The sequence below is a fragment of the Mytilus edulis genome, chromosome 9 (genome assembly GCF_963676685.1).
Source record: "Mytilus edulis chromosome 9, xbMytEdul2.2, whole genome shotgun sequence".
NCBI classification, from domain to species: domain Eukaryota; kingdom Metazoa; phylum Mollusca; class Bivalvia; order Mytilida; family Mytilidae; genus Mytilus; species Mytilus edulis.
The window spans coordinates 78,444,551-78,505,498 of record NC_092352.1 but is presented as its reverse complement, the minus strand read 5'-3'; the positions used below and the strand labels follow the sequence as shown (position 1 = coordinate 78,505,498).

Below are 60,948 nucleotides of genomic sequence, written 5' to 3'. Positions count from 1 at the left end.
CTTTGTATGTAACATATTAAAACCTTTTGTTTTAATTAATTGAACAGTGCATTAGTATGTCAGTATTGGCAAGATTTACTAACGTTTTATATTAAAACAATTTATCAGTTAATTTTAGTCTCATTTGTGTCAATAAGTAGAAATCATACAGGTCATTCAAATGCTACTTTCATGTGTTTCCTATTGTAACGTTTATCTTTTTTCCCTTAATACTTAAAAAATATTGACTAATAAAAAAATGTATCCTTACTGTGTACTTTGCTTAGAAGAATAGTCAGAATCGTTAAGCAGCATGTGAATATCGTACGACTTTCAATAATCAATAGAAAAACTTCTATAGAAAGTGCACACGCGTAGATCAATAGTAAAGAGAGTTTACAGTCTTCATTCAAAATCATTTACCCCTCAAAAATATTTTATTTTCTGACTAAATAAATGGATGAAATATAACAATTCGCACGTAAAATATCTAACAAGTTAAACATCTAAATGAGAGGCGAATGATGCGAAATGAAAATTCAAACTCTTAATGTAAAAAAACCCACCGACAACGTCATTACAAAAAAAAGAAAAAAAGACAAACAAACAACGGTACACGAAAAATTAAAAGACACGGATGAAAACTAAAAAGAATATACCGTTCGTCAGTACACATGACCCGTATCTACCGAACGTTTTAATACAATAAAATTAAACCTTCCGATTCAACATGAAAGTGAAACTATGATACCAGAAGGAAACTTGATCTACAGCCGAAGACAACCTAAAAACCGAAAGAAACACTTAACCAGAGCTCGATTCGAACCGAAGGTTAGTGACTTTTAAATAAAGTCTTGCGGAGATACAAGATGCGGTGTTTGCGGTCAAGATATAAAATATTTGGAAACGGGCAAAATAAAAACATTCAAAGATGGCAGAAAATTTCATGTGAACGCCAATATGACTTGTAAGACAACAAATCTTATATATTGCGTCACGTGTCCTGGTTGTCATGCAAATTATAATGACCGGGAATAGCCTCTGTGAACGGGTGCGAGTTCATAAAGAACAAATAAAACACCATCAATACAGAAACTCGCCAATTAGTACCCATCTTGACACTTGTGGTAAAAAATATTGTCAAACAATACCTATTTTGTAATGTAGACGGGATGAAGCTATCGAAAGGAGATGGAACTTTCCTATCAAATTTAAATCCCGAGAACTTTTAATTACGAACAATAGTCCAGTCAAACTAAGATTTAACCTCAAACTAATTGCAACAGAAAATGTTATTGTTTTAACCTATAGCATTATGCCCTTTGTATACACAGAAACAAGTCCCAAAAAATCTAACTAGAGGAAAACTCAAAATCAGCACATTGGAAGAGGAGATAACTCTTGCAAAAATGAGTCTGTTTTGGTCAGTTTTGGTTGTTTGTCTTTTGATTAATGTACAGTATGAAACTTTGATGGGGTTATAAGTTCGTATTTGACTGAATTATATAATCTTCTGTTCATGAAATGTACAAAAACCGAGGTGTTATGGGTAGTTTTATTTTTTTCGTGCATTTTTCATTAAAGAAATTGCAAATTTGAAGCTTTGTAACCATTTTGAAAAGATAATGTGAAAATTTGGTATTGTTTATATCTGTATATTATATTTTTCAGCATTAAGTATTTTTTACTTATCTAAAGAAACTTTAAACCACAAAAAGAAGAAAACATGTTTAATTATTTTTATTAAATTTGAGATTCTTTACCTTGACATGTTCAAAAATTCAATAAATAGTCAACTAATGAATTACGAAATCTAGGTTATAGCTTGATAAAATATATGAAAACACCTTTAGAGTTGTTTGTTATACTCTAAAAACCGTTAAAAAACCAAGAATCAATACATTCTGATGAAAAGAAGCGGTAAATTTGTAATTTTGTATCAAATTCTATTGATATTTTGCCCTTTTTTGCAAGAGTTATCTCCCTTTTCAATGCAAATCTTATTTTTACCATTTTACCAGTATGACGACCAATTCACCGAAGAAAAGAGAATTAATAAAGAAAAGATGTTTATACAAAAGTTCAAACCATATGCAGTTTCTGTTGCAATTGCCCTACTGTTGTCAAATTTAAAATATTATACAAAATTGGATCATTACATGTAAAGGGCATTTTTCTGAAATGGGGACTGCTCTCCATGCAGCTTTAACATATCAACTGTAACAACTTTTTGAAATTTAGAGTTGTGCCAGTTCACATCGCAAATTACTATTTTTATTTGGCATATCTTTGTTATCTTTGCGCCGTGTTTGGAAATTTTGAAATTTTACCAGCGTCTGTGATGTACGCTTAAATTGTATAAACTTTCAAGATTTTGATAGTGTCTCAATTTGAATATATTGACATGATTCATTTGACATCGTGCTATTACCGATGAAGGATATCTGTTATCCGAATTATTTAATATTTGTTCATTTTATAGTTATTTAATGGTGATGTTGTACCATTTTTGACTTGTTATATATTATATTTTGTAGTGTACAGAATCATATTACATGATCCATCGCACTGTAAGATTAATCGTTGATTATTTATTCAGTCATTATATATATAAATCTCTCTCTATATATATATATGTTTTGATTCAAATATAATTGAATGTGAACATACAGATACATGTATAAGGTATACGTTTATAAGACAGCATTTGTAATCAATACGCAATTAACTGTGTTACACATTCAGAAGAAAACAAACTCAAAAATGGAAAAAATACATGTATGCAGGCATGTAATAACCAATGCATGTACAGAATGTAAAGTGTAGTTTATCTTCTGTATATTGTATAGTTTCACCCTCTATTGATTATAGAATGTTATAATTAAAGTTCTCAATAAGTTCATGTCCTTGGAAAGACACAAGGGATTCGCTTTTAAATAATTTATTATAATATAGTGGTATCTTATCTGCAATCTATTCCATCTTCTTGCCTAATACATCAAGTACTGGTTGACATCTCTATATTATATATTCTACTGACGAGGAAATGTGACACTAGATCACCGAAAGCTGAACTTATAGTTCAGTCTAGGTGGCCATGTGGCCTGGAGGTATTGACTCAGTGCAAACAGTGTTGTCACGAAATTAAAGAGCATCAATCGAAATCCGGCAAAGGAAGAACACAATTTTGCTTCTATTCATGTCTTTGGAAAGACATTAGGGATTAGCTTTTAAATAATTTATTTTAATATAGTTGTACCTTATCTGAAATATATTCCATCTCCATGCCTTATGTATCATGTACTGTATGACATCTCTATATCCTACTGACGAGGAAAGGTAAAACTAGAAAACCGAAAGTTCGGTTTAGTTCAGTCTAGATGGCTATATGGTCTAGAGCTATTGACTTAGTGCAGGAGGTGTTTTCACGAAATAAAATAGCATCAGTTTGAAATCCTTCGAGAGAAAACACAACTTTGCTTCTGCAAATTTATAAATTTAAATTAAGTGTGCTTATATTTAGCGTAATTATGAATAGAATTATGTGTTTTCAAAAGTGTGTTACCTGCACTGGTGATTTGATGGATGTGTCTGACATAGAATTGTCACTTGTTTAGACGTATTTAACTAGCTAAATATTTAAATATGAATAATATGTATAAACAAGTATAAATAAACAAATTAAAAAAAACAAAATTCGAATTGATTTGGAAAAACACCCGCAATTTTTTATACTTGTGCTTGCAAAACATTTTTTGGTAGCGGGGTCTAAATAAAGCACAAACAACTTTTTCCAAAAGACCAAACAAGTCCAAAAAGGTATATGTTAACAAATCGCATTTGACTAGCAGGTCGAACAACGGATGTTCTACACACACTTCTGACTACCATTGCGATTGGCAAATATACGGATCAACAGAGATGGATCTTAATTATTACTTTAACATCAATCCGAAAACAATTTACTTGCGGAAAAGATGGTATACCATAGAAATGATGTGCACACAATGGTACACAATATCCGGATTTGGAAAATTAATTTCTCTTCAGTGACGTTAGGAATCGAAACGGTATTTGGAAAGCAATATAATTTGCCTCAATTTAGGAGAGACTCTTGAACGTTAAAGGGTCGAAATAGGATGAACAGATTTTTAAAAATCCGAAGGCAAATACAAAACAAGCCCAATCGAAATAAATACAAACAAGTCTATTGTCGCCGTCATGTAAAATTGGCACCGTATTTCTTGTCGAATTTATGTAAACTACTAGCCGCAATCACTCGAGATAACTTTTTTCAGTCAGCGGACTAAAAAATTATTCCAAATATAATAGTTATCAAAGGTACCAATATTATAAAAAAAACACTACTGTCCTACCTTTTATTGTGTTTGCACTGTATAACCCTAACCTTCACATAATCAAATATTATTTTCAATGGTGGAATCCGGCATTGTTATTACCAACAGTGTTTCCCTGGAGTTTCACGTTCTGTGTATTTTATCAGGTCACTCGGATCTTTTCATCATTGTTATAGGTTATATATAAAAAAAGCGGGAAACTTTATTACACTAATAAGATGGATATATCCAGAGAGTAACGAATGTTATGCAAATAAAGCATCCTCTTTTAAAAAGTAGCATATTCTTCAAATTGTCCGTTTAAACGAAATTCGTACCAGTAAGATGACATTACATTATTTAATTATTTATTTGTTATAACTTTTTTAGCAAGAAAATAACGCCAAACACAAAAAAAATGAATAAATAATAAAATAGAAATTGTACGTTATAGTATTTTACAAGTTCTTGTTTTTGTGCGTTAAGTACATGGAACAGTTAACTGTTGTTTGCCAAACGTCCAGTGACAAATATTTCATTCATGTTAAGGACTAGGACACACATTTTTTAAATACAATAGGGCAGGGCAACTTTTTTCTGCGAACTGATATCGTGTGAATTTGCACGTAAAACAAACCACTCAGCGTATTAGCCAAGTAAAAAGTAGGGTTAATAATCATATTTTATTAACATGTTCATGATGTTATAGTCTTGAATATTCATTGTATTTGCCGTCCTGAGATAGTAATCAATTTGAAACAGCAAATATTGTCTCCTAAAAAGCTTTAAGGACACTGCTGTAATTTTACGCTTCAATCTATGAGTTATTGCCATGCACTAAATGCAATTGGTTTATGTTCTAATCCCCTCTGCCCTTTGTTGTGTTGGAAAGTATACAATGTGGACTACGACAACGATTTTTAATGTGATAAATGTTAGAGAAAAATAAAGCAAGAAATTATTAGATGTACGCTTAAATTTCAAAATGTAAATAAAATGAAACTGGAAAACTGTTTGAGACAATTATAAATTAACGACAAATGATTATACGTCACTAAATGAAGCTGATTGATTAAATGCCAGTTAACAAAATGTGTAATGTCCATTGGCTAATATTTCACGCATATTCACGACGGGATGCAAGGAGAATCAACCTGAAGTAAACTGTTACAATTTTATAGTGGATCTTTTTTTACAATAAGACAGATCGTAAGCTAGAGATAAAACGCATGAAACGTATGCGGTAATAGTATATAGTTAAACAATGATCAAAATTGTTAGTTTAGCTACTAGCCCTCCTTCCATCTTTGTATAACCGGTACACGAATGCCAAAAACAAAACGGCATGCATTTACAATCAATGACCGCCACTATAAGGAAATTCTATATTGATTTTTTTTGTAAATTATTTCCAACTGTAGTCAACATGTTCCTGCTCGGGACAGGTTACAGGTAGTATTTCCACTAAAATAACGTTTGGTTATTGACTAGAGCTATTAAAGAAACCAAACGTATTTTGAATCAAAGATTTTCTAAAATTATGGTATTACGCTGGGTGTTTTATCCTTATCCTACATCGGACTCCTTAATTTTAAAGAGGGAATATCTAAATAGTCACGCCCAAATAACCTTTACCTTTTTTTAACTTTTGGTAAATTGAACCTCTACTTGAATACCCCCACCAGGAAATATATCGAGGTACAATATGTAAACAAGGGAAATATTCTTTATGAAATGAAATGGTCCCGGAATCTTAGATATTTATTTTGCGTTGAATAACACTAAACAATGAACGAGCAGGTTTTTTAATTATATAACATCACAATTACAAGTCAATGCATCTTCTTTATATTACTGAATATAAGATCAACGATCTGATTCCTCGATTATTAACTAAATGTCTCTCTTAGGATTATATTTTAATGTAAGTTTCTAATTTGCGATTAGATATATATATATAGAAATCAATCATGTTAATTTAGGAATTTTAATAGGAACGACCATAATTCATTAACTGGAACAGACCAACTCGTAAACAATATATGTAACTAATAGTATTCATATAATTACGTATCATATTAAATATTAGATTATGTTATGCCTTTAACCTCGGACATTTTGCAAAGTGAATGTGTAAATAAAGGGCAAAAAAATGTGGGTCTTTTAAATAAAGTAGTTATGTTGTTTTTGCATTTTAAAACCAGTTGTACGTATAATTAAGTCATTGTAAATTATAACTGTATTATTAGAATATGTTTACTATGTTGGATATTTTATTTCTAAAGATATTTAAGTGAAAACATGAGCAATTGATGAGGTGAGTGACTCGATTAATATGTTATTCATACTGATGAGGCGAAAAGGCAAAACAGACAACACTATGAAATCAGAAAAAAAAACCAGACCAATAGACAAATAACAGTACACGCAACACAATATATTATAATTAAAATCAGATAATCTTTTTTAAATGACACCAATATAACTATTTATTGACATGACATAATATACAATCGACAACAAATAATATTGCATTGATTGTTCAAAGCCTCCGAATACTGTATGACACGATACATACAGTATGCAATACATTAAATACAGGTAACTTTGTCAATATATTTTCACTTTACGACCTTATTGTCATCGCATTTGATATTGCGATAAAATGCTATCATATCAATTAGTGAGATTTCGTATATTTTAAAGGATTCATAAAGAAAATAATGCAAATCATCAACCTGATTTTAAAAATGTATTGATTTACATTTCTAGATGAATACACAACATGGTAGACAGCACCATCACAAGTATCAACAGACTTTTTATCGATTATGTAATGTAGTTATTTTGAGAATTATTGTCCTTTTAAAATTACATTATTACGTTATCTTAAGTTGCTATAATGGAGTGTATGTATAGAATACTTTAACTAGGACAGATTCTGGATGCAGGTTTGTCTAATATTGAGCTTCTATCAAGTGCCTGTTGGTATGATCTCCATATCCGATCGAACTAGATATAAAAGAGGGACGAAAGATACCAGAGGGACAGTCCAACTCATAAATCGAAAAAAAAACTGACAACGCCTGGCTAAAAATGAAAGAAGACAAACAGACAAACAATAGAACACATGACACAACATAGAAAACTAAAGATAAAGGATACAACAGATACAGTTAAGTCTCACTGTCTCATATCTTGACTTACATCTAGAAATTGACAATGGTGGTCGGCTGAAAACGAAACTTTACGACACTAATGATATAAGCTTCCCAATTGTGAAATTAACATGTCTATATACAAATGTATAGCAACATTCCAGCAGCGCCTGCATACGGGGTATATATCTCTCAATAATACGGTATTCCCCATCACAAGTTTTGTGATATATGGTTGGTGCTAATAGTTATCAAAAGTACCAGGATTATAATTGAGTTCGCCAGAAGGAAGCTATTAAACAAAGAGTTCAAAAGTAGAAGTTAAAATCATCCCTTCGTTAATTTTAAGGACGCCATCGCGAGGTGGTTGACCGTAATTTAACAACCGTTTATCTGATATATTCCGTATGTCGTAACCTACAATCCCCTTTCCTTTTCAGGAATCTGACCTACCGAATTATACTATTTACCGGATTTGTAATAACATGATCAACACGACAGATGCCACATGTGGAGCAAAATTTTTGCCATGGTTTTGTCAGTTTATTTTTGATCTATGAACTTGAATCTCTCCCTGGTATCTTTCGTCCCTCTTTACGTACGTCACATGACTGCGTAGAATGCATCTATTTTCCATAAAAATTGTGAAGTCACAATGCGTTCTTGTCTCTATGTATTATATTTAACCCAGACACAGTTTTGATCCTGTCCCAAATCATGAGCTTTTGTCCTTTGCTAGTCTTTTAATTCAGTGGTTGTCGTTTGTTTATGTGTGACATATTTATAGCTGAATATGAGGTATGAGCTTTGTTCATTGTTGAAGGTCGTGCAGAGACTTATAGTTGTTAACGTCTGTGTTATTTTGGAACTTGTTGACAGTTGTCTCATTCGCAATCATACAACATCTTCTTTTTTATATATTATATGTGTTTTATAAAATTGATTTCAGTTCATTAAATATACGTATTGGAGTTAAAAGTAAAAACACAAAAATACTGAACTTAGAGGAAAATCTAATCGGAACAATTATAATCACATGGCAAAATCAAAAAAAAAAAACACATAAAAAACGAATGGACAAAAACTGTCATATTCCTGACTTGGTACAGGCATTTTCAATTGTAAAAAATGGTGGATTAAACCTGGTTTTATAGCGCGAACTCTCTCACTATGATGAAAGTCTCATCAAATTCCGTTATATTTACAATGATGCGTGAACTAAACAGATATATTGGAGTGAAGTGTGACGTCCTTTTTCACAAAACTAGTACACATCCCATTATGCGTTTTTTTTTCAATGTGTTGCAGAACCATTTATCAACTCTTGGATAATACTAAATGTTAATGTAAAAAAGAGTAGCGGAAGATACCAGAGGGACAGTCAAACTCATAGATCGAAAGATATACTGACAAACCCATTGCTAAACAATAAAAGACACACAGACAAATAATAAAACACAGGAAACAATAAATAAATTTGGTGTTTTTACTGTCTTCTGATTGGTTAAAATTATTAGTTTTATTTTCAATGTTGTCAATTTTGATGGCGACACGCCCACTTTGACGTTGTGTATTCATACGCCAACATGTGTCTACGTTGTTATTGTTAATATAAATAATATAAAAAGTTCTTTGAGCCTTATTTTTGAAAGAATTTATTCTAAATGAATGGCAATAATTTATTTTGATTTTATTGAACCATAAAACTAATTTTTGACTCTTCACATTTAACATAATCCGCTTCGCGGATTATTCAATGTGAAGAGTCAAAAATTAGTTTTATGGTTCAATAAATTCAAAATAGATAATAGCCATTCATTAAATATAGAAAACTAAAGACTAACAACATGAACCTAACCATAAACTGGGGTTAATCTCAGTTGTGACAAGATAGAAATTACAAATTCTCTAAGGTGTGATTTGATAGAAATTAATCTTATAAATTTATCAATTTTAAAAGGGTCAATCATAATTTATTAACTCGAACAGTTAAACTCATCAACACTATTATCATGTTTACACAGTATTTGTATATTTAAGCACTATCATTAAATATGAGATTGTTTCATTGCTTTAATCTCGTAATGTTTGCATAGTGAAGGGGAAAGAAAGAAAAAAAAATGAAAATGGATCTTTTATTTCACGTATTTATTGTGTTTCTGCATTTGAAGATTAGTTGTAAGTTTAATTAAGTCTTTTAAAATTGTTATGTTATTACTAAAATGTTACATTGAAAATAAAACATACTAATATTTAATATGTTGAAAAGGATGATTCAAAAGAAAAAAACATTAGTGAAAACAAATGCAGTTGATGAGATGGGCGACTAAGTGTATATTCAAAATAGTTTGGTTAGTATGTCGCCTTTTTAGAATAGACGTAATATAAGTAGTCTCACCGTCCGCACACCAAAAGAAAAATGAAATGTCATGGGTTGAAATGGGATTGTTTGTACGTTCTAAACCAATCACAATGTTATGGTTTACGCATTTGAAAATATTACCCATAATGCATTATATTTTGAAACGGCGATTTGTTGCGGCTGTCATTTATATATATAAGTTTAGTTAGTTATAAAACAAGGTTTAATACACCATTATTTAAACAACGAAATTCCTGCACAAAGTCAGGAATATGACAATTGTTATCCATTCGTTTGATATGTTTTTGAGATTTTGATTTTGGCATTTGATTAGGGACTTTCCAGTTTCAATTTTCCTCAGAGTGCAGTATTTTTGTGATTTTGCTTTTTACAATCTTATTTGATTTATGTTTGACGTAAAAAATGAATTGCGTGTTTACCGTCACATATTCAGTCCTTACAAAATTTTCTAATAAGATATCAGGCTTTAGTTTAGTATGCATGAGGCGCGACACTTCTACATTGGAAACGTATAAAATACAAACATTCGAAAGCAAATTAAGTAGAGGCTGGAAATGGGGAATGTGTGAAAGAGACAACACCGACTTAGCACTGAAAGCCACCCATAGGTCTTCAATACAGAGAGAAAATTTCGAACCCGGAGGCTTTCTTCAGCTTGCCTCTAAACAAAATTGTGTACTAGGTCAGTGAATATGGATGTTATCTAAACTTCGATCTATATAAAATAAACTTAAATTAAAAATCATACAAGACTGACAAAGGCCAGAGATTCCTGACTCGGGACAGGTACAAAAATGCAGCGAGGTTGAAAATATTTTGTTTTAGAACTCATCCCTCCCCCTATACCACTGGTCAATGTAGAAAAAGCGAATGCTTATTGTACAGTCACCAACAAAAATTGGAAAGCTATTGGAGCACAAATGATCTTCACACAGTAGCCACATCGGTCTAAGGCAAACTTTGTCTGCGGTATAAAATGTAGGTCTTTCAATTATGTTATGTTTTATGATTTGTTAATTTATCATTTGAAGATAATCATAATGTTAAAATGGCTCTATCACTTTTGCGTATACATTTTTTTTTCAATTTCTGTAAAGAAAACTTATAGTATTTTTATTCAACCAAAGTTTGAAGCCGTCTAATATTCACATTGATATGTAGGTCGCGAAAACATATTTGTTTCAAGTATCAATTTTTCATGCATCAATCCTGTTGGGGAAATACTGCACCTATATCATCAAATTATTATAAAATACATTTTTACCATTCCATCATTTTCTTATATGTTGTGATTGTGTGTCATAATTAACCATGCTATCACCTCTCTATTTATTGTGTAGTAGGGTTTAATTGAGTGTCATAAATCGCCACATTATCACCTTTGTGTTTGTTCTGCTGCGTCTGGAGACTTTTAGCGCCTTGTTGAAAACAAGAAAAAGTTCTGGAAAATGAAGATGTTTATTTGTTGAAATCAGTAATCAAAGTGCTGCTCAATTTTAACACAATAAAATAGCAATCTCACTTGATAATAAATTTAGAATTTCCCAAATGGACTAAATCAAGGAATATAACTCTATCCAAATTTTAACTAATCAGGTAAAACGTGCCCAAACTCTGTTTTATCATGTAAAACAGTTTACAAAACTTTACGTACAGGTAACATTGTAATACATAATACAATATGTTAAATAAACCGAATCATGTCAACTAAAAAGGTACTTAATTTCAAATATTTTGTGTAATAATTTGTTGCTATGGAAACAATAGAAGAGTCATGAAAGTATATTTGATTAAGTCTCTAAATCTTTTTCCACATTTCTGTTTATAGCGACACAAGTATATACCGGAGTTCTCACGAGACTTTGGCCGTTGGACAGCCAAACATGTTCATCAGAAGTATTAATAACTACTTACGTGTATGGCGAGTGCAATAACACCTTTAATTACCAGCCACAAGACTTCCCTTTCAATGCTATGGTTTTCGACGGTTCTTCTTTTATTGATGTTACTGTGGATATTGCAACTTCTGAAATAAAACATTACAGTTTTCAAGGATGGTTCTTCTTTACAACTGACACTCCTTCGTCCTTGTTTCATTACAGAGACAGTCAGGGAATTTCGGAAACAATTGTTTGGACCAATGCAATGAAATTAAAACTTGATAGAAAGGTAAATTCCACTTGGAATACTTTTATTGGAACTCAGCAATTTTCGAAATATAAATGGTACTATATTGCACTTGGTGTCGGTGAAGTTGGTTACGTATCCGTACGTATTGATGGCGTGAAGGATATCTATGGAATGCTAAGTAACCGTAAAAATAGAGAATTGCCAGGTACATTGAGAATTGGTGGAGATTTCGGAGAGGCACATGAAAACGTTGAGGGACGAATTACATGTGTTGGCTTTCATTTAAATACTAGGGACGCCTCTGAAGATGTGGTAAAAGATGTGTGCACTGAAACGACTTGGATGCGTAAGTTAACGTTTTAACATCTATACAGAATGCACAAGTAGTTTCTATGCTTGTGGTTGACGTATGTTGTTTGGTTATATTTTTGTATGGATTATTCTTGATGTACACTGCTATCCCTAGTTTAAGAGGAAAGACGGGCGCAACCAACATGTTTTGTCGGTTATCTTCTGTATGGTATGTTCCCACCAAAAATCCCAACTTAAACACGTTATTTCATAAATATAAATATATTTTTCTACACAATGGTGTATAACACGTCTCCTTTTGTTGTCAGAATGATCTGTAGCAGGCCTACCAAAGTGTCTCAATGGTGATTATTTCGTCTGCTGACGATGGATTGGAACAAAAAAACTCTCAGTAAATGATTAATTATAAAAATTGTTTCAGAAAAAAACTGTTGGTTTTTGTCTGAATAGAACTTATTACCCAGTTAGTAAAATTGTATAAGACACCGTGAAAAAAAATCTAACAAGTGTTAATTGTGGTATGTCTAATAAGTTACGAGTTTCCTTTTTTAGACACAAATTTAACTATTACGTCAATGTCATGCAGACGCTCTCTTGACTCTACGTGTGAAATGAAATAAGATCAGATCACTCCGAGAATCATTTAGACTTTCCCATAAAGTTTGACCAATCGTAAACTGATATATATATATATATATAAAGAGAGTTGGGAAAATACCTTTTACTGCGAGACTTTCATTTCTAATTTTGCGTGGGTTGACGAAATAATTACGATTGACATACTTGAATATGATTGCTACGGATGATTTCGACGACAAAAGTATGCTTATTACACACCATGGTAAAGATAAATCAATTTAGATTTACGACATAACAAGTTTTAGTGGGGTTGACAGCCGAGAAATCGGCATATAACGGAATTTCGCCACCGGCTGACCTTTTTCTAAGTACCTTGTGTTATATAAAGGTATATTTACGTTGTTGGGAGTTTTGTTTTTTATGGGAACCCCCACTTTCTCAGCAAGGCTCATAAAAGTGTGCAATGCTGTCAAAAAATTACTAGTACCAGACTTTCCTACAAAGAAAAAATCATCAAGTAGGTGAGATACCCCATGAATGTGAATTTTTTCATTTAAAATCCATTGAAGTGCCGTTGAAAAAGCTTCAAATAACTGACAGGACGAAGATGCCCACATTGGTTGAGATGCGTCATAATAATATTTACTATCCCACTGAAATCCTAATAAATGATGATCCTTTTTTGAAATAGGAATTAATCGAAATGTGTCTTTAATGTCACTTTTAGCCATTAGACACCGTGAACCATACAACTGGACTAATTCTATAACTGTCTCAATATTTTGTTATTGCACTGCTGAAAATTCTGGAGAAATACCTGAATTAATTGAATTTCCTTTAAGGTAGGACAAATCATGAAATAATCTAAATAAATTCGGCTCTTTCTTTTGAACTAACCCTAAAAGGGAACAAACAAAATTTGGGAAAGGTGGATTTTTGAAAGGACCTTTAATACGCCTCAGCTTCAATTCTTTTTCGAATCTTGATTGTACTTCAGCTGGATTTTCTCTAGCGCTATTATGATTTCGATGTAAATTTAATTCAGATTTGAAAAAGAAGAATTTATTGAAAACTCATGTGTAAAACAATGTATCAATTTCTCTTTCAACTGTTGATTGTAACCTGATAAATATTTATTCAATTCATACCGGAGAAGGAAGGTTTGGCAGAGGTTGCTCGTTTAACTTGTCCCTCTGTACAAGTGAGTGTACAATGTTTATTAGTGCAATGGACGCACTGGTGTTTAAGTTTACAGTTTTTTTTAGGTACATTCCCCGGACTTACAAAAGGCCCAAAGATAGCCGATGGGGAACTGAAATTGTTGTTTGACCCTTCTTGGAAATGTATTTTTAGAGGTATTCATACAAGAGCTCCTATCCTGAGATGTTACACTAATGGACCGTTCAGTCAGAGATACTGACCTCCATAACTCATCATAAATAGTATCCCATCTCAAATTTAGAATTTTTCTAACCCTTCTAAATTTCTCATACTTTATCAAGGCCAAAGCAGAATTCAAAGACTTTCCTAAATAAATGGACATACATATGTCAAAAGCATTCATCCACTGATGAATTGATTGGAGCACCCTTTTGTTTTTCCTATTTGAAATAATGATGTTAAAATTTTCAAACAAAGTTGAGGAATCTTCCTCAATATAAGACGGCAGCAAAAAGGCAAAGTTAACATAATTGTCTGCCCAAACATCATCTTTTAGCTTACAACTAACATGAAAATCTATAGGTATTGACTGTTTTAACATATGACATGCATAGGGAGTGTCTACATTAGCAGAGCTTGAGTGGAACTGCTCACCAGGTATGACATCCGGATCTGATGATAAGCGTGGCTGAAATAATGCTAATGATAAGTCATAGTCATCGCTGTTGTCATTTGGTATAGTTGTCAACGGTGGTATACTTGAAATAAATGGAATCTGCATAGACTGTGTTGAGCTTGCATGACCAGTTTGTAATGAAGGATTCAGTATGGCTAAAATCTCACTAGTCGGCATCACGTTATTGTCCTTTACTAGATGAATGCCGGAACTGTGCAACTTTACAAATAATGCTTCAGCAATGTCATTAGCGGATGGACTGTTAGGAAGATTATTGTTGGAAGAATTTATAATAGTATTGTCCGGCAAATCAGCTCGTTGTGGTTGTGTCTTAGTACTCCTTATTTTCTTTGCCCTGTGTCTATTTAATGGCGGCAAGGCAGTAGTCTCCATCTCAAAAACATCCTCAATTGTCGCCACGGTCAAATTTCCAGGAGAAGCTTTCCTTTATGTTCTTTGCTTTGGCATTCTGACTGAAATAATTAAGAATTGAAATAAAATATATGTGTATACTATTTTAATTGTTAGTACAATAGTGTCTTAATATGGCCAATTGAGGAAAATTATGATCAACACATTTTTAGGCATATTTGTAATCCTATACATGTGTTAATAAATACATAGATTCAACCAATATTGAATTTAAAATCTAAATAAACTGATATAGTAACTCCAGAACTACAAATTATACTATATGTATAAAAAACATGTTATAAATTAAATTTTACAACCAATTTACCCTATTGTGACACTCCTCTGCTTGAACCAAAGTCAATACACATGTATGTACATGGAAAATGATTAAATAGTTAATCAACACGTGAAACATAACATGTAACTGAAAAATATAATAATATAAGACATTATTAATGTCAACCATTCTTGTGTCACAACCATAATAAACCAAAGCAAGACAGAGGAAACATATGTTAAATAATATAAATTAAGTAGTACATGTAATGGAGCACCATATTTTCAGTAAATAACCATAATATTTGTCAAGTAAAATTTACCACAGAACAAAAGCCTCAATCTTAAATTCTTGTATATTATAGTTGCATCAGTATCATACAAAAGTGATAAAATAACTATTTAACTTCGAGCTGGATTACCTACAGCTGCACGAATACTCTTTGCATATTTGACAATTCCTTTAGCATTTAAATGCACCTTGTCATTTGATAACAGTGCTCGAGTGTTTTTCCCAAAACCTCTGTGTTGCCAGTAGCTAATATCACAATGTTGATATACATTTTGTCTTAGCTCTTTGTTTATCTATATAACTTTGTTATCATAATTGTCTTTCAAACCCCAGGATTATCCGGGGAGCAACTGACCTATAATCACGTGACGAACATTATAGCATTTGATTATGTAATCGGTAAAAACTATTATATCTCTTGCTAATCTAGCGAGATTTGATTCAGCGGATAAATCATTGCCGCCAATTTGAAGAAAAACACAATGAGGTGTATAATCATCAATAATTTTAATAAATTCTTGCCTTTGGACGCAGTTTGGGCCCGGACGAAGTCTACTTCCACCCAAACCGAAATATTCTACTTGAATGACTACCATAAAACCCCAAATTAAACCATCCCTGATATCCATTTTTAAACACAAATGATTCTAATCTATGAATAAAAGAGTGACCAAAAGTTAATGCACGTCTGACCATGGTTTAGAGGCAAAAATTGAAGTTATAAAACAAATAATTTAAGGTTCGCTTTTACCTGAAATATAGCTGTACTTTTAACAAGATGGACCTTGCTCAGATCTATGGAATTTCACAAGTAGTTCGAAATTTGCAGTCGGCTCCTGAATATCACACACAAATCTGCATACAATAAGTGACCTTTTGTTTTGAAAATCAACTGCAACCTCACAGTTTCAGCCTCAGCTATATATACAAGTTTGAAATAAATGATGTTTCTTCTGTCAGAGAAATTAGATGAATGACTGCATGTCCAAGTTCATGCAATAATCTGATCGTAATTGTCCCTCCAAAAAACTGGCTAATCCATTTCCTTATTTGACCATAGCACACATTGGCCTCAGGCGGGAGATAACGTTTCTATACTCATGATGTACAATACTGCCCTAGACCCCAGATGGCTAATCCCAAGATAAAATTACTACACAGTATATATTACTTAATCCTCAATGATTATCTGACCTTGCAGACAAAAATGTTTTATCTTCAATAAATTTTTTGAATTTTTTTTTCGACATTTTAGGCGACAACCACACTGACATGTTTTCTTAATGTCATTTACTTCAGAGGCAAGTGCTTCTTGAAAAAAAAAATTGTTGATTTTTTTTAAATAACAAAGAAAAAAAAACCAGAACAAAGTGATTACTTGGATGAACCTTCATCATACACTTTTTTTTTGGACAAAATGACAAAATGTTGTACAAATGTAAATTAATCACGATAATATTATAATTCTTAATGGAATAACCCGGGAATAGTTCTTAATTTGTAGTATTCAAGCATGATTTTCTTGTGATTTGCTCTCACGAACACACTAACACTCAAATAAATCCATTGCGTGTATAAGTATTTAAAACTATTATCAATTGTTGCATACAATATTCATAACGTTGTTTTTTTTATTTACAGCGGATAGAGGAAGCAGTAGTATATATTTGACTAGGATGGACACAACGGAATTGGTACCGGTTTTCCTGAAAGAAGTCATCCGCTGTTCGATCACTGAGTGTGCCCACTCATGTTTGGTAGACATTGAATGTTTTTATATATCTTTTGATGAAGAATCTGCCATATGTAGCTCGTGTTATCTGTTCAGAAGAAAAGAAACTACAGGCAATCATAGCACACTTCCGTTGTATCAAGTCAAAACATAACAAAATTCATTAGTATGCCAGTATTTACATGATGTACTTATGTATCACATCAAAACACGTTTTATAATAAAACTGGATAGATCATTAGTGTGTCAGTATATGCATGTACTTATGTGGCATATGTGTCAGTTAATTTTAGTCTCATTTGTTTCAATAAGTAAAAATCATAAAGGTCATTCAAATCCTACTAGCATGTGTTTCCTACTGCAACGTGGTTTTTTTAATTTATACTAAACAAATATTTACTCATACAAATCAATGTGTCCTTATTGTTTTCCTGGTTTGGAAATATAAGAGGAGAACTACGACACAACAGAAACGAACTATAATATAACAATGGCCATTTTCCTGACTTGGTACAGGACATTTTAATGAAGAAAAAAAAATGGTGGGTTAAACCTGGTTTTGTGGAATGACAAAACCTCCCGCTTCTATGGCAATGTTAAATATAACATTCAAATGACAATATAACATGATAGGACTACAATACAAATAAATAGCACAATATATAGCACAGATAAACACACGAATAATAGCTAACAAAAGGTGCCAGGTTTAAAATTTAATACGTCAGACGCGCGCCTTGTCCACACAAGACTAACCATTGACGCTCGGATGAAAAAAGTTCGAAAGCCAAAAAAAAAGGACACAGTTGAAGAGCATTGAGAACCAAAAGTTCTAAAAAGTGGTGCCCAATATGGCTAGGGTTTTTCTGCCTAAGTGATAAGAACATCTTTATTATTTAGAATAATTCATATCTTTGCAAACAGTAAAATTCTATAAAATGACTATGTAATAGATATAAATGATAAAACAAGTGACTAACTACAAAACAAAAACGGATAGATAAAAAGCTTTAATTTTCTTGTTCAATATATGGATGAAATATAAGAAATCTCATGTACAATATGTACCAAGTTAAGCGACTAAATGAGAGGCGAATGATGTAAAATGAAAATTAATAATCATCAGGCGAAAAAACTGATAACGCCGATGCAAAATTAGAAAAACCCAATAGACAAACAACACACACAAAAACAATTATTACTAAGTAACTATATTTTACTTGAATTAAGTATTCTTTTTTATTACTCATTACTAGGAATTACTTATCAATTACTCACTATTACTAGCAATTACTTATATTTTACTAGATATTGAAACAAGTAATTGTTTTACTGAAAAAGTGTGTCTATCAAAAAAATTACTTAAATTAAATACTAATAATAATTTTACTCACTTGAGTAAATGAATTACTTAATCCATATTTAGGTAATGACTTACCCGTACTGTTTTTAGTAGAAAGAAATAACTTAGATTAAGTCATATATTCAAGAACTACACATTTTTTTTTAATTTATACTAAAAAGCTGTATGAAAGTTACTGGAATTACTTCTGAAAACATGGATATAAAACTTGTTTTTACTAAGTACAGTGGAGATCACTTCTAACCTCTCATTAAATCTGTCAGGAGAACTGTTCTAGAACAGTACGTAGAACTGTCAGCCTGACACCTTTTAGTCAGTTCTAGGTTAGAACTGTTCTAGCTAGAACTGACTTGGTCAGTTCTACCTAGAACTGATTTGGACAGTTCTACCTAGAACTGATCCTGACAGTTCTACCCTAGAACTGATCCTGACAGTTCTAGCTAGAACTGACCAGACATTTGGTCAGTTCTACTTCTAGAACAGTTCTACGGTTAGAATTGATTTGTAATTCTACGGCTAGAATTGATTTTTATAAATTCTACGGCCAGAAATGATTTATAAATTCTACGGCTAAAATTGATTTATAAATTGTACGGCTAAAATTGATTTATAAATTCTACGGCTAAAATTGATTTTTATAAATTTTACGGCCAGAATTGATTTATAAATTCTACGGCTAAAATTGATTTATAAATTCTGCGGCTAAAATTGATTTAAATAAATTCTTTGCCGGTTTTATTTCAGATTTATAATCGGCAAGACTTAGGCAGCAACAAAAAAATTGTTTGTTTCATCCTCAGCTGCCACTATATGTAATTCTAAAATTGAAAGAAAAACATTGTTTTCGGTTTGTCGCTAAAAAAATAGATTGTTCTTCGCCGAAGTCGAAAAAAAAAAGTTTGTACAGAAAAAAAAAACCCATAGCCCCCCCCCCCCGAAAATCAAATGGTTGCTGCCTTAGAGAACATGTTTAACCTGTTAACCCCGCCATATTCTGCATGTATGTGCCTGTTCCAAGTCAGGAGCATGTAATTCAGTGATTTTCTTTTGTTGATGTGTTTATACATAAATTTTAGTTTTTCTCTCAATTTTTGTACATAAATTAGGCCGTTAGTATTAGGGGGGGGGGGGGCATTATTATTTGAATTGTTTTACATTTGTTATTCCGGGATTCAGGATGGCTCATTATCACATAACAAATTTATCGGACCTCAATAACCAATATAATATCTGTTTACGAGTAGTTTTCATACCTCGGACGACCTGTTTAACGACCGCATCAATCTAAACTGCCTTTATTTGCTTTTTCTTTCTGCAAATCGATATAGCTGCACAGTACTTCAGTTTTAATTTAAGGTCTAGAGGGACTGTAATATGTACAAGTAACAGCAATTTTGGAAAAAAAATGTAATTGTTCACATCAATTTATAGTGCCAGCATGCAGGGGCAGCTAGATCCAGGCTGGGGGTCAAACTATATGCTCCCATTCATATGCATTGATGTTAAAAAAAAGTGGGGTTCCACCCACTGGACCCCCTCCCCTTGATCCTCCAATGAGCATGTTCTTGTTTTATTCAAAATATTGAATCATAAACAAATATCAGTAGTTTTTATACTTCAGACTGAGTCGTGTAATAAAATCTTTTGACTGCAGTAACCAAAACTTACCATATTTGCTTTTTATTATGTAAATCTATATAGCTGCACAGCAATTCAGTTATAATTTTAGTTCGAGAGCGACTGTAGTATATAAATAACTGCAATATTGGAAATCAATGACCACAAATTTTTTTTTTCGCATTAATTGAGGGTGCCAGTACATGTATTTCCTATTTTTATTCAAAATATCGCATCAGAAACAAATATCAGTAGTTTTCATACCTCAGACTGACTCATGTTACAAAATTATTTGTCTGTATCAATCAAAACTGACCATATTTGACAGCATCAACCAAAACTGACCATATTTGACCACATCAACCAAAACTGACCATATTTGCTCTTTTTTATACAACTCTTACAGTCGCATAGTAAATCTGTAATATTTTTATGTAAGGATGGAGTGTATAATCATTATAATACAAATGATCTATATTATAGGGTTATTGCATGAATATTGGGGAATATTGTTCCAAGTAGAATTTTATATTGAGCTTGCTTATATTTTTATATCAGGATAGATTGTTCAATATAAACATGATAAAGGAAAGCAACATTGGAAAACAAAATTATGCTCGCATCAGTTTAAAGTGCCAGCATGTCCTCTTTAATCAAAATTTTGAACCATAAACTAATTTCAGTAGTTTTGATATCTCAGACTGACTCATGGATATAACAAAATTATTTGTCCGCATCAACCAAAACCATGAAAACTGACCATATTTGACCGCATCAACCAAAACTGACCATATGTGATATGTGACAGTATCAACCAAAACTGACCATATTTACACTTTATAATGTAAATCTTAATATATATATATAGCCGCATAGTAAATCGCTTAAAAATTTTGTTACATATCACGATGGATTGTATAATTCAAATGACAGCAATATTGTCACATGATTGTAACACATTGGCTAAAAAAATTTTCACATCAATTTAGAGTACCAGCAATTTTCTGCAAGTCCTCTTTTTATTCAAAATATTGAATTGTAAACAAATTTCAGTAGTTTCGATATACATGTATCAGACTGAGTCGTTTTTACAAAATTATTTGACCATATCAACCAAAACTGAACTTATTTACACTTATCATGTAAATATATATGGCCTCATTGTAAACCAATAATATTTCTATGTCAGGACGGATCGTATGATAAAAATGACACCAACTTCCGAACACAATACACCTATATTGCTAATCCTGGCTGACCCGGCCTCTTGAACTTTTGAAGCATACGACAATCACTTTTCCATTGTGGCGTCAGATATTTTGTTTTATGATGTCAAATTTTTACGGGAACCTGTGCGATATCCAGTAATGGCAGACAAATAGCGGTAAGGTGTATTTATACCATATCTAAAAATTTAGCGCACCCTTATTTTCTCTCTGTATCCATAATAATGAACCGTCACTAAAGTGACTTTTTAAGTCAGTTAGTTTGTGATGTTTTTTTTTTTAAACAAAACTATTTTACGGCATCATCCAACACTCACATGACTGATTCATATACTTTATTTTTAAATAAAAAAGTACATGTATGGGAAGTTCTCTTCTTGGAATAGTATACTGTTAATATAATTTGAAGACAAATGGAAGAAGGCAAAGAAAAATGCATGATTTTGTTTGTAGCCGAACGTCCAGTGGCAAATGCTTCATTCATGTTCAGATGAGTATATTTTTCTGAGTTTCAGACTCCCAGATATCATTTATAATTGTTATGGATAAGTCTGGATAAATTGACGAGATGGTGTAAATGTATATAGTTTTTTTACGTTATAATACAACACTTTTATCATTAATATCCCACAATTCATCCACTGTACAGTTTTCGTATGAACATTTGTCAAAACAGAATCTTAAATGAATGTAAATCCAAGGCAAACAAGGTAAATTACGATTAAAATTCCATGAATTAAATGCAGAGATATATTAATGACAGCAAGAAGAGACTGTTAAAAACGGGGAACGAAGAAACGTAAACAATGATGTTTCCTATGCAATCTTATAAAAATATTTCTCCGATGAGTTGGATAACCTCCTATTCACTTCGATATTTGTACATGTAACGTATGATCAGAAAGAAATATAGAAAATCTGCTATTATATAGCAAAGTAATTGGAAGTGATTTATTTCTTCTAAATTCTAAAGTGCCCTTACTGCAGTGACGTCAGTTTAGAACTGTTCTACAGTCCTGACTGATTTAGTCAGTTCTGCTGACAGTTCTGCGGTTAGAACTGATTTGGACAGTTCTATCTAGAACTGATTTAGACAGTTCTACCTTAAGCTTAGAACTGATCCTGACAGTTCTGCCTAGAACTGATTTGGTCAGTTCTACCTAGAACTGATTCTGACAGTTCTACTTAGAACAGTTCTAGGGTAGAACTGTTCTAGGTAGAACTGTTCTAGGACAGGTTAGAACAGTTCTATGACAGTTCTCCTGACAGTTCTAATGAGAGGTTAGAAGTGATCTCCACTGTAGGTTAAGGCACTATATCATGTTGTTTTCTTGCATAAGGCTTATTATATATAATAACAAATGCTTCCTATGAAATTTGACTCCATAATTTTAACAATTTCAACATGATGTAGGTTTCAGTCTCAAAATTGCATAATTTTGGATAACAATTTTCTTTAAACAGGCAATTATTCCAACTTGGAAATATTTTTAATTATATGGAATTTGCATAATTTCCTGTGCTTGCAAATTTTTATAAATTTCATGTATATTCTGTATTTTAATGTCCAGTGTGGCGCCCAACACTTTCTATTCCAAAGTAGATGACACATTTTCAATAGAATGTACTGTGCTGCGCAGAAAACTGTCTATACAAAATACATTGTATGGAAAGTATTATGCAATGCTTAAAAATAATAATGCAGAATAAACATGGAATTTCAAGCACAAGACATCATGCAAATTACATAATTAAAGATAATTCCAAATTGAAAAAATAGCCTGTTTTTAGATAATACTTTGAAATGCTTAAAAAATTTGATCGGAATTACTTAGTACAAGAATTACTAGTCATTACTTAACCTATTTTCATATCAAAATATCTTCAAATTATTTTTATCTATTTTTAATATAATTTTTATAATTTAAAATAACATGACTTAGCTTTAATAAAATTAAAAATTAACTATTTATTATAAGTGTACAAAATTGTATAATATTTTCTGTATTTTTAATAAGTAGTTTTTGATTTGAGACTGAAAACATATTCGGTCAATCAGAATTAAGGTTTCATTATTTATACAAATAATCAATATGTATTAAAAGAATTACTTACTATCATTAAAAGAAATACTTACTTTTATTAAAAGAATTACTTACTTTTATGTGTTTATGTCGCTTAACCATTTTTTAAGTAGTACCTCACTTTGGGACAGCCAATTTAGAGTAAACTTTATAAAAACCATTAATGTTGATTTGCTATTTAAATTTTGTTGATATATTTTTTAAAAGATGCATTATAGGGCAATAAGTGCGCAATCAAAGAAATAGGTAAGAATGATAATTTAACACATTGAAACATTCAAATTTTATGTAAGCGTATGCAAGTTTGAATCTTTTTCAATTCATACTATATAATTTTTTGAAGTGACTATGAATACAAAGGAGTAGGTCCGGTAAGGATCAATTTTGGCCTCAAATTTCAAGTTCATCTGACGAATGAATTTGACCTTTTTTTAAACACTTAAGTGTCTATTTCATTTGAATCAATTAGTTTATGTGAAAGATTTTAACTGATTTAGTCATTGAAAACGATCCGATTCCAGCTCAAATATGAAATATCTACCAAATATGTCGAAAAATGTCACTTTTTAGATAGTTTTTGTCAAAAACGAAAGTGGCCGCATCCGTGTTCATCCAAAATCTTTATATATGTTATGTATTATCATAAAATACAACTTACATTTCAATATTATAAGAGATAACACATGTTAAAAATAATATATATTTATTGGCGAAGTAAGATCACGGCTTCTGTCGGTTACCAACCCATGAACAAAGGGTCTTTGGGTAACCGTAAATTAAAATTATAAATCAAATCTTCAAAATATAATAGATAATTAAAATTGAAATAAAACTAAAATGTAATGAAATTATGAATTAATAGTGTGCTGAATTGAACCCTGGCAACAGATGTCCAAAATCAACATGAAAAACTACGTTTGAAGTGTAAATGAAGAAATGGATTAATGTTCTAAATTAAATAATAATAAATCAAGTTTATCGGTACTGGTGCAGCCTATAAAGTCCGCCGTTCATGACCTCTGGCAACAGACGGTCATAAAATCATCTTTGGTCAGTGCATTATTATTGTCAAACATTATCACTTCACCATATGGAGGTCGTAGTTCGGTTAATTGTGTTTACATAAACACAAACAAATCCAGAAGCCGTGACAGGTTTTCTTTAAAGTTGAAGTATATGTACAGACAACACACATAAATCTGTAAAATAAGAACAAAAACAGCAGTATCGAAAATAAAAGGGAGAGGCTGGGTGGGTATCAAGTAATCATGTGTATAATAAATTAAATCAATAGTCTGACCTTAGATCAATATAAATCCTTGAAGATAGCGTTTGCAATATTTGTGATGAGAATGCAAGAGCAGTTAATTTATATGTAGTGTAATAAATTTAGACATGCGCGTCTGCTTTGACCTGCTAATGAACTATTGCTGGTCTTCCTCTGATAACGCGATTTAATGGTCGAGCCCTTTAAATCGAATTATAAGAGATAACACATGTTAAAAATAATATATATTTATTGGCGAAGTAAGATCACGGCTTCTGTCGGTTACCAACCCATGAACAAAGGGTCTTTGGGTAACCGTAAATTAAAATTATAAATCAAATCTTCAAAATATAATAGATAATTAAAATTGAAATAAAACTAAAATGTAATGAAATTATGAATTAATAGTGTGCTGAATTGAACCCTGGCAACAGATGTCCAAAATCAACATGAAAAACTACGTTTGAAGTGTAAATGAAGAAATGGATTAATGTTCTAAATTAAATAATAATAAATCAAGTTTATCGGTACTGGTGCAGCCTATAAAGTCCGCCACTAAACAAATTCGAAATTTTCTGTCATAACAGAATGTTTCGAAAATTGTTACCGCCAACCAGTACTATGAAGGTGATTTATTTGAAAATAAAAAACCTGTATGTTAAAGAATCTGACCGCCGTGACTACAAGCTAACAGATTCCCGAAGCCATGGACCTACTTCGCCGTTTTGTGGACAAATTGTATGTGAAAATTTTATAATGTCAAATAAACCTTGCTGTAACCTATACAAAAACAAATTATTTCCGATATCTGATAAATGAACACCGTCTAAAAATAAATCTGGGTTGTCTTCAGATATTTCTGGATATCTAATATAAGCACCGCCATGTTTGATGATATATGTAGCTACTAAACTATTTAATCTAACTCTAGTTCTGTTCAAAGATCTATGTACAATCTCATTCCTGTATTTCAATCTGGGTAAAATTTGAGACCAAACAAATTTTGACTTTGGTAGTAAGACCCGAAGGCAATCAATCACTTTTAAAATATCGTGTCCTAATACACATGACACTTTTTGTCCGATATCATTTCCACCACAGTGAAATACTAATACTTGCGGGGGTTCTTCAAGTGTAAGCAAATGTTTGACTTTGGGTATTATCTCACAAATCCTCATTCCACTTTTTCCTTGCCACCATATTGTAGATTTTATTCGTTCCAAACCTAAGTTTACACCATCGACAGACTTTCTAGCATGTACAAATGCATGTTTGATGATTGAAGAACCCACCAACCAAACACTCTTTTGTTGACCTGAAAGTCTTAAAGTGACGATCAGGCGAGTATTCAAATTTCAAATCAATTATGTACAATATATACAAACAAATAAATGATGACACATATTAAATTTGACTTGCTAACTTTAGCGTTGGTATTCTGATATATGTTTTATAAGCTTTTGATTCCCAACGACCAAAATCCTGAATTTCATCATCAGAAAACCCCATTTTCGAAGACTGAGATGCAGCTCCGATCCTAAAACTATGACTTTGAAAATTATCCGATGTAATATTCGCCACATTCAGAGCTTTCTTTAGAACAGCGTTAAACTGATAACGTGTAACATAGTTTCCACCGAAGTGTATGAATGCAGGACCAATGGTTTTGGGCCTGGCAATAAAATATTTCTTTAATAAATGAACAGGACATACATGAGAATTAATTGAAGGTATAATTATTAAACTACCTTTGCCTAACTGATCAGTTTTTGAAAATTTAAGGTTGATAGAAACGTTATTGTCTGAAAAACTAAAATCATCTAACGACAAAGTGTGAGAATGTGCCAGTGATTTATTGACTACTAATTCCCCTATCCTGAAAAAACCAAAATACGCCAAACTAAACAACCCCGAAAACAATAAGGTCTCATATTGTGAGAGACATACAGATGGTAAAAGTGAAATCAATTTATCTAAAATCTGTGGTGTAATTGGCAATCTTGAATCCACTCGTTTGTCAAGCCTTTCCATTCCAATTAACATTTTCTTAATTATAAAATTGTGAGTGTTATCAGTAATATTTAACATTTTACATTTAAAGGCTATACCAAAAATATAAGACTTGGCAGTAGACGGAGCATAACCTCGCACAGATAAATATGCTATAAAGTTACAGATAACATTAAGTGAGGGTGGCCAAACAATGGCATGTCCGTGTGAAGATCTAAATTGATCAAATGACCTGACAGCAGTTTCATAAGTGTCACTTGTGTTTGGTGAGATTGACGCCGTTAACAACTTGTTGGATTCAAATTTGAGATCACTTGAAGAAAAGACTGTGGGACCTTTTCTGGTTCTTGTAACGCCTCTGGTGACATGCGACGAAACCGTGGCCACTGTTGACGAGAAATTGCATCCGCAATACAGTTTTTGTTTGATGTAATATGCATTGCTTTAAACTGAATATTATAAACCATAGCTTGTAAGACTAAAGGACGAAGAATATGCATTACCCTTCTTGATTTAGACGTTTTAGAATTCAAGATATGAACAAGTGCTTTATTGTCAACGTGTAAGATAATTTTCTTATTCGCAAAGATCGCATACCACAAATGAAAGGCTAAAACAATAGGCAATAACTCTAAAAATGTAATGTCCTTTAATATATCGCAACCTAACCAATATGGCGGCCAAGGAAAGAAAGCCCAATTTGGATGTAAATACGAAGCACATCCACCAAACGCACTCCCAGCACTATCAGTAAATAACTCCATATCAACATTTGATATCCAATCGGAATCAGGAAAATAAAATTTGCCATTAAAACAATCTAAAAATAACGACCACAACCTTATGTCTTCCTTAATTGACGCAGTGAGCCTTATATGGTGCCGAGGATTTGATATTCCTGACATTGCATCATAAAAACGTCTGTTGAATGCCCTACCCGTAGGGATCACTCTCGAACAAAAATTCAAAATGCCTGTAAAAGACTGGAGAACACGTAATGTTGTTCTTTTTTTGCCTAACAAATTTGAAATTATTGTTTTCAATTTCAGCAATTTCTCTTTGGGAATTTTTACAGACATTTCAATTGTATTAATTTCAAGCCCCAAAAAAGTAAGAACATGAGTTGGACCGACGGTCTTGTCATGTGCCAAAGGAACTCCTAAACGATCACATAAACAATCAAATTCACTCATCAGGTTAAGGCAAGTTGAATCGGTCCCCGGGCCTGCAAACAAAAAATCATCTAAGTAGTGTATAACACTTTCCGATCCCGTTTTGTCCTTAAAGATACATTCTAGAAATGTTGAGAATTTCTCAAACGTTGCGCAAGACAGACTACAACCTTGAGGCAAACAGCGGTCCACGAAGTAAAAGTCCAAAAATTTGAAACCCAATAACTCGAAATCATCCGGGTTTACTGGTAAAAGCCTAAATGCCGAGCTGATATCTTTTTTTCCAATTAGGGCGAACTTTCCTTGGCTACCCACCATATCTAGTGCATGGTCAAATGGCGTATAAGTCACAGAACACAAGCCCTTATCAATATAATCATTTACGCTTAAACCGTGTGGGTATGATAAATGCTGTATAAGCCTCCAAGAACCATCCTTTTTAGGACATAAGCCAATCGGAGACAATCTTAGATTAAAAAGTGGTATATTGTTAAATGGACCAGCTATTCTTCCCAAATTAATTTCTTTCAATAATTTTTTTGCAACTTCAACTTCATTGCCAAAAACAGAAACTAGATTTCTACAATCAGTAGTCATCCTAGGTCCAGTATAATTTAGACGAAAACCTTCTAAAAATCCCAAATATAATTCTGAAGCAACTGTTTTATTACTATAATTTTCCAGAAACTTGCAAAGAACATCAAATTTAATTGGCGTATTAGCGATTGAATGAACCGTGGAAAGGTGGTCGCTGGAATCTGACAGCTGCCCTTGGATTAGCACTCGAGCCTCGTTGCGAAATGTTATTTGGTTGTCCAGCAGCGAATCTAGGACCACGCCTAAAATTAAAATTTGTCTGAGCACCATATCGTGTACAGTTTACCGATGGGTGAATACCTGAACAACGTAAACAACTATGTGAATAATGACAGTTAGGCCTAGTACATGATCCATTGTTATAATCATAACATTTATACGCATTAGTTACAGGGTTTGGATTAAGTTGTGTGCTATCATCATACATGAAGAGTAACCAAAGCTCTAAATCAACTGTTCCCCAGTTACAAGACGGCATTCTTATTTTTTTTAAACGGAATTGCTCGTCATACCTCTTCCAGCCTAAACCGGGAACCCTACTAGCTCCCAGTCGTATGTTACTCATGTATTTCAGAAGCCCTCTTGCCTCTCCCAAATGACTTGACAGGTAAATATCAATGAAAATCAGAAATGCATCAGTCCACTGACTAATACTATTAATCTTGACTGTTGATGTTTTTGGTTTAGATTGTAGAACACCATCTTTAATTATTAAAGTATTAGAATTATCATCAATAGGTACTGGGTTCGACAATAAACAACCCAGATCAATATATTCACCATTTAAGATTTTTTGTCTGATATTGCAAGAAACATTATTACCCAAATCATTGCTGATGCTAGCAATTTCATGTACAGAATTAACATTAGATTCAAAATTTTGAAATGTACCTTGTTCATTGATGGTTTGTGAATACGACTCTTCATTATTCGGTAAATCCACTGAACTGTTAAATGTGGTAGATGGTCCTGATGCATTAGATGTTGTAATTTGCGTCCGTGGCGGCACTACATCATGTTCTGTTTGAGACAGTGCAGCTGTCCTGTCATTATCAGTAACACGGGCTGTTCTCCTTCTTTTAACTCCTTTTCCCCTCGCGACAGTTTTTCCCCTAGGCATCGCTAACCTTCCAATAAATAAACACAGTGTAAAATAAAAAATAGTTACCAATCCTAAAATATATGTTTAACTAAATATAAAAGTAAACATGAAATAAACAACGCGATATCTGTGACGGAAAAGAATTGATGATAAATCAATTAATCAAATGTCAATTTAAAGCATTTACCAAATATTTCTTAACGGAAGCATAGTTAAGTATAATTCTCTTAAATAATTTGCGACATCAAATAGCAATTAGGTGTACCATGTATAATTGTATTGTCTAGCCATATTAGATGACTCCCGGCGTGCATCGAATATTAAATATAAATTACATACCTCATAGGAAGTTGCCAAAATAATCTGCATAACAAAATGCAATTAGCGTGGATAGCATCAACATTAGATGCCTCAATAAAAGACAAAGCAATAATGTGAATGAAACTAAAATTAAATTAAATTAAACATCATAATTCGTTATATAGAAATATAATAAACATAAACAAATAAAATCGATTGAATGTATTAAAATTAATATCAAGTAATCATGTGTATAATAAATTAAATCAATAGTCTGACCTTAGATCAATATAAATCCTTGAAGATAGCGTTTGCAATATTTGTGATGAGAATGCAAGAGCAGTTAATTTATATGTAGTGTAATAAATTTAGACATGCGCGTCTGCTTTGACCTGCTAATGAACTATTGCTGGTCTTCCTCTGATAACGCGATTTAATGGTCGAGCCCTTTAAATCGAATTAAGGATGAACACGAATGCGGCCACTTTCGTTTTACACGAAAACCGTCTAAATTTAGCTAAAATGATAGAATTGTGAAGATTTCAGTAATTTAGCGTGACTTAATGGTGCTAGTACTCGATATATGTGCATTGTATTGCCAAAAACTCGAAGTTTTTATACTAGTGCATGGAAACAATTTCATGGTAAATTGGTCTAAATTGTATAGCATTAACACCTTTTTCAAAAACACACTGCTGACTGCCATTGCGATTGCCTAATATACGGATGACCAGAAATGGGTCTTAATTATAAATTTAATATCAATCCAAAAACTATAAACTTGCACCATATCCGGATTTCGTTAATTATTGTTTCTGTAGCGTTGAGAGAATTGAAACGGCATTTAGAAATCCATGATTATATATACCCAAAGGCAAATATGATACAAGCTCAAACAAAAAACATAAATAAGTCTTTATTGACAACATCGTTTGAACCTATGATTGCGTTGGTTAAAAAACTGTAATTTTTATACGTGTACATGCAAAAGGATTTTGTTGGCAGAGGCGTTTTTATACAACAAAACAACAACTTCTTAAAGACTGAAAAAAAAGAGACAGTATGTCTTAACTTAACGCATTTGACTAGCAACGGATGCTCTAAAACACGGCTGTATCCCATGGCGATTGCCAAATAAACGCATAACCATATGTAACCAAATGGATCTTAATTTTTAATCTAATACCATACATTTAATTGAATAATATTGAAACATAAACCTTATAGGGCGCAGTATCCTATAATTATGAAACAGTACAATACACAAAAAAATGTATAATAAGCAAGTATAAAAAGGACAACATCAACAAAAGAAGGTGAAATAATGAACAAACGTGCAATGTTTTTAATAACAAATATTCTTCATCAGTAAGATGCCATATGATTTGTATCTTGACAAGTTGTAGTCAATCTGAAACAATAACCTTGTGCGTTATACAAACTGTCTTAAACTTACTTCATAATTAGTGTTTTTGATGAAAAATAAATTCCTAAACCCGGTACGAGTCCTGTACTGTAGCATGAGATACAGGAAATACGGGATGAAGTGACTCAATCTTTGTTTTGCTCTCTGGGGACTTTAAATCATAAACCAATCCGCTATTGCTTATTTACTAGATAACACATGTTAACATACTATTTATACGTAACTGATCAGTGTCTGTCACATGTAGAGCAGTATATAATTCCCTTTCTGGAGCATCTCATATCATTAACGTCTGTTAAAGAGGTTTAATGTATTCAGTCTTTACTTTTTAAAAGGTTCAAGGTATTCAGTCTGTACCTTTTAAGAGGTTCAATGTATTCAGTCTGTACTTTTTAAGAGGTTCGAGGTATTCAGTGTGTACTTTTTAAGAGGTTCGAGGTATTCAGTCTGCACTTTTTAAGAGGTTCGAGGTCTGTACTTTTTTGTGTTGTTTTGTGTACTGTTGTCTGTCAGTGTATTGTCAGTTTGATTTCAACTGATGAGTTTATGTAAGCTTTTGTTATTTTTCTGATTTTACTTTTTACCTCTCTTTCTTAATAAAAATAAAATATAATCTGGCCAATGAATTGTTCTCCTATTTACAAATATGCCATAATTACTGTTTTATTTAACTCTATCCTGCATTCGATTTCTCGATGCCTTGCATTAAATATTTTATAGTTTTATTTGTAGATGAATGCTAAAGCGGAAACTCTGCAGCTTGTGTATAATAGCCCATATAGTATCACAAGTCAGTAACATAATCTTACCAAATGAATGTTAAAATTACGTTTGTACAATTAAAATCGATTTAGTTAACAACTAAATTGTATTTGTTAGTTCTTATTTGCAACTTTCAGATGGGACGTCTTGATTTGTCATGATATTAATATTAAGTTGAAAAATCAAAAGTTTAAATGTTGGTGGTGCTTTAAAACTTTGTTCGAGTGAATAAAATAAAAATCATAAACCAGCAAGTTATGATATGTGATAGCTTACTTGTTTACCCATCTGTTCATGCTGGTAAACACAGTTTTTAGCTCTTATGATAATATCAGAGGTAAGTGTCAAAGGTGTGATAAGATAGAAACCAATCTTGTAAATTTATAAATTTTAATAGGGACGAGAAGAAACTACAGGCACTCATATCACACTTTCTTTGTATGGAGTTAAAACATAATAATACTAATTCAGTAGTTAGTTGGGATTGGTGTGATTTACTGAAATGTTGCACATCAAAAAAAAAACACGTTTGATAATTTCTTGTGTCCGAAGAGCTTTTCTGGATTTACCTTCATCAGGAACGCTCAAAGCCAAATATTTAGAATCCGAAGATGTATAAGTACCGAAACCGTTGAAGAGCTATATGTCAAAAATACCTAAAAGAAATAGCCAAATTCATCTAAAGCCAACTTTGCCTGAGGAAGTTGAAACCTTAGTCATGTCAGTTTCTTAAAAATTTCAAAATTTATAAACGGACAATGTTAGTAAAAGAGGGACGAAAGATACCAAAGGGACAGTCAAACTCATAAATCTAAAACAAACTGACAACGCCATGGCTAAAAATAAAAAAGACAAACAGAAAAACAATAGTACACACGACACAACATAGAAAACTAAAGAATAAACAACACGAACCCCACCAAAAACTAGGGGTGATCTCAGGTGCTCCGGAAGGGTAAGCAGATCCTGCTCCACATGTGGCACCCGTCGTGTTGCTTAAGTGATTACAAATCCGGTAAATAGTCTAATTCGGTAGGTCATATTCATGAAAGGGAAGGGGATTGTAGTTACGACGTAAGGAACATATCCGATATCATTTGTGAAACGGTTATTCCATAACGGTCAACCAACTCGTGATGGCGTCCGTAAAATTTACGAAGGGATGATTTCAACTTCACCATTTGGAACTCTTGGTTTAATAGCTTCCTTGTGAGCAGCAAACCTCTATCAAGAAAATCATGATAGGAAATGCAAGCACGGGAATATCGTATCAATTGGGAGATATATACCCCGTATGCAGGTGCTGCTGGAATGTTGCTACTTAGAAATGGAAAGTTCACAATTGGAAAGCTGAAATCATCTCTTTTGTCGTAAAGTTTTGTTTTCAACCGACCCTCATTGTCAATTTCTAGATGTAAGTCAAGATATGAAGCCGACTTAACTGTATCTGTAGTATCCTTTATCTCTAGTTCGATTGGATAGATGCGTTCCACATAGTCACCAAATTTTGAATTGTTTAGTGAAAGAACATCAACTATATAGCGGAAAGTAGAGTTAAAGGATATTGCTAACTTCTTATCTTTGTTAAATCATGTCAGTACCGAAGTACTGACTACTGAGCTGGTGATACACTCGGAGACTGATAGTCCACCAGCAGAGGTATCGACTCAGTGATGTAAAAAATTGAAAACAACACGTGTAATAATATCGTGCGTCCGGAGCGCAAGAAAGTGTTTTGTTGAAATTAATTGCTGTTATAAGATGAAGTTATGGATTTAGCTGTCAATAAATGAATCATAGTCATTTAGGTCATTCCAATGTTTTTTTTCTCTTTTGTTTGTTTTTGTAAATGTTGCTTTGTTATTCTGTTTTTAATACTTAATAAATTTTGACGCATAAAAACAATGTATCCTAACTGTGAACTGTGGTATGGTAAAACAAACAATATATTTGTTAAAATTGCGAATCAGACTTTCGACTATTAACCAAGGGAGGTATACATTTCATTTCAATACGGCTTTCAGCAAAAGCGAATCTCATACATTGACTAATAAAGTAAGCACATGTATAGATGTATAATTTTTTCTCCAATGTGATGCCAAGAGTTGTATCCTCTGCTGCAAGGGTTTATTTATTACAGTATCAAGGTTCGCATCGAACTCGTTTTACACATTTGCCTGTATATTATTATTGACTGTGGTGAAATAGACGAAATAGTTATTGATATGCAATAGATGATAAAGGAAAGTTTACAGTTTTCATTTAGAACAAATTAGAAATTCCTGCCTATATATTCTCTGAAGAAATATATGACTGCATGAACTATTACAACTCGAAATAAGATGTATATGGAGCTATCAATAAACATGAAGGTCAAAATATACAAATTGGACATCCATACTCATAAGTCGAATATAAACTGACAACGCCAAGACTAACAACAACAGTACAGTCCCTGCAACATAGAAAGCTCAAAACTGAGCAACAAAAATGTATAGTGTTCTATCATGACAGTTTAGTTTTCAATGGATTATCGAAATTATTAATTAAAGCTCACACTTAATTTATGTCCTTTGAAAGTTGGTAGCTTTTAAATAATTGATTAGTATATGTTTATATCTATACATTTATATACAAAACGTAATCGTTTCCATTTGATTTAAAGCCCCAGTCCCACTAGACCACGATCGCACTACGCTCACTGCGATCTAAATTAAATTTAGATCGTGGTGATGTCGCGGTATGAGCGGCATGTAAATGTTAATTTTCGTTGCTTTCACGATGCTACTACGTCCTAATTACGCTTCTATAAAGATCCCGCTACGATTAAACCACGTTCTCACCGCGCTTATTCTGCGACCTCACTACGCTTATAAAGATCTTTCTACGCTCTTCGCGTTCTCACTACGACCATACCACGAGTAATCCGATTGCAACACGACTTACTGCGATTATAGCACGTTCTTACCACGATTATACTACGTTCATACTGCGATCTTACTACCCTCTCAGCAATACCGTCAATATCGTGTTTCATATCAATATAGTTCCATTCCTTCTATTTCTGATTAAAACGGAGATTTCTCGGAAACAATACAGTCATGACACCAAAATCTACTAGAACACGTGCGCGTGGTGGTAGGGGTTGATGTAGAGGCAGAGGGAGCAAAGAATGAACGCCATACTAAACTCCAAATAGTACACAATAGACTAAAATTGAAAATAGTACAAGACTAACAAAGGCGAGAGGCTCCTGACTTGGGACAGGCGCAAAAGTAGTGGGGTTAAACATGTTTGTGAGATCTCAACCTTCCCCCTATACCTCTAGCCAATGACGAAAAGTAAAAGCATAACAATACGCACATTAGAATTCAGTTCAAGAGAAGTTCGAGTCTGATGTCAGAAGATATGACTAAAGAAAATAAACAAAATGACAATAATACATAAATAACAACAGCAGTTAACTGACATGCCAGCTGCATACTTCAATTAAACTGATACTATACACATAAGTAGTATAATACTTGTCATCAAGAGATGTCGGAACGATCAATCAAACCTTAATTACAACCTATTGCTGGTCCATAAAGCGCAAATGACGATATTTTAGTGAACGATAGCAGAGATGACACATATGTGTCAATATATATAGGAAGATGTGGTATGAGTGCCAATGAGACAACTCTCCATCAACGTAAAAATCTATGAAAGTAAACCATTATAGGCCAAAGTACGGCCTTCAATACGGAGCCTTGGCTCACACCGAACAGCACGCTATAAATGGCCCCAAAACATAATAATGCTAAACCATTTAAACGGGAAAAACCAACGGTCTAATCTATGTAAAAACGAGAAGCATGGTTGAGCCGTAAGAACAAATGGATAAATACATTCAGACAAACAAAATCTAGGGAGTTTTTTCTATATATCTTATCTGAAAATGACAATAAAAATTATGGTCGTAGTGTGAACGTAGTAAGGTCGTGAGAAGAACGTGATGAGGACGGCAAGGACCTGCTAGAATCGTACTATGGTCTTGAACAGCGTGGTAAAGTCGTAGTAGAAGCGTAGTTGGGTCGCGGTGAAAACGTGATGGTCGTAGTAAGGTCGTGATAACGTCGCTGTGAGATCGTAGTGCAATCTCTCCGAATAGAATCACGCTTTCGCTACGCTCTCGCTACAATTGTACAGCGACCTTTGCGATCTTACTACGATCTAAGTGCGCTCTCACTACGCTTCTACTACGACCTACTTTCGTCACGACCGCACCACGAATGTTTTGAACATGTTCAAAGTTGGCCACGCTCTTAACGATCTTGAAGACGTCACCACGATCGTGGTACGACCTTACTGCGACCTACACGATCGTACCACGATCATCAAAATTTGCATTTTTTTTCACAGATCGTAGTGCGATCGTGGCCTAGTAGGACTGGGGTATAACATTAGTATGCCAATACTTAGAGATTAACTATCTTCTCACGCTTCGGACAAATAATAATGATAAGAATCAAGAATAATATAGGTGTATTATGCTTATTGATCAATACATTTGAGAATGGAATGGGGGGATGTGTCATAGAGATTAAATCCGACTCGACAGCGGAACACAACCCAAAAGCCATCATTTGGTCTTCAATACAGCTACAAAATTCCGCACATGGGGCGTTCTTCAGCTAGGCCCTAGTCACATATGTGTACTAGTTCAGTGATAATGGACGTCATACTCAACTCCGAAATACTTAATAGAAACTAAAATTATAAATCATACAAGACTAACAAAGGAGGCTCCTGTCACTTGGAATAGGCGCAAACATGCGGTATATCATATTGTTCGAGCTTTGTGGGAACAATTTCAAAGGCGGACGAAGCGCAAATTGGAGCTAGATATTTGGTTAATACATAGAATTTTAAACTCAAATTCCTAACATTGCCTTGTTGGTGCGCCTCTCCCCTATTAAAATCCTGGATCTCACGTAGATATGATATTGTACGAGAAACAACATTCCAATATTATAAGTTAAAACAAACTTTTTACAATAGGGTACCATTTTTTCTAGGAAACTGATGGTAGTTGGTAAAACTATTGCTGCTATAGTGCATTTAGACATGCCATTTACCATGTTTAAGCCAGCGGGTTTATCTCCGCTTGAGTGTGTGCTTTCGAGTATCGTTTTATTAGGAAACTATTTAGTGCATAACACATTTTAAGGGAAAGATTAAGGTTCACAGATTTTGAAAATAGTATAGTAGAAACAGGATGTGGTGTCCAGTTTGCATATTTTCTTGCTCTTCCTGGTTGCTTGAGAAAGGGAATTATCGTAAACATTTAAGTAATTGATAGTGAGGTGTTCGTTTAAACTGTACAAAAATCACAAAAAGAAGATACATTAGTTTCCAAAATAATTGATCCACTTATATTGATTGAAGACAGGAAACATTTTTTAATGTTGTTTTTTTAGAACCCCGAAACATTATCGAACTGATATGTACTGATAGTAATGCAACATTATACAACATATAATGGTCTATTACGATAAAATCAACGGTCGTAATTTTGCTGCACCAGATACAATCAATGTCTCTTCAGTAATGTCCGAGGCCACAATTTTTGAACATCCAAACCTTATCAAAAGGATGAAACTCAAAATTGACACACACAAACACATATCCAAAGCCGGTAAGGCATCAGATATTTGCATGTTTGCACGAGTTGCGTTCCTAAATTTTACATAATTTCAAAAAAATTTGCAGCAACAACTTTCATAACACAAACTCCGTATTATCATGCCAGTACCGAAGTTCTTGTTACTTTTTCACTAGATTAAGCAGAACTTTACTTCGTTTATTTTGTTACTTATATCAGGGACATATAATACATATGTATTATATGTCTCTGCTTATATCAAATGTGGATATTATTTTAATTTCATCAAAGATTTACTAAACAAATCCTGGATTTCATTGATAAAGATGGGTGTGTAACTATACAAATCCTTGTTGTAACTAATTCATAATTGTATATATTTTAATTAATTTTATTGTAAATTTAGTGTCTCGTAATTTTATGAAGGCTGGCTATCGATCTTTGTTTTAACTGTAAGACCAATGTGCGACACTATAATGAAATAATCATTATATTCATCTTTTATATTTAATCTCAATTACCAGATTAAAATTTCACACCTAATTGAACATTGCAGATGTACGCTGACCACTATGTGTATATACCAAGAAACTGCTAGGTGTGAAAATAAGATGTGTCAATTGTATGAGGACCTGTACGGGGGTCCTTAATTCTATAATTGTTCAGTCTTTTTCTGTGTTCTTTATATATATAAGCACTTCGTCATTCTCATTTACTTATCTTTTTCTCTATGTTTCTGTAGTCATTATTTATTTTCCTTTATTCGGCACTTTTAACCCATTATTCACTATTCATCGACCCCATCCTGACCCTCTTTTTTAATGAACCGTTAGCAAATACGTCTCGAAGGTGGCAGCATACATCACAGTCCACGACATTATAAACTAGTAAGGCACACATACTGCTGGTGATCAACCTTTGATTTATAAACTAGAATAAATATACTAAAAAAATTTAAAGATAATATATATTTTTTACAATTTCGTTCGTCCGTTTTTTATCGACAAATGGTTCAGTTTTTTTTTCGCAGTTATAAGTAACGTTATAATATATATATTTTATAGAATAGCTTAAAAGCAGATACATATCTTTATTTCGTGTCAAACCATTTCTTGGAACTTGTGAAGCTTTTTATGATAAATGGAATATTTTTTTCCCCGATTGACCTATTGATATCCATAATTTGTTTTATAAACCAATTGAAATACCAAACACATGACGAAAAAACAGTCGCCGAAAAAACATATTCATAGTCAAACTGTTTGTACACACGTGCGTGATTAGCGGTCCATGGTTGAATGATCATGAATTTCAATCGATTACACAGATTGCAATCAATATTGAACGTGGCATGTGTCGATAAAACATTAAATTTTGTAATTCTTAAAGATGTTATTAATATAAAATATTGAATTATTTATTTTGAAATAGTTTACTTCTATAATTCATTCCCTATAGTGCCAATTATATCATATCGTCTGGTCCCTTGTACTTGCATAACTTTTTATTGAAATTGTCAGAATCTTTCGACAATTTCGATCACACAGATGAAGCTTTAAAAAGTTGAAAAATATTTTCACGAGTCCAACAGTTGACGTGCTTTCTTTATCATGTTTATATAAGCATGCGAAAATGTATTCTTAAAAAATCTAAGAGACACAGAAAACGTAATACTACTAGTATACGAAATCATTCAATTTTGCATAAAGATGATAACTCTAACTTTAAAAAAAAACCGTTCAGAAATATGAAAAGGAAAAGATGGACTTCTTTCTTGACCAAAATACAAAACTAGTAAACGGTGAATGTATATGTACTACTGTAGACTTTGTTATGATGACCTTTAACTTAATAAATATTTATTTTTTATTATTTCAATCAACAGGTATACCTTAATTAAATTTTTTCCGGAATAGTAATTTCTTTTTCTGGAAAAGTAATACCAATTTGCGGAAACGTAAAAACGCCGCTACTTATTTCGGAAAAGTAATGCACGAAAATGCGGAAACGTGAAATTGGACTTTTGGAAGAAAAAAAAACTACTAAAGGACATGTTAGCGCCGACATGAGTTGTAAGAAAAGATTTCCAAAACAACCATATCATTAAGAAGGAATGTTTACATGCTATACTCTCGTACTAGTATTACAGGGTTCTTATGGCGTTCACCTTAGACACACATCTTTTTAACGATGTTTAACAAGAAAATCCCTATTTAGCGGACAAGCAATTTTTTTTTCTTCTGTTATTGAATATCGAGAAAGAAAATAAATCCCGAAATTAATTTGGAACTTTGATACAATAGTTTCCTATCAAAATATTCACAATTAGTGTTCGTCCAGTGGCATACATAACAATCTTATTTCTATATGCAATCAACAATGAGCAAAACCCTAACCTTGTAGTCATTTATAAAAGACCCGAAATGATAAATGTAAAAACAATTCAAACGAGAAAACTAACGGCCTGATTTGTGTACAAAATGTGAAAATTCCTTGATAACCTGAATTTTTCTTAATTATTTGCCTACAATATATAAGTCACTGTTTAAGAAAAATAAAAAATAAAATTCTGGGACTATTATATTAACGTTAGTATAATAGTCCAAGAATTAAAGTGTTGATAAAATAAGAGCCTCACATTTGAAAGTTTTAAAACATTTCGAAGATAAAAAAAAAAAAAAGTAAAAAAATATACAAAACAGACTTTTTCGTTCATTTTGTAACATGAATGAGGCAGTTAGTTTTCTCGACTGAATTGTTTTACATTGTCATTTCGGGGCCTTGTAAAACAGACTATGCGGTATGGACTTTGCTCATTGTTGAAGGCCGTACAGTGACCTATAGTTGTTTATTTTTGTGACAATTTGGTCTCTTGTGAAATGTGGACTCATTGGCAATCATACCACATCTTTTTTATATATTTAAATCCTTTTACAAGACATCAAATTGTTATTTTGTGTTACTGTTGCAGACAATTCTTTTCAAATATTAAAAATTATTTTAATTAAATGGAATTTTGCATTTGCAACCGCTTGAAAAAAATAAAAACATATAAAGAAGCAACATCGAAATTCTCTGTACTTTAAGCGGCATTTTCACATGAGTAAAATATAAGGTCAACGTTTGAAACTTTTTCAGTCTTGTTCCGTCTTGTTCCATAACTTTCAGTCTTGTTCCGTCTTGTTCCGTATTTTTCAGTCTTGTTCCGTAACTTTCTACCCAGTCGTATAAACGAATCGTCGACAAGTGCGTACATTTTTTGGAACAACGTCAAAATCGTTGTTTTATTAGGAACGTCGTGTAACGCTAAGTGGCACCAATACCGTGCGTAACGTCAATATAAATCTGTGATTTTACTATGTCCACAACTTCGATGGACCAAAGCAAGTTAAACATCGACCTGTATCTAAATCAAATTGGTTCTCTTCTTCTTCTTCGTCTTCTTCTTTTGGTATACAATAGTCTATCGACATTCGATGATTACAGACTGTTGGCATACGTGGACTAGTCTATTTACAAAACTTTTACCCCAATTTATTCAAAATATATGTTTTTTTCTTATGTTTAATGTATACATGTATATATTTTAAATTGCGCTATAGTTCCGTAACTTTCTACCCAGTCGTATAGACGAATTATCGACAAGTGCGTACATTTTTTTAAATCAATATTTCTGGTATGTTCCAATCTGTCCTTCACTATTGACATCGATTATATATTACATTTTCCCAAAGTCAACCTTGGAAAAAATATTTAAATAGATTGTAATTTCATCAAATCTTATTTTTTGGGTATTATTTATATTTTTATTTTACACCAGAAATTTTATTTATAAACAAGCGTATGAGTTTAGTTATGACAAGTAAGACAAGAGTTGTATATTATACATCTGATAGTTCAAAATGGAAAGTTATAAGTTATCGGCCGTGTACACTGAATATTACCTGCAGAAGTGAAACGATGCATGAACTTGCAAGTCCGACAGGAAATCGCTTGAATACCTGGAAGTGTCACCTCACACCCCTTACAATACCTTTGGAAGTAATACCTTAAGCCATGCTGGTGATCAGATGAGGGAAGATCAGAATTTATTTGAAAAAAGTTTATTACTTATGAATTAATTATGAACAAATTATATTTTCGAAAACAATTTTCACGGAACACTTATTCATGATTTCAACCTTGACTCTTTACTTAATTCCAATATTAACAGTTTAAAAACAACAGACCATGGTAATTTAAAAAAAATGCAAAAATTTTCCGTATAAAGTTAGTCAGTCGAATAAAACAACAGTACGATTGACAAGATATCGACACGCAATTACGACTACATCCTTATTCTTTCAAAAAGAGATTCCCAGGCAACCTCAGAATATAAAGTTTCAGGTTTTGTAAATATTAGTAGACCTGTTACTATTCTTGCGGCCTCTAATTGCAAATTTTCTAATTTCCAAGGATCCGTGTCGAAGGCTGTTCTTTGACCTATTCAATTTTTAAATAAAATATGTTTAAACTAAACGCAGCCTTGGCTATAAAAAGCCTCAAATGTTGAAGGCTATTCTTTGACCTATTAAATTTTTAATAGTCTTCAAATTTCAACAAAATTCCGCGTCAGGGACCACAACTTGGAAATGGAGATAGGTTTTTATAAAAAAAAAAAAAAAAACCAAAGAGAACACAGAGTGTGTAAAGTTTTTAAATTTTTGATGGATACGAACATTTTTCTCCATTGCCAAATCAACTGTAATATTAGCACTCATACCACTAATTATATTTATATCTATTTTCAGCATAGAATATCTCAGTTTGTTATTGTCGACATTTCTATTACATTTTCTTGATAAAACTTTTTAATACATGTATAAACATTTTAACAAGCTCACCATATTCTAATTTAAGAGTTGGCGCCCATCAAAGCCATGCACACGAAAATATTTATAGGAAGAGAAATAAAACAAAAGCAAAATGATTTGTCCTTTTAATCTCTGAAATTATCAGCAATAATGATTTTTTTTAAAGTTTTAGTTACGAATGATATTCTGGGTGTGTCTAAACACTGCTAAGGAGTCCTTAGTGCACTAGTAAGGACTGATAACATGCCACTAAGAACTAGATGGAGAGCTGTTACATGCAATTTCTTTTCATATTACGGTAGAAATTGATATTTAATGCATAAATTTCAATAAATTAAGGAGATATTCAACATTATTTAGACACGTGCCTGTTTTTCTTTGATGTGCCGAAAATCCAGGAACCGTTTGGCACGTGTCAAATTACATATTAATTGATTACACGGGAATCCTTTTGGTAAAGTTGGATACTAATAAATGAATTATGGTTGAAATTTTATTAACAAAAAAATCTGAATGAAGAAGTATTTTCTCAAGTGTATATTTCTTGTAAATAATAAATTTGTCACCAGAGAAATATATCTTATGTCGGATTTTTATTTGATGTTCATATTAATAAGTGACTGAAATACAAATTTTTATAGATATTTAATTCACATTTATATATATTTTTTTTAAAGTACGTGTTGAAGTTTGGATAACCGGCAGATGCTTGTTGCGTTTTCATTAAATTCATCTTGTTATAGGGCTGTGATAAGCCCGGTAGTACCGAAAAATTAATCTAATTTTTCGTAAAAATTAATCTAATTTTTCGTAGCGTTCTTTGTCTCTTGAACCAATTTTATTTTTCAGGTGGTCGGACACATTATCTATAATGTGTTTTGTACCCGTATCTCTATTCTGTTTATTTTTTCTTGCAAGCGTGCTTTAATGTGGTGACAGGCGACGACGGACATGCGTTTGAACAATAGACTGGTTTGAAGCTGGAACACTTTAGTTTGTTTCTTATGGTGCACTGTCAGAATTATATCTTTAGCTCTAAATTTACACATACTGAAAAAAAATTCGTGAATACTGTACTAAAAACTGTGGAACATTTTTAAAACATTTGTCTCTTTTATATATTTGAAAATGAAACTTAATCTGACTTAAAATCGAGAAATGATTTTTTTAACTTCTTTTACTTTTAGAAGAATAATAAAATGTCGAAATATACAAACAAATAAGTACCGTATGAAGCCTTTGTAAACAAATATCAAGCTGGTTGAAAACTAGTGGTCTGGATAAACCCCAAGAACGACACATAATTTTCTCTCTCTCAATTCCATCGTATTGTTTTAGTGAAACCATTTGTATATATACACGCATCTTTGTCGAAATTAAAATAAAAACAAAACACTTATCAATATATATATTTATTTTGTCTTCATATCTCTTACATAACAAGCTGACCACACTCTACTTATTAGTCATTTAGTAGGCGCACATCAAAGTCGTGCACCTGTGGCAAATAACTTTGTCGGGAAAGAAGTAAAACAAAAACAAAATTATTTGTTCTGTAATCATTTTTCATAAGAACAACACATTTATTTATAAATATTAAGCATACATTTTTTTAGATACAATTGTTTATTACCTAAAATAAAAAGATTATGATTGTTTAATGAATTGTTTTGTCATTTGGCACGTGTCAAACGGTTCATTGATTTTCGGCATATCAAAGAAAAACGGGCACGTGCCTAAATAATGTTGAATATCTTGTTTATTTATGATTATTTTTCTATAAAATTTGAAATTCATGCATGAAATATCAATCTCTAACATAATATGTAAAAATAATACACACAACAGCACTCCTTCTAGTCCTTAGTGGCATTGTATAGTCCTTAGTGCACTAAGGAGTCCTTATCAGTGTTTAGACGTACCGTGATATTCTAGCCTAACGTGTTGATGTGTCTGTTGTCAGAGATGCACATAGACCTAGGTGAACAATACTGTCTTTAGTTACATCTAGTGTTTAGTTCCATAAAATTTCAGTTATTATCAAATTTTGTTGAAGAATTTATTGGTGAAAGTTAATGTAAATGTTCAGTTGCAAATACTACATGCATATTGAGGACACAATAGAAGAAGTATGGTTACTGGCAAATCTATCCAGGCATCTCCACAATAAAAATATCTTCACGGAAAGCAAGCTATACTAAATAAAAAAATAAAAAACACTTATGTACGATTTTCAAAGTTGTTTAAGTAATTGTAGTGTATTGGATATACCCGTTGGACGCATGTTTCTGTCTTCTCATTACTATCAATGAAAAGCTGGTGGTATTCTTAGCCCCAACACCATGTGTTGTTTTAAAATTGCTTCTGATTTTATTCACAGTTTTTGTTCAGATGGTGTCACAGTCATGTCTCAGTACCCAACAAGTCGGTTGAGTACAGAAACCCTGATGAGTTCAAAATGATGAGTCCTCTATGCAGAAAGAAAATTCCGCACATAGAGGCAGGCCTCTTTTGGTCACTAAACAATAATGAATAATAGTTCAGAGAAATGGTTGCTACACTAAACACTAAAATGCACTTTTGAACTTAAATTGAAAAAAAAAGCACATGAGATTACCAAAGGATAAAGGTTTCTGCTTTGAGACAGGCGATGGATGTATACTCATGACTTTTGATATCTCAACCGGCCCCTATTCCTTTAGCAAATGAGGAATAAACAACCACAATGCATTAAACAAGAGAAAACTAGATTTAAAAGAAGCCAGAGTCAAATGTAGAAATAGGTAACAAAAGAAACTACGCAAATGGCAATAATAAACATAAAATAACAAACGGACCAGTAGCAGTAACTCAATGCAAGCTCCATGTTTGAAGTACACTTATCGGTAATTTGTGTCATTGGTAGAAAAATTAACAATTCTTAAACAATAATATCTGGGAATATTTGGTCTGCTCCAATAAAATAATATCCTTACCTACTACAAAAACATATAAAACTATTCTCTGTTCTTTGGTTGAGATCACAAATAGATTTTTCTCTAAGATATTTCATTCTCCCATAGGATATTTGTTTCTCCTATAGGATATTTATTTCTCCTATAGGATATTTCTTTCTCCCATAGGATTTTTTTCTCTCTTATGAGTTGCTTTGATCTCCCATAGGATTTTTAATCTCCCTTAATATTTATTTATTACCCTTAGGATTTATTTATTACCCTTAGGATTCTTTTTTATCCCACAGGATATTTTTTCTGTTATGAAATCCCTTAGGATATTAATTAATCCTATCGGATATTTTTAATCCCATGGGATTATTTTATTAGACTAATATCCTGTAGGATAAAAAATATCCTATAGGAAATGCTTTTATTTTTCCTAAGGGATTTTTTTAATCCTAAGGGCGAAACTATATCCTATAGGATATTTTTATTCTCCTAAGGGATTATAAATCCCTTAGGATTTAAATATCCTGTAGGATATAACAAATATCCTATGGGATTATGACTTTATCCTATAGGATTTCTCAAAATCCTGTAGGATTTTTAAAAATCCTATGGGAGAAAAAAATATCCTACAGGATTTTGTCACTATTTTCACTCCAGTTGCCGAACCGGGCGAGCCACACCAATTTTTTTTTTGTATTGTGTTATTTATCCCCAGAGGTACATTATTGCCAAATTTGATGATTCTACGACAAAAAAAAGTGTGGTTCCAATTTGCACTTATGAGAAGTGCAAATTAATCCAAGAACATGTTTTATAATAATTGAGAATTTATTTTGGGATTCGAGCGTCACGGATGAGTCTTTCGTAGACGAAACGCGCGTCTGGCGTATATACAAAATTTAGTCCCAGTATCTATGATGAGTTTATACCGCAGTCCCAATAGGCCACGATCACACTACGATCTGTGAAAAAAAGTGCAAATATTGATAATCGTAGTACGATCGTGTAGATCACAGTAAGGTCGTATCACGGTCGTGGTGAGGTCTTTAAGATCGTGATGAGCGTGGCCAACTTTGAACATGTTCAAAACAATCGTGGTGCGGTCGTGGCGAAATCAGGTCGTAGTAGAAGCGTAATGAGAGCGCACTAAGATCGTAGTAAGATAGCAAAGGTTGCTGTACCATCGTAGCGAGAGCGTAGTGAAAGCATGATTCTTTTCGGAGAAACTACGCTACGATCTCACAGCGACATTATTACGACCTCACTACGACTATAACGTTCTCATCGCGACCCAACTACGCTTCAATTACGACTATACCAGGCTGTTTACGACCATAGAATGATTCTAGCACGCCCTCACCGTCCTCATCACGCTCTTCTTACGACCTGACTACGTTCATACTACGATTATGACTCATTGTCATTTTCAAATAAAATACATATTAAATCTCTATTAAGTTTTGTTTGTCAGTATGTAATTGGGACTTCTTGTCCATTTTCTCTAACGGCTCAACCATGCTTCTCGTTTTCATATAGATTTATTTAGACCGTTGATTTTCGGTGTGAACCAATGCTCCGTGTTGAAGGCTGTACCTTGGCTTATAATGGTTTGAAGAAAAATGTTACTTGGATGGAGAGTTGTCTCATTGGCACTCATACAACATCTTCCTATATCTATTGACACATCTTTGTCATCTCTAATATCGTTTACTAAAATATCGTAATTTCAGCTTTATGGACCAGTAATAGGTTGCAATTTTGGTTGGGTTGGTCGGTCCGAAATCTCTACTTGATCAGGATTCGTTACTATCAGAGTTCCCTCTGCCTCTTCATCAACCCCTACCACCACGCCCACGTGTTTTAGTAGATTTTGGTGGCATGATTATTGTTTCCGAGAAATTTACGTATTAATCAGATGTAGAAGGAATGGAACTGTATTGATATGGAACACGATGTTGACGTTATTGCTGAGAGGGTAGTAAGATCGCGGTTAAACGTAGTATAATCGTGGAAAGAACGTGCTATAATCGCAGTAGAAGCGTGGTAAGTTCGTGTTGCAATCGGATAAATCGTGGTATGGTCGTAGTGAAAACGTGATGAGCATAGAAAGATCTTGATAAGCGTAGTGAGGTCGCAGAATAAGCGCGTCGAGAACGTGGTATAATCGTAGCGGAATCGCTGTAGAAGCGTAATTAGGACGTAGTAGCATCGTGAAAGCAACGAAAATTTACATTTTTTTGCCGCTCATACCGCGATCTCACCACGATCTAAATTTATATTAGATCGCGTTGAGCGTGGTGCGATCGTGGTCTAGTGGGACTGGGACGTTATTTACATAAAACACAATCCTTTTTTCAATTAGATTCATCATGTTCATGAAAATGAATTCAATTACAATAGACATGTATGACAGATAGGAATTTCGTAACAAATATGTCGGTATACTTGATATAAACCTTTTAGGTCTTCTTAAAAGAGGGGTGACAGATACCAGAGTGCCATTAAACTCATCGTTAAAAAATAACTGACAGCGCCATGGCCAAAATAGAAAAAGACAAACAGATAAATAATAGTACACAAGACACAACATAGACAACAAAAGACTAAGCAACACGAACCACACCAACAAACTGTGTGTAAAATATTATCTGATAGATGCATCCTGTTAAACATTTTTAAAGTTGCCACTGCTGGATTGTAATCCATATTTTTCGCAAACTGCACCTCTCGTCGAAGAAGAGGCAAAATGAACATGTCAAGGAGAATAACTCCAAAATAGGTGAACCGATTTCAGAAACAATAAAACTCTGTTGTGCTAGCGTATCAAATCCTTCGCATGGTAAAAATGATGCAGAAGCAAGGTCGTTAAGTTTAATGACAGAAACATGGATAGTCGTATGTTTCATGTATATGGCTAAAGTCACGATTATAGTATTTATTGTCAACTTCAGATATTAAGTAACGTGTTATTTGCCTCAGCCTCTGGTATTTTCGTATCCCGGAGATGTATGTGTAAGCTAGAACCTGTTATACATTTACTTCACTCGAAATATATTGAGTAAATATGAAGTTATATTTATTACAGGTAAACACATATATTTTAGCTTTTATTTACTAAAATATCAATATACCACAACAACTGACCAGTATTCCACACGTTAGTTTTCTATTCATATGACTCATTATATACACATGGTAAATGACTTTATCTTACCTCCTATACATTTCTAGGAATATGATTGGTTAAAAGCGACCTCGTGGAGACCGTGTATATTCAATATTAGGTTAGTAGGGAGGCGGGGCTTATTTCAATATTAGGTTAGTAGTGAAATTGCGACTTAAGCACTGTTTGATTTTTTAAAATATTGAAAGTTCTTTTTAATATTGTTATATCAAGGTTGTTTATTATAAATATCTATCGTTTACATTAGTTTTTTTTAGTGCATATCAATTGAAGTAGGTTCTTAAAATTGAACACCTGAACACTTTAATACAGAAATAAGGAGATGTGTTATGAAAGCTAATAAGACAACTTTAGTCTAAATTCAACACATAAAGATAGTCGGTAAGATAAATTCGTTACATAGTGTGCTAGTGACCTAATATGATATATACAGGGTAAGTAAATTCCATATGGGGTTCGAGCTTCGCTCTCACCCCATATGGAATTTACTGACCCTGTATATATCATATTAGGTCACTAACACACTATGTAACTAATAGTACACCAGTTTATTGAATTAAACCAATTTTATTTTACGATAAAAAAAAGGTTGCAGAATAAAACAAACACGATAATTTGACAACGTTCATTTATTGTTTAGCTGATGAAAAGTTTGATAATTTTAAAGAACTTAAAAAAGATCACAACTTTTGTACAATAAGATAATTGAAAGTATTTACTTCCGCGTTCTTCTCATATCGATATACAATTTCTAAAGAGTCTATCAATTATACTGAAAACTTTAGTTTTTGTTTTAAATGGCTGGGTGTTTATGCGTGACAATTTGAAAAAAGCGTCATATTTTGTCTAAATAACACCAATGTCAAATGTCTCATTATATTTAAAGGAATACACTTCCTTAAGAGTCTCCGTGATCGTATGTTTGCAATGCCTTTGGTCGTATTGCTTTTGCTGTCTGTTTTTGTTGGATATAACACTATAATTGGTTATGAAAGTAAGTTTCATGTTATCATTTGTATATTGAGGCACATTAATTTCCTTATTGCTATTATGCTGTTTTAGTATTTTTAGGGGTTATGTCGCTATGAGGACAAAAATGTATAACTAATTTACCATGAATTATGTCACACTTTTTTAAACAAAAAGAGTCATACAATCAACACATATAATAAGGACTGTGACAGTTATTTAGCCTGTAGTTTGCTGGTTGTCGTTTTTTGCTGTATATAATGTGTGATCTTTCGTTTATTGATTTATTTTTTTCATAAAAAAAGACCGATAGTTTCATCGTATGAATTGTTAGACATTTAACTTTGGAGGGCCTGTATCCATGAACCTTGCACTTTTTGTTTTGTTTTGATCCTAGTTGAAGGCCGTGCAGTGACCTAATTGTACATTCTTTTGTCATGAGGTGTCTGTAAGGGAGTTATTTCATTAGACACGTACACTTAATGTTAAAGTTTGACAATTTAGAGTCTAGAATCTACTGTTTAGAGATTTGAAGAAGGGATCATCTTAGTATTGATTTAATGAGCTTTACTCGGCACATCAATTACCTTTTTCCGACGTAGTCGGTATAATTTCGGTTTATGCCCTTTGAACTTAAGGATGCTTAACTATGGCAACAGAATACGCATGCTCGAAAATCCTTTCTGTGATAGAACAAAATGCTGTCATGGTGGATGATTTGGTTGTGTTTGAAAAAACGTCTCGATAATTATATCGTGATGGAAAGCAAGTGAAAAACTATAAATATTTGAACTAGATCTTACAAAGATTTATATTTCTATTAAAATAGTTGTTTCTCCAATAGCTCTTTGCATCCGTGACAGCTGTTTATTCGGGACAATTATATAATTTTTAATGTAAACTTTGTTGTACGAACGTACATGACTTTTAGAACGCACCTACCCTTGTGAGATTTCCGCGGGGTTTTGGTGAATGTAAACAGAAAGATACGAGGACCGAGAATTCTGAACACAAACAGGGAAAACGTTATTTAAATGGTATCTTTGTGCTTCTGAAGGTTATAGAAATGATAGTTTTAAACATATACTCAAATTTAAATACGTCGGATATCTTTTTTTAAAATAGTTCTTGTTTAAGCATAGCTTCTTATAAACATAATCACGAATTGTCTTTCAACCGGTTCTAACATGATTTTCGGTTAATCCGTTTGTTAAGATAAATTATTGTTTGCATAAAATCGAGTACACAGTTCTCAATATATATAGTGCTCGTATGTTAATTGATTGAAAGGCTTTTGATATACGATGGACAGCAATACAGAAATGAAAGCTTTTCAGACAATCCCCTTTCCAAATGTCTTAAATCGAGACTCTCGTAACATGTATATTGGCCGTCAGTTCTTATTAGTTTAAAATCGTATATTTATCCAACAAATATTTAAAACAAAACTGACATGTTTTTTATAGCTATGGCGTTGTCAGTTTTTTTTTACTTTAGAATTTAAATGTTTTATTAGTATCTTTCACCTCCCCTTACTGTACCAATACATTCATCAATTTTGTTAACATATGTGAAGTTATTGAAAAATAGTAGAATTACATTTTGGCCTTTGTGTACAAAAGGCAGGTGAAGGAAGTCAACTGATGATCACTATGATTGGATGTAAGGGTACAATATACTTTTAATAACTACAGTGTGTATGTTTCAAAATTTCACCCATTGAAACATGTGAAATATTTTCTAGAGAATTATTCGAAAAGATTGCGAAAATTTCATATTTTTGGTGTAAAATAACGGTGGGCATAGGTAACATACAGAAGCTCCGTTGGAAGTTTGTCATGATACTATTTGGCTTCAATTTTTAAAACACCGCACATAACCGTTTTGGTTCAGGTTTTTTTTATTATTAAAAAGTGGTGAATTTAGAAAATGTAAGTATTGCCGTCTATGGGAGAACAAGTAATAGCGTTTTCCTTAATGCCGAATTTGCAAAACAGATGAACTTAGAAAAACAATTTAAAACAGAATACTTTGCACAGTAGCGTTAAACAACCTTTTAATTCTGGTCATGTTGACGAAGTCAAAATAGCAAAACAAAACAAACAAACAATACTTCTGTTCATGATACAAAACAAGACAATACTTTATTCAAGTCTTACCGCTTCATTATATAATTCATACACATATTCAATCAACTATGATAATAAAACATACAAACGCCACCATAAAAAAAATGCAAGGGACTGTTTTTAATGTGTATAAATTAACACAAAAATGAAAAATCTGCTTATTCAAAAAGTGTATTAGTCGTATAAATACACATGTTAGCCCCTCCATGTAAACGTATAGCAACAAACTGATTTTTTTATCTAGTTTTCCCGTTTATAGTACATGTATGTCATCATTAAATTGTACTTCATTTACTTTATCTTACTGCACCTGTTTACCCTCAACTATTGGGTTTGAATTTATATTGGAATTGTACTCTCGCTGTAAACTTGTATTAAACGCCTTTTAAAAGGAATTTATTGGTGTATAAACTCGACCTATCGACAACTTACCCACGTCAAGAGCAACTACCGGAAGACCTTTCGATAAATCGTATCTACGTAATCCCTAATATGCAAATCATGTAAGAATATTAGAGAATAAATTATCTATAATTTGTCTAACAGACTATTTGAATTAACAATATAACATACATTTTCTTTTCATTAAAATGGCAGTAAAAAGCTGTTTTCCTGTAAACAAAGTTACTATAAATTTATAGTCATCAGAAAAATGTACAAAATTTTCATTTCATAAAACCACAAATGCCATTCGCTATATCTACAAAAAATAATATCGTGACAGAATAAGTAACGGTGGTCAATTAATCGAAGGGTCTGATATAAGATCGAGAAGCAAATCTTTTTGAGAAAATATATGTAAGATCAAATAAATATATTCTATTTTATCATGGTTCAAATGTCATGAATGTATAAGAAAAAAAAAATACTGAAAAAAATATGTCACAATGACACAAAATGTAAACACCCATTTTTTTTCATGTTATGAACAGCTAACTTACTATTCTTTGAATAATGTCATACCATATGAAATTACTTTCAATTGCGTTTTGGTATAGTTTTATCAAAACAAGTTGCAAAATTGAAATATTTATATCAATACGAATTTTTTAATTGTGAAAGATCGATACAACTTTTGTGTTGGTGGAAAGGATCATGAAAGGTCAGGTGTCGCTTAATTGTCATTGCAAACATGATGAAAAGCATTTCAATCTTTTGTATTTATATTCAAATGTATAATTTTTATTGGTACAACAAAAGACTGGACTTCTATGTCTTTTCCCCGATTCACTTTTGTTGGGGAAATATGCTGGTTAAATGTCCAATTTGATCTGGCTCTTTTAAGACTTTTAAAAATTCATGGTGCCCAATGCCAATTACTGTATGTCAATAATTTGTCTGCCGTCAACATTTTTATGTCGTATTTACGTCCAGATTGCCTCAAATGATATTAGTACTAATATCTATAAAGTGAGATCATACTTTAATTTTGTTTTAAAAAGGAGGGACAATTTTGCTAATTTTTTTCATGTAAAAATATAATACAATTATTCACAATTTACAAATTCTGATTTGAACTAATCTTTGTTAGGTTTAAAAAAAAAAAACGTATATGCTAGGATTTCAACAACAATCTTATTTAAGTATAATATGACATGCCAAAGTGATTACCAATATCAAATATATATGTTTAGTTTTTATGTTGTGTTGTTGCATCACTGTTCCAGCTCACAAAAAGGTCTCTGATGGCACTCCTGAAATTATGTAAACCCCACCGAATTCTGTATATGCCTGTCCCCAATTAGAAGTCTGTAATTCTGTTGCTATTTATTTGCTATTGCATATCACATTAGTTTTTCGTAAATTGGTATTTTACCCACAATGGTTTTCTCATTCGAATTTTTTAACATGCTTGTTGCGTGGGTTTTTGCTCATTGTTAAAGACCGTACGGTGACCTATAGTTTCTAATGTACTATGCTATTTCATTCACCAGTATAAATATACGTTTCTGATTTTTATAAATTTGGGTCTATATAATATAAATAACATGTTCCTTTTCTAAAGTCAATAACATAACTATCCAAAAGGACTGTGCCGGATAAATTCGCTTTACTTTAATATACACGTTGGTTATGTTTCTTTTCTCTTTGAATGATTAAGGAAATACCACTTGGATATAAATAGTACAAGCATTTTCTTTTCGGACGTTGTGTATAATTAGTTTGTTATAATTTACCAAATTGTCAATTACACCAACAATAATTTATATGTTCTTATTAAGATTGTTCATGCTACAATCAATGTATGATAATAAACATAATAGTGATGCAAGGTCTGGTTGCAAACGAGACAACTATTCAGAGACCAAATAACGTAGATATACGCAACTATTTCGACTTTCAACGTTGAGCAAAACCTAAACAGTCGGTTCTGGTCAATCATTGTTTCACAATCAAAATAACCCGTCACTACCTAAGTGCTCTGTTTTATTTACGAAGGAGTACAATAGTGACATATCTAACGTGGGTGCATCAATACAACATAACGTTACAAGATATAGAATGAGACTAATAGTAAGAAATATAAACAAAAACATGTCTTGGACACACATTTTTTTCTTCAAGTTTATCACTTTAAAAGCATAATTAAAAAAAAACAAAAATGTAAGTATAAACATGTACACTCAATTTGATTTACAAACCTAAACCGACACAACTTACTTAATATATTTGTTAGTTTTGCCAACATATGACGTCAGTATCTGGACTTGTACGCGACTGTCTTACAAAAATGTACAAGTGAGAGGTTTAGCTAGCTATAAACCAAGATTCATCCACTATTTTCTACATAAGATTATGACAGTACCTAGTCGTTATCCTTTCATTTGATATATTTTAATTTTTGATACTTCAATTAATTGTTAAAGAACTTTTCGTTTTTAGATTTGCTTGGAGCTTGTTTTACTTTATATTTCTTTTTTGTTTGTTTTTCATTACTTATCACCGAGTATCGTTGACGACAATGCAATATTTTGATTAGGGACTATCCATTTGAACTTTCCTCGGAGTTAAGTATTTTTGTGATTTTACTTTTTGTTTTTCGGTACCCCACTCAAACTATTCAGCTACTGTGGACTTAAATGGTCTACAGTGATTACGAATATTTCTTACAATACATATACTACAGCTAAAATTATTTAAACTGAATTGGAATGAACAACATGTTTCAAATTACTTTCATTTTTATTTTAGACGTGAACAGCTATCATGTGGACACGGGTTTTTTGCTTCTGGAGAGTACAATCAATTCTGGACATCAACTTTGCAATGCAACGTATTCGGAAAAAAAAGTTACTCGTCAACTTGCAACTAGATCCAACATAACTGGACCATTCACAATCTTATGTTATATCTCAGATAACCAAAGAACAACCAATGATAAACCATTACAGACGTGCGTTGATGTATTCATTGACATCGACATTGAATTTTCCTGTTACAGTTTTTATGACTTTACCACTGGTAAGCTTTTTAAAACATTTGTTAATAATTGTTGAAAATAAAGCGTTTTCATAAAAAGAATGCGCTATTTTAAACGTTGTATTAAAAGCCCGTAATGTATATGAGTTGTTTTATGTAAAATGTTTTAAATTTGGCACAGTTAACAGATACATTAACTACTTGAATGTTCAGTACGATACTTGTGACATACAACAAACAATAACTAATGTAAACACACATATATTATATTCCTAGCAAACATAATTATGATTTCCCTGTCCACAGCTGTACGGGAGCTCCTTTTTTTTATGGGAGAAAAGGGATAGGTTGGGGCTAGAATGAACAGGATTTTTTCAGTAGAGGGAAGCAGGATGAACAACTTGGCAAAAAAGGCAACATGACAATTATGTAAAAACAAAGCCTGAATAACAATTAAAAAGGACAGGAACAAATAAAACGTAGACTAATAAAGTGTACCAGATATTACAAATAAACAAGAATGTGTCCATAGAACACGGATCCCCAATCACACTATCATTTTCTATATTCAGTGAAATTGGAGTCGACACTTTGATTTGGAATATCATAAGGAACATGTGTACACAGTTTCAATTTGTTAGGACCTAGAAATTCATCAAAAACTACCTTGACCAAAAACTTTAACCTGAAGCGGGACAGACGGACAGACGAACGGACCAGAACATAATGCCCAGAAATAAACTCATCATATATACCAGAATTTAAATTTTCTATTTACGCTAAACACGCGTTTCGCTTACAAAAGACTCATCAGGGACGTAATGTAAAAGGCCAAATAAAGTACGTAGTTGAAGAATATTGAAGACCATATGGGGCATAAAAAATGCAGGACAAACTTTTACATCCTGGCACACCAGTACAAATTAGTTTTAGCGCCGTGAAAGCACACTTAGGATAATACACTGTATACAAGTTAAATAAAAAGGAATACGAGCTCACATATTTAATGGCATTTTTGTTGTTGATACTGACTGTATCAGCAAGACTATCAAGCGCGAGATGAAATTCAAGCTGACGAAGTCAGTTTACAAAAATGTCATTTTTCTTACTATCGACAGTGTATCGAACCTCCATTTATTATTATTAAGAATAAAGAGTTAAATGAAATATTTAGTAAAACCACTTGTAAACGTTATTAGGTGGAACGATTGAAGTCTCGTGAATTCCATTGATGAAATGAAGAGCATGTAATTGCACATGTGACGTAGCTGCATTGAATCATGACGTAATTGTCTAGTATATTTGGATACCAAATTCTGTCCATCATACAAATGTAAGGAATTGAGATCAAAGTAAAAATGTACAAATTGTCGTTAAATATTACATTTTGGCAAATACCATTGGCTGTAATAATAATATAGATTAATGAATATGTGCCATGAATGCCAATGGCACAATTCTCTAAAAGATCAACTGACATAGAAATTAACAGCTATATGTCACCGTAAGGTCTGCAACAGCATCAATTTCAAAACCGCATATCACTGAATAGCTGTAAAATACCCCGAAATGACAAATGTAAAAACATTAAACGAGAAAACAAACAAAGTGTCATATGCCAGGCTTAGAGTAACGTTTAACATTTTAACTATACGATTCTGTATTTCGAAGAGATAAGTTTGGCATATGTTTCAAACATTAACTCTTTTGAGAGGAAGATCATTGACTATTCTGATTATTGAAGAACCATGTATTCTTATTTTAGAGATTTTTAACTTCACAACATCGTATCCGTATGATAATGTAACATTCGACGTTTTTCGTAACTGTTCTTCTCCAAAACTTCATCATCTGAAACCTCTTCACCAGTCCAACTATGCAAATTGGTCGTATTGTGCAGATGTTTCAAAGAAGGTTTTGCCCAATTGCTCTGTTGCATGTTTTGGGAACATATGCTCTATTAATATCAGATGTGTCAATGAAATCGATCCGAGATGCCTTATTCCCAAATACACGGACATGTATATCAGAATAACTTACGACTGCGTACATCATTCAAGTAAGTACATAATATGCCTTTTTTTGTATCTTGGTACATATATCCGTCTTGTTTGATCATTTTTATTGCATCAAAATTATAGCAAAGCCATAGACAAATATTTTTTTTTAATTTGTAGTTCAAGTTACAGGCAAATCAGTATAAAACACGCTATCAAACCATTAGTATTACATTATTTCCATTCGCAATTGACAGCGTTATGTCATAATTTTAATACTGAATCTGAATTCTGTATCTATAATAACAATGAATAAGAGATGTTATCATGCCATATTGTAATGATTTGGCCTTAAAGTGTTGAAATATCATTGCATTGATATTGTTCAAATCCTAAATTTCAAAACTACATTTAAAACGTAAAATCACAAAAATGCACAGTTTGACATATGATATTCTGATTTTCGGATTTTAAATTGTCGATAACAAGTTGACATCCGCATGTTTATTCGTCAAACGCTTTTTATATAGTTCTGTAATTTTTTCTGCGACTTATATATTTGTATATTTTTTTTTCCGTCTCTTTTTTTGAAAGAAAACCAGTCCTCGAAGATACCAATTCAACATTAAAACACCCATTCATTTAAGAAGTCAACAAAGCTACTACTTTCTTGTGCTTTATGACAACAGCGGTGCCCTATTCTAACCATCGAGCTTTAAAAATGATAAAGAAAGTTCAGTTGCAAGGTTTTGAAGTGAAATGTGTACAGTCGGATTGATATTTTCAACTTAACGTCATTTGTAAATATACACATACATGTAAAAACATGTCTGTAATTGGGTCTGACGTTTTAAAAGTTAACCACAAATATTATACTCCGAGATAAACTCACAAACTGTAAACAACTTAATCACATGGTCCTTACATGGAACAGTACCATGCATAATTGAAATATTTAACACATTTGCGGACGTCTAATCCACCAATAGCCAGGTACTCTGGCAGTCTCGTTAAATGTGGAAATTATGATTGAATGAAAAAAATGATGAAGGGGTCATCTGAAAGTAAAGCTTATGTCTACGCTTTATACAATACTATACAAATTCTTCAGAGGAAATAGTTTTTGTATTTCTCATTGACAGCTGTATTTGTTAAATGTTTTTTTTTAAATAGTGCCGAGAAGTTTTAAACGTTTCAAATTGAAGCATTTCCAGCTAAAAACAAAGTATTTGTACAAGAATCAAATTAATCTAATGAGTGAATACTGAAATACCAAAAACTAAGAAGGACAAAGATCTTGCAAGTTCTCAGTACATGAGTGGAAAATAAATCAATACACAAGACCTATGAGTACAAGCAGGAGTTTTTTTTTTTTATAAAGACCCGTATTTAAACATGTTAAAAGAGTACATAATATTGAACTGTGAGAATAAATTGGATTTACGTGCATATAATACAACTTTTGCCTTTACGTTTGAACGTTATATAGTGCTTGATTAAGCATTTACATGATATATTGTTGTTGATTACTCATTAATTTGAGTTATATTCTAATTAGCCAACTCAAACGAATACAAATTATTTAATAAATAAAACAACACATAAATATGATAAGTGTACCTACAGCTGTAGCAGCCTTTAATATTAACTTTACATTCAATATGATTCTCAAACTAAACATTGCTAAAGTCCTTCACTTTAAATTCAGGCACACTACCAATCCAATCATACAATAGCACAGTAATATACAGTAACAGTAACACAATCAAAAACTATCTACAAAAGAGGAAAAAATCATATTAATATAATGTAATATATGCATATACTCCCATTAACGATAACCATCTCATAAAAGGGTGGGTGGGTGGGTAAACATAATAACGAATGCTGCTACGTTGAACTATAGGCAAACTTCGAATAACTTAATTTTCTCAAACTAACAACTTATTATAAGTAATACTTAATCATGCTTTTCACGAAAATCATGAGGGCATATACCCGTAAAACGGCAATACGGGTATATGCCATCCAATCAAATTGAACGTAAACGCACACCATGTGCTTGATATAAACACACACATGTGTTTATAGTTAACAATCACTTGACCGTTACAATGTCATGTGACTTAATACCTTTAATAAATATATTGTAAAGTTTTGATTAAAATGTGTATGTTTTTCATGCATACTTTGTATAGCAATTACAAAGTCGATGTTGCTCTGGTCTTGATCTCATTGTTTTTCCATTGCAGAATTGTTAACAGAGAGAGGTGAATTCGACAGTTTGCATTTCTATATTGAATGTAGAGACAGATGTCTAATAAATATCAGTAACATTTCATTACAGCATATACCAAATCTCTGTCCTATATATGTTAATCCAAAAGAAGGTCTTATTTCTGATGAAGACAATGCACGAATTATAAATGCATGCAACAATCAAACGGACTGTAGCATGGTCATTAACCTTAACTCCACATATAACAGAATAAAAGCGTATGCAAATTACAGTATTTCTTATAACTGCTTTAAAAGTAATGCAAATAGTAAGTATATCTTATGAAATAAACTTTTAAATAAATCATTGACGTTCAAAAAAAGATATAAACCATTTAAGCACTTGCTACATGATTATATACAGTATTAGACCCTCTTCCCAATACATACATGGAAGTGTTTTTATGTTATAAGAATGAATAAGAAAAACAAATTTGATTATACAAAAATGTATAACACAGACAATTAAAAAGTAGGAAAAACTAGTTTCTGGGCTGATAAATTAAGACAAAACTAGAATACCGGTATTCAAAAGTCTTAAATCGATTGAAAGAAAAACAATGATCCAGGTATCAAACTAAACCCGGGGGAAACATTCCAATTATAAGAGGACAACAAAGGAACAACAGGATCACTAACCGGCAGCAGAATCAAACACCGACATACATAGAAACGAACGATTTGATTACAACTGACATATTCTTGATAACAATATAAATATTTATGTTTAAATAAAAAATCTGAGTGCAACGTTTTTTTTCTTCATTTGATTGTGTATGCTGGCAATTTGACACATTCAATTTTTCAGGTTTATAGTCGGTATATGTAAGACATTTCATTTTATTTTCCTGACATACTCAAAATTGTTACTTAGTATAATATAATGTCAATGATTTTTAATGCAAGCTATGAAAACCTTATTTACAGCTTTATAGAAATTTAGTATCAATACTTAAATTGTATATTGCATATTGTTTTAATTTAATATTATTTGTAATGCAGTTGTAAAATTTTTTTTCTAAAAGTAAAAATGTATGTATCCGACTGTCGTCCAGTTAATGAAACTACCAAATTTCAATGTGGCAGTAATGGAGAATCAATTATAGATGAGTCGTTATCTATTAATTTTCATCCACCACATGTAATGGAATGTCTTAAAATCAACAATATCA

The 60,948-nt window shown here is 32.4% G+C and overlaps 2 protein-coding genes and 1 long non-coding RNA gene across 3 annotated transcripts in view; 2 read left to right on the top strand and 1 right to left on the bottom strand.

The window, feature by feature from the left end:
* Positions 1 to 11,685: 11,685 nt before the first annotated feature.
* Positions 11,686 to 17,667, top strand: LOC139489121 (uncharacterized). The gene is made up of 2 exons (XR_011656152.1): positions 11,686 to 12,333; positions 17,339 to 17,667. It is a non-coding gene; the product is annotated as an uncharacterized lncRNA (long non-coding RNA).
* Positions 17,668 to 24,405: 6,738 nt separating this feature from the next.
* On the bottom strand, positions 24,406 to 30,623 carry LOC139489120 (uncharacterized). The gene is made up of 2 exons (XM_071275252.1): positions 30,447 to 30,623; positions 24,406 to 29,892 (listed from the first exon to the last, which is right to left on the bottom strand). The coding sequence occupies exon 2, from the start codon at positions 29,883 to 29,885 to the stop codon at positions 28,887 to 28,889; it is 999 nt and encodes a 332-aa protein (XP_071131353.1). The 5' UTR covers positions 29,886 to 29,892; positions 30,447 to 30,623; the 3' UTR covers positions 24,406 to 28,886.
* Positions 30,624 to 49,859: 19,236 nt separating this feature from the next.
* The window catches only part of LOC139489119 (uncharacterized), an 18,487-nt gene continuing 7,398 nt past the window's right edge, over positions 49,860 to 60,948 (top strand). Inside the window, exons 1-5 of the mRNA XM_071275251.1 lie at positions 49,860 to 49,978; positions 55,275 to 55,544; positions 57,268 to 57,561; positions 59,752 to 60,045; positions 60,802 to 60,948. The exon at positions 60,802 to 60,948 is cut by the window's right edge and continues 147 nt beyond it. Of these exons, the coding sequence (XP_071131352.1) occupies positions 49,903 to 49,978; positions 55,275 to 55,544; positions 57,268 to 57,561; positions 59,752 to 60,045; positions 60,802 to 60,948 (1,081 nt within the window). The 5' untranslated portion in view covers positions 49,860 to 49,902. The remainder of the gene's footprint in view (positions 49,979 to 55,274; positions 55,545 to 57,267; positions 57,562 to 59,751; positions 60,046 to 60,801) is intronic.

Bases quoted from the DNA above. Each gene is read 5' to 3' on its own strand.
- LOC139489120 (XM_071275252.1), bottom strand. From the start codon at position 29,885: ATGCCTAGGGGAAAAACTGTCGCGAGGGGAAAAGGAGTTAAAAGAAGG.